The 60,948-nt window shown below is 41.1% G+C and overlaps 1 long non-coding RNA gene and 1 other non-coding gene across 2 annotated transcripts; both read right to left on the bottom strand.

Annotated features, from left to right (window-relative positions):
• Positions 1-2,425: 2,425 nt before the first annotated feature.
• LOC148874663 (uncharacterized) lies at positions 2,426-32,906 on the bottom strand. Its single transcript, XR_016105397.1, has 3 exons — positions 32,019-32,906; positions 3,445-3,673; positions 2,426-2,681 (listed from the first exon to the last, which is right to left on the bottom strand). It is a non-coding gene; the product is annotated as an uncharacterized LOC148874663 (long non-coding RNA).
• LOC148874664 (small nucleolar RNA R71) lies at positions 20,141-20,247 on the bottom strand. Its single transcript, XR_016106043.1, has one exon. It is a non-coding gene; the product is annotated as a small nucleolar RNA R71 (small nucleolar RNA).
• Positions 32,907-60,948: the final 28,042 nt, after the last annotated feature.

Below are 60,948 nucleotides of genomic sequence, written 5' to 3'. Positions count from 1 at the left end.
ACTAGGTCGGATTGGGCAAGGTTGGATTCCAGATGGGCCTTCCCAAGTTGCAACCCTAGCTATATGTCATTCAGGAAGTTAGCTACATATAGAATGGCAACATCATGGAGCTAAGTAGTAAATAGCTTAGGCGCAACAAATTCTCACTAGGGGTCAGCATTATTCGGTTAAAATGGAAAAAAATCGAACCAAAATTTTTTGTTTTGTTTTGTTTTTTTTTTTAATTTTCAGTTAATTTAATTCAGCTATTTTGGTTTTTAAATATTTCAATTTCAGTGTTTAGAATTAGAAATTCAGTTAACATAAATAAACCGAATGAATAGAATTTTGCTATAAAATGACCCGGAAATGGAACCGTTCTGGCCACTGGTTTCCGGGTTGACGGTTCGACTATCCGGGTCAATAGGTCATTGACCAATTCAACAGTTTTTGGCCAAGGACCGGTTTTGGGGTAAAATGGAACTAGTTTCCTAGATAGCTCCCATGCCGAACGGTCCAACCGTCTAGGTCAACAATGGTTCGAAAACCATGGTTTTTTTACAATTCGGTTTCAATTTTAGTTTTTAAAATAGGCTTATTTGGTTCAATTTTTTAACCAAATAAACCAAATGCACACCCCTAGTCAAGGAAATCGATCTTCTATTTCATTTGTGTGTATATATATATATATATATATGTTTTCAAATGAGGTACAAAGGGAAAGGGAAATAAATCATAATTTTTAAGGGCCCATTTGTTTTTTGGATTTTGAGAGGAATTCATATCGACATCCCATAAAGTGTGCCCCATAGTACATCCCAAATGTGTATTGGGAACGTCTCCCCATGACACGTAGAGAAGTATTCCTAATGCATGGTTAGATGTGCATATAGTGAGCACTCAATGCTATGGATCGGATTGTGCTCCAATCTTATCCGAGGTCTGATCCTATTTGGTCGAATTTGGATCACCCTTGTTCGGATTTTGAATCAGATAATGAGATTCAATCATAAATTGGATTGGATTCAGATCACTCCTATCCGATCTGAGAAAATCCAATCCAATATATGTTATATATTTATTCATATAAATATATATAATACATATATATATATATATATATATATATATATATGTTATTTGTTTATTTATAAATATATTATTTATATTGTGCTTTTGTAATTTTTTTATATTATTTTTTTTATAAAAAATGTATATATATGACAAAAATAATTAAAAACATAGATTTTTTTGTTTTTCTTTATTTAAATTAGTATATTTTATTTTTATTTTAAAGAAAACAAATCGGATCGGATCAAATTCAATGATCCAACTTCCCAATCGGATCTTCCATGAACAATGTCAGATCGGAATTGGATATACCCTGATTCGAATCCAATCCAATCTGTTTGCATCCCTAGGCACAAATATAAACTCTTTTGAGAGGGAGAAAGTTGCTCAATGAGATTTTGGTTCTCATTGACCAAGATACTCATGTTATTTTTTCATATTTATGTGAGATCCACTAAAAGTTTATTTTCACTTGTAAGTGATACTCATCTCCTATTTGGGTAAGTAACTTCCTCACATGGAAGGAAAGTTGCCAACACTTGGATAGAACAAAATTGTCCCTTTTAATAATGGTTTTTTATGGCTAAAACGGCCATTGTCTTATATACCTAAGAAATAAAAGAGCACGGGTAAATGCACTTACTTGGATAAATCTTTCATATCTTTTATGGCAAATACTTACTTGGGTAAATACATTTATCTAGATAAATAACTCCCCAAAAGGCGAACACTTAACACCTCTCATGAAGTTTCATGTAAATACTTATATCTCCCCTATGGGGATTTAAATTTTAAAAGAACACCCAAAAGCGTAACCCAAGAAAATAAGAAGAAGGGATGACTCTATATGAATGAGGTACTTAAAACGATTTGCCTTACCTATTTTCATCAAAGCCCTATATTTGAAGTTCAAAGTTCAAACAAATGAAATAAACCCAAGCTTCAGAACTCTGTTTTTTATCGAAGCACTGTAAAAGTTCATTTGGCAACAATATAAAAAAAGCAAAATGGAGAATAAATATAGGGCTTAAAGGGGTGCTCCAGTGCCAATTCAATGGCCTGGGTTTCTTCCAACAAGATGATAAGCATGAGAAGAATCCCGTGGCCAAAGTTTTCAAACAAACCAGACGTTCAAATTTAATACTGGAAACTGCATTGCAATGATAAATTTGAACTTCCAAGTAGATGTGGTTGTTGCTGAAATCACAAGTAGCGCCCTCTTCATACCAATCCACAGACATTGATTATTTGATTTTGCCTACAAGAAGAATTCTTTCAAAGTTGAAACAATAGAGCATGTTTGACCTCTCACGTTTCCATTTTGTTGGTGCTTTTCATATTCTAAAAAGAGATGTATTCTTGGGAAGAAGGATGCATATGAGCCAAAGAGAGGTGGTAAACTATGAATAAGAAAAAAAAATTGGTGGGACCCACAGGCTGCCTTTTTATTGGTTGGAATTATTTTATCTAATTTTCCTCTAATAATAATAATAATTATTATTATTATTATAATTTGAAGGCTGTAAATAATAGAATTTTGTCATCCAAGTTAACATACTTGGGCACCAGTGCAGATGACGACCTCTTCTGCTAGTATCCATGAAGAGTTTCTCCTTCAAAAGTCTCCCACCCTGAAAATGGATAACAAATTTTCATTCAAAAAAAAAAAAATGTAGCAAGGTGGGTGGTTCTACTCTAGAATCATCCTTCCTAATTCAAGCAAGAAATTTTGTTTGTTTATCTATAAAGAGAAAAGTTCAAGCAAGAAATTTAACTTCCTTAAAAAAAATCAAATCTGATTGTGGTTTAGTAACTCTAACAAAAAAATCCAGCATAAAGGGTTCCAAGATGAAAATATGGATAGTATCTCTAGGACTTGATTTTCGTCAAATTAAAACAGAACCAGATCCATCATATAAAAGAAATCTCCGGATCCACTAATCATGTTTGGGATGGAGTTGACCCAGATCCATCATATAAAAGTATCTCTAGGACTTGACCCGACTCTCCACCCACCTGTTCATTTCTTAGCAAAGCCTTGTCCTAAGTTCACCAGTTCTAATAGCCTATTCATCATTTGATAATCAAGCAGGCTTCAATCAAACCTAGCATTTCACAGAAGAACCAGTCCCAGTAATAAAAACTAATCAGCGGGCATTACACTGAAGAACCAGTCTCACTTTTCAGGTCCCAGTAAGAAACAACTCTGTGGGCTCTGGTTGAGCATTTTCCACCAGACCTAGATCAACCCATTCCCTAACTACTAAATATAGTTTTTGTGAGAAAATGCATCACATGTTTCTTGCTTTTAGTCTTTTTTAGCCAACTTTCTAAAAGTACTCTGAATCATAAAACTGAGATCATATAGAAGATAAATTCATCACAAAGAATTACCATGATTATAAGAATCCTTATATGCAACTTTTACAGAGGTCTTAGAGAAACAGTCTGCAGAAATTGTCTAAGTTTTATTCTGAAAATCTCATTGACCATGATCTCAGAAAATCACTTGGGCTCTTGATTCCTTTACTGGGTAGAGCCGTTGAGCCCATCATCTTCTGTTCCCCATTTCTTGCTCTGTTGTGCATTTCTTTTCTTGGATCAATAAAATTTCTTTTGTTGTCTGTGGAAAGTGCAGAAACAACACATCAATAAACCTCATAAGCTAATTTTTACCCTAGATGTAGAAAAAATATTGAGAGTTGTAACAGAAAGTAAAAAAGAAGACATATTACAAGTCTGGTTTCTTGCATTGTTGGCATAAAGTGTCATTTTATTTGGACATAATAAGTAAAAGTAGATATTGATCATAAAACCAAGGATCAAAGTATTGGTATCGGGCATCGTATCAGGCAACTTGGATATTGATACACTTTCAAAATGCATGGATACTGATGAAAAATATGGAAATGCTTGGAGGAAACACATACAATTCTATAAATACATTAGTAACACTAAATTTAAGGTCAAATACCTACAAATAATTTATAAATGCATAGGAAATATATATTTTAATGGTGTATAAGAAAAAATATATTACAATTTTTTATCAATGATGACAGATTTTAAGAATTAAAATAGAGTACAATGAGTGCAAATAACTCTCTTAACTGTCCTCAAAAAACTTAAAAAATTATAATTGAGCCCAAAGAAGCTCGTTTCTTCCCACTCCGTATTTTGCTAGAAAACCAGCAAAGGCATTGTCAGTTCTTTTACCCCACATAAGCATCCAAATCTTGTGCCAGACATTTGAATTTCTTTCGTACACTGTTGTAGTTCCAAAGCCCAGCTTCTTCCTATTGCAGCCAACTTTGAATCACCTTCTATAATCAACTAAGGTTCACTATCCTTTTGCCTTTTGCACTCCCTCCATTAGAGCCATAATCTCAGCCCTTAAAGAATCCCCTATACCAACTAGGCCTGACAATAAACTAATAATTTTGCCTTTCTTATTTCTAAAAACACCTCTAATGCCAAAAGGATCTGGATTACCTGCACTATTCCCATCCAAATTAAACTTATTGTAGCCATTAACTAGTGAAGACCATAAGGGGCTTATAATAGACTTATAATGGTTTCAATAAGCCACTTCCTTCCAACTTCTCATAACGTCATGTGTTCAAAATCAGTAAAGAGCTCTAAAGATTTAACCTACTGAACTAATATAGCATAGTGGTTTCAAAAATTGCCTCTTTGATTCTTTCCCTATATATATATATATATATATATATATATATATATATATATATTCTTAAATTCCTCTCTTCCCATATGATCCTGCTCATAGCAGCCCTTAGACATCTCCACGTTGTTCTTCCCCTTTTTTGGCCACCTAAAATAAAGTAGAGGCAAAAAAGCTTTGCCATTAAGCACCAATTAGGTCTTTTTCTTTGGAACAAATTACAAGTATTTAATCTTTCCAAGAAAACTTTCCAACAAAAGCCTCCAATCCTTGGAGGGATAAGTTACTCCAAACCTCCTTAACAGGAAAGGGATGCCCCAAACTATCAAAGGGTTGAATTAAGGCCTTAAAGAAAGAGGTGCAGGAGAAGGTACCAATGGAGGAAGGGTCCAAATTCAGCTGTCAGTTTTTGAGGGATTCAAGAAATGAAGCAAAGCCAAAACACTATTTTGTTCCAAATCCTTTAATCCCCTCTCAAACCCAAAGTCCCAATCAAAACCAACTCTTAATAATGCATCAATCAATAATCCAAAGTACAAAACATTTGCACCTATTATATTTTAATTGTTATACCAATTATTTTCTATTTTACTATCTTTACTTTTTACATTAAGAAAAAAGTCATCCAAATATTAAATTCTCAAATGTAAATTAAAATATCAATTAACAGTCTATAAAAATATATAATCTCAACTCAAAATATATCAAATCTATTAAAATGTCTAAGATAAATATCATATGCAAATTCATAATTTTTAATTACTAAAATATTTATCCATTATTAATATTTTTGTTTCTATAGTTTTTCCGAAGTTAAAAATCGTTTCTTGATATAGATGTAGTTTAGTAGATTTGATAGATTCAGTTTAGTATTATATTCTCAAATATTTTGTAAACAATTTTTTACTTTTTGTAAATAATAAATATTTTTTATTTAAATTAAAATACTAAGTAATAATTTAAAAATAAAAATTTTATAATACATATCATATGTAAATTCATAAATTTAAGTACCAAAATAATTATTCTAGTATTAATATTTTATTTGTATAAATTTCTTTAGATTAAAATCATCTTTCGATTTTAATACAAATATTGAATATTATATTATTCTTTTTAATTTTTAGTCGGTGTTGTTGAGCATAAATATGTATTCTATTTGGATTTCATGTGGAAAGCTATTTTATTTCATTTGTTATCACAATAAGCAAGATAGCTTAGTGGTTTAAGGCTGTATTTAGGACTTGAGGACTAGGTGCTAGGCAACCTCGGTTCAGGTCACACTGTGTTCAAAACATAGTTTTCAAAGCGCCTAGGCGACCATGGGGCACCCAGGCACCTAGGCGATGGAATTTAATACTAAGGCTTGCCAATGATTTCTACCCCGTTTGAACTAGTTTTTATTGGTTTTATGTATTCTGCACTTACTTTTGCGCTTGTATTTCTTGTAGTGTTGCTTCAAATAGGCAAAACAATATATTAGAGTTGCAATTTACAAGTTAAAAGTTAGAATTTGAAAGAACTGAAGGGGGCAGAGCCCCTATTTTAGATCAACAATACATAGGGAACAAATACTAAAATAAAAGAAGAAAATGAAAAATAAAGGTAGGGGGCAGAGTACACCTATATTGCACCCTTCATCACACCTTAGTACACCTTGTTTTTTACCTTTTTTTTTTGTTTTTTGGTTTCTCTTGTCCTCATTTCCTTTAGTGGCCCTTTTGAGAAAAAAAGTTGCAATTTTTTTTTCTATGTAAGTAGCTTTGCTCAATCTTATCTCTATGTAATTGTAAATTGTAGAGGTTTGCCTTGTTTCCCTTACATATTTAGTCTCCTTTAATAAGCATCAAAGAACTTAGCTTCTCTTAGATCCCTAAATGTTGTCATCTAGGAACTTGTAAGGTTGTTTGTAAATTTGAACATATGGCTGCATCCCCCCTTGTTTTTTGCTTTTTAGATTTATTTCCCTCTCTCTCTCTCTCTCTTATGTTTGAATACTCACAATGACATACACTTTCATGGAATTAGAATTAAATCTTACCTTACCTATTAGAGGAAGGATAGTAGGTGTATACCTTAACACTTTGGTCTTTTTTGGTTCTACCAAAACCCTTCAAAGTAGCCACCAACCAAAGAAGCCCATTTGTCCATGGGTGAAGGTTAATGACCTTGTTGGAGCTTTCAAGTCTAGAACCCGCCTAACAACCTCATGCATTGCACCTAGAGTGCTCATACATAGAAGCCTTAGATGGAAAATGGATAGCAGAGATTTAGTCTAATTAGGACTAGAACATTAGGTTTGTTGCACTATGTGGTTTCCATTCTTAGAAGTATGATCAAAATAAACCTAAAATATTTCAAAAAAAAAAAAGAAGAGAAATTTGATTAAAGGACACTAAGACACCTCCTAAATTATCAAAGGTTACACTAAAACTCCAATTTCAAATATTTTAACCCAAAGCTCTCATTTAAGATCAAAATCAAGGATACAAACTTCATCTAAGATAAAAATCCAATAAAGAGGGATGCCAATCAAAATCCAAGCTCTCATATAAAATACATAAATAGTTCATATTTCTACTCAAGGTTGTCAACCATTACCAAGGCTAAGTAGATGCATGACTCTATGAGATTAGCTCTTGAGGTGTATCATCAAAAGGCCATGGCAAGGGTCTAACCTTTCCTTGACCAGCATAAAAGAATATACTTTATCTCTTGTCCATTTAATTAGTCCCAAGGCTAAGTAGATGCATGAATTTATGAGTTTGACTCTTGAGAGTTAACATCAAAAGGTCACCTCAACTCCCTTTCTATAAAATGTCTGGAATATTTAGTAGATACTCAATTGGCAAGGGTTAAAACCTTCCTTTGTCCATCTAGTTATACCTAAGGCTAAGTAGATGCATGACATTATGAATTAGCTCTTAGAATGTAGCATCAAAAGGCCACTTCGACCTCATTCCATGGTCTTAAAATCTTAGAGTGTCTAGTAGAAATGTGTATGGTAAAGAGTTTAACCCTCCCTTAACCAATATCAAAAGATACTTCACTTTTATTTGTTGTAATTTCAAAACCCAGGAGTATCTAGTAGATACACATGTGGCTAGGGGATTAGTCATCCCTTAACCAATACTAAAAGATACTTCTCCACTAATCTGCATGTCATTTTCTACTCTTATGCTTACTAAAATAATTTGAGTGTTACAATAATGGCTTGTTGTGAGCGTCGTGAAAACCGGCTCACTTGCCGCTTGGGCTGAAAATGGAGTCACCACCCATCAGATTGATGTACTTGACAATGACTCCTGCAGCCAAGGCACTGGTCTGTTAGACAGGGTATGCCCTTAGCTTCAATAAGATTAATGTACTTGATAACATTTATTGTAAATGAATAAAAGTGCAAAATTTATTTATGTGATTTGGTGTGTTTCTGTGTAATACCCTTAAACTGGACACTTATGAGACTCGTGTTAAATTAAAATCTTCATAACCATTGGATAGATCTGGGTAGATTTATCCTGTCAAGGCTGTCACTGATGTGCCGCCAAGTTGGTTGGGGTGGCTTGTCTCAGTTGCCAGGGTGAGACCTGAGGTACATGCAGTGTGGGTTTTCTTGAAACCCTGAACTGGACCAAATTCCAGTATTGCCCTGGACCTTGGAGATAGATGGGCAAAATTGGAATGTTACACCTGACCCCTAAACTCGATTCTGATACTACACTAGGTGTCGAATTGGGTTGTCTTTGATATGCTAATCAAAGAGATCCTTAGAGGGGGTCAAAACCTGGGTATGCTAGGACAGTTCGAGAATTCACCTGAGTGGGTGATTATAGTGACAGGATCAACCCCTTTGTCGGACAAAGTGAATGATTGGGGAATGCAATCTCTCTAATGGAAACCTAAATTGCCAACAGTGGATTTCAAATGTGTTTGAAATTTGTTTTGCAAAATATATTTATATAGAGATATACATATATATATATATATATATATATATATATATATATATATATATATATTATGGTTTCAAATTGTATGCAAAAGGTTTTAATTCCAAGGATCCATGTGAGTAGAGAGTGCAACACTATACCTTGCAGCCGAGGGAGGTTCTCTCTTGTCGGATAGTGTTTGATCATTAAGGGCTGAGTAGTTAAGTGTAAGACCATTGAGGGTAATACCTAATGGGCTAATCTTGTATCTGCCCATAGTCCTTGGGCCTTCATAAGATGGCTGGACCCAAGGATCATTTAGTGTAAATGTTGGGCCCATTAAGAGCCCATGGTGATGGACTCATTGGTTCATTGTGTCCTATAGTGAATTCGGCTAAGTCTTTTTAACAGAGGCTGGGTTGAACCCATGTGGCTGATATGTAGATCAATGCTAGGGTCCCACGCCACACAAAGAGAGCCAAGTTAGCCAGCATATTAAAGGGTAGGCAAGCTATGTGACTTGATGTGAATAAAAGTTATCATATTCTTATCTATGAATATTCAATCTTTCTACACTTAATTAACACTTAATTGGACTCATTACGTTGGTATTTTGATTCAAGGCAAGGAAAGAAGTCGTCAGAAGGAAGACAAGGCTAATCAGATGGTTTTTCACAGTTTCGGCACCGTTCAGTAATCTGGGCCTAACTCTCATATCCAGGATTCAACTGGACTGATTCAAGATGCACCGAAAAGATAAGAGCGAAATCTACAACTTTCATATTTTGGATTTTGATAGATTCGACCTAAACTAAAGTTAAAATTGAGCCCAAAGTCGAAGCAGATCCGTAGTAAAGCCCGACTCATAGCAGAAGCCCAATTCGTAGAAAAGCCTTGTAGCAGCCCAACTTATTAAAGCAACCCACTTGAATTCAAGAATCCATAGTCCTCTTAGATTTGAACTCTAAATGTAATTCTAGAAAGTTAAAGAAGATTGAGATCATTAGATAAGAGATAAGATAAGATAGGATAGGATCAGTGAAAAACTCACTTGGATTATCCATTCTTGAGATAACTCCAAGTAGTTGTAACAACCACTCCGCAAAAAACTATCTAAAGTGGGGGCGTACCAACACTTGGGAGGAACTAATTACTAAAGTTCCCTCTGAAGTAATCAAGAAGACCATCAAGAAAGCTTCAAGAAGGAGATCAGAATCAAGAAAGCTTCAAGAAGGAGGTGGCGGCAAGAAGAGAAGATCTCAGCTCTAAGGGCGACATTATGAGTTCTTTCTTTCCTCTTGTTTGTTTTATTTCCTTTATCATGAATTGATTTATTTATAGCTAGGGTTGTGGAAAGCCTATCCATGACAATGAATATATTTTTATGATTTATCCGAGATTGCAACTTCCATTTAGTCTATGAATTATTTGGCTTAATGCGATTAGGAGTGGCCATCTCTTAATTGATTAGGTTTATGTGAATGAATCGGGAGAGGAATTCATATAGTGGACCGCATAATTCAAGGTGTGAATTGAGTGGTATATAGGGATATATATACATGATTCATCTGAACGTATAAGTTTTTCTTTGAACTTAATGCATTTCTATCTTGAGAACTCTAGTTGAGGGATCGAAGGGTTACTTGATAGAAGTAGATTTGATATATCTTTGGAAAGGATATTAAATAAAATTGGAAAAACTTCAGCTTATGGAAATGACAAATTATCTTGGTTAATCTCATCCATTAATATTCATTGGAATGGTTAGGCGGACCAATGATCCTAGCGATTTCAATAAATCGTTGCAAATTCAGTTGTATCACCCCTATTTTATTTTTCTATTTTTAGTTTTCAGTAGTTCTTATTGTTGGATCTGAATTTCGGTTGTCCAAATAATTAAGGAAGGCTGTAGTTCTAATACTTATTTTGTTAAATCCTTGTGGGAACGATATTTTCATACTACTGAAAGAATGGTAGGATCCATCTAATGGACGCCATGATGGTTGCGGAATGGGTGGGCAAATTTAAAAAATTTTCCTACCTTCTCCCAACTGAGAATCATATTCCCTAAATTTAGAATACAATATTCAAGGATTCTACTTGAACCATAGTCGAACCAGATCTGAACCAAAAGGAAAAAGGGAGGATTATACCTGATCTGGAGAAATAGTATCTCCCAAAGTTGGTGTTCACGCCCAAAGAAGACACCAAGATCCGCTCTTGCTGAAGGTGACACAGCTATGGGTGGAACGGAACCAGTAGGGTGCGTCCTACAAACTGAATCCTTTGCAAGAACCCACTGGAAACTCTGAACACCGAATCCTTATCAGTATTTTCTGTAAGACTGATGTCAAGAACTGATTTCTTGTCTTCTTTCTTCTACAAAGATCGAATCTTGCAAGAGGGAATGGCGGCGGTGGGAGGAGAACTCCTGGGATGAAGATGGCTGAATAGCTTCTCTTCTCTCTGGAGTTTTTTGTGAGATCTAATCTCAGTTCGCAGGATGCTTTCTTGCTTACTCAAAAAAAACCCTGGTTTGAAATCTGATGTCTTTCTCTTAGGGTTTTGCCTCCTTTCTTCTTGATTAAAAAAACATCCTAATTAGGAGTTATCCCAATCCAAAAATCAATATTTGGATAGGGGATTATCTTAATCCTATTTGTAGATTAAGTTAGTTTACTCCTAATCTTATCAGGAGGTTACCTAATTCAAATCTGATTTGAATTTGGTCTCCCAGAGTGGATAAGGTTAAAGGCCCAATCCTTTTACTAACATTAATCTCAAATTCGCCTCATAGATGGGTGATCATATCAGCCCAGCTCGTAATGAGCTTTTGGCCCATTAAGTGTTCACTGTTTAACTAGTTTCCAATCTGCTGCCCAGTTGGGCTTCTTTGAATGGCGTGGGACCCAAGCATTGATCTACACACCAGCCACATGGGTTCGGCCCAGCTGAATTCACTGAAAAGTTCAGTGAACCCCTGAGCCCATCACAAGGACCCTATGGGCCCAACACTTACATTAAGTGGTCCTGGGCCAAGCCATCTTATGAAAACCCAGGGACTGTGGGCATGTGCAAGATTATCCCATCAGGTATTATTCTAAATGGTCTTACACTTAACCTCTCAGCCCTTAATGATCAAGCACTGCCCAACAAGAGAAGACCTCTCCCTCGGCTGCAAGGAACAGTGCCGCACTCTCTACTCACATGGATCCCGAGAAATAAAACCATTTGCAAACCTTTTGAAACCGTATATATATATATATATATATATATTGCAAAACAAAATTCCTACGATTGAAATCAACTGCTGACAGTTTGGTTTCCATCAGAGAGAGTGCATTCCCGATCATTACCATTGTCCGACAAAGGGGCTGATCCTATCACTATGATCACTCACTCAGATGAATTCTCAAACTGCCCATCATGCCCGGGTTTTGACCCCCGCTAAGGATCTCACTGATTGACATATCAAAGATAGCCCGATCCGACACCTTGTTAAGTGTCATAGTCAAGTCTAAGGGTCAGGTGTAACTTTCTAGTTTTGCCCATCTATCTCTAAGGTCCAGGTCAATACTGGAAATTTGGTTTGGTTCAAAGATTCAAGAAATCCCATACTGCATGTGCCTTGGGTCTTACCCTGGTGGCCGAGGCAGGCCATCCTAGCACTTGGTGGCACACCGGTATTAGCCTTGGCAGGATAAATCTCCCCAGACTTATCCAATGGGTATGAACATTTAAAACTAACACGAGTCTCTATAAGTGTCCAGTTTTAGGGTCTTACATAGAATTATACCAAACAATATGAATCAAACATGCACTTTATTTATTTCCACTAAATAACAAAGTACATCAAATCGGATTGAAGCTAAGGGCATACAAAACTGTCTAACAACTCCCACTTGTACTTAGGTCCAATCTGGTACAAGCCGTAGTCTCAAACTTTCCACGTGTTTCTCAAACACCTTCTGTGTTAGTGGCTTAGTCAATGAGTCTGCCACATTATCCGCTGATGCTACCTTCTGAATTAAGACCTCCCCTCTACCAACGATCTCCCGCAGTACATGGTACTTCCTCTCGATGTGCTTTGACTTCGAGTAAGCCCGAGGCTCTTTAGCATGGGCGATCGCTCCATTGTTGTCACACAACAACGGGATGGGTGATGTGCTGGATGGAATCACTCCCAATTCGTGTATGAATTTCTTCATCCACACGGCCTCCTTGGCAGCTTCACTTGCGGCAATGTACTCAGCCTCGGTTGTGGAATCTATAGTGGACCCCTGTTTGCTGCTTTTCCAGCAAACAACACACGATCCTATTGTGAAAATATACCCAGATGTAGATTTTCTATCATCTGGATCCGACTGGAAATTGGCATCGGTATACCCTAGAACTTGTAGTGAACTACCATCAAATACCAGACAAAACTCTTTTGTCTTTCGAAGGAATTTGAGTATGTTCTTCACAACAATCCAATGCTCCAGCCCTGGGTTGGTTTGGAATCTACTTACGACACTCACCGCCTGAGCAATGTTCGGGCGAGTGCACAGCATGGCATACATGATGCTCCCTATGAAGAAGGCATAGGGAACGTCTCTCATGCCCTCAATCTCCTCAGAAGTCTTGGGAGACATCCTCTTGGAGAGAGTGACTCCATGCCTAAAAGGAACATTTCCTTTCTTGGAGTTCTCCATGCTATATCTTTTGACAATTTTGTCAATGTAAGCAGCCTAGGATAATCCAATTATCCGCTTTGATCTATCTCTATAGAGTCGAAGACCCAGTATATATGAAGCTTCTCCAAGATCTTTCATGGAGAACTGCTGTGATAGCCATACCTTGACCGAAGTCAACATTCCTACATCATTCTCCATGAGTAGGATATCGTCCACGTACAACACCAAAAAGGTGATCTTATCCCCACTAGACTTCCTGTAAACACAGGGCTCATTCAGATTCTACTCAAAGTCAAACATTTTGACGACAGCAATGAAGCCTTGCGGCTGCTGCATGTAGATATCTTCACTAAGATCTCCATTTAGGAACGCGGTTTTGACATCCATCTCCCAAATCTCGTAGTCATGGTACGCTGCTACAGCTAGCAGGATCCTAATGGATTTAAGCATGGCCATGAGCGAAAATGTTTCCTCATAATCGATTCCTTCTTTCTGAGTATACCCTTTCGCCACCAAACGAGCTTTGTAGGTCTCAATCCTGCCATCGGGGCCCTTCTTCCTCTTGTAGATCCAATTGTAACAAATTGCTTTTACCCTGGAGGGCGGATCTACTAGAGTCTAGACCCCATTGGTCTCCATTGAGTCCATCTCAGCTTTCATGGCCTCCACTCACTTCTGGTAATCTATGTCTAACATAACCTCCACATAAGTTATGGGATCCTCTTCACTAGTTAAGGCTTCCACTAGGAAACCATCTTGGTCATAACCATATCGGACTGGTGGCTTGGATACCCGAGTGGATCTTCTATGTTGGTCACTACCTGGAGCCTGTGAGACATCTCCCACTACACCTGAGCTCTCCTCATCAAGAACTATTTCCTAACGATGGGTGTCCAAGATGTATTCAGTTTCTAAGAATTGGGCGTTTCGACTGCAGAACACTTTGTACTCACTTGGGTCATAGAATAGATAACCCACCGAATCTTTTAGATAGCCTATAAATAGGCAACAACTGATTTTGGATTCTAACTTGTCCGTACTTGTTCTTTTAACGTGTACAGGACAACCCCAAATTTTCAAGTTTCTTACACTTGGCTTCCTTCCGGTCCATAGTTCATATGGAGTCTTCGGAACTGATTTTGTTGGAACCCGATTCAGTATGTAGATTGTAGTCTCTAATGCATATCCCCAAAAGGATATGGGTAATTTTGAGTGTACGAGAAATGACCAGACCATGTCCAACAAGGTCCTATTCCTCCTCTCTGAAACACCGTTGAGTTGAGGTGTGGCAGGAGGAGCTAATTGTGACACTATCCCATTGACCTTTAAGTAGTCCCTGAATTCGTCAAAGAGATACTCACCACCTCGATCTGATTGAAGGGCCTTAATTTCTCTCCCTAACTGTTTCTCGACTTTCTGTCTGAACTCTTTGAACTTTTCAAAGGACTCAGACTTGTGTCTCATTAGGTACACATAACCATATCGTGAAAAATCATCTGTAAAGGTGATGAAATACACGTGTTGATTTCGTGTCCTAACACTCAGGGGACCACATACATCAGTATGTATTAGGTCAAGTGTGCCTGCAGATCTTTCAGGCTTACCGTCAAATGGCCGCTTAGTCATCTTACCTTGAAGGCAAGGCTCACAAGTGGGAAGATTTTCTACGGTTAGAAAATCCAAAGGGCCATCCTTTACCAACCTTGTGATTCGGTCAACACTGATATGGCCAAGTCGGTAATGCCAGAGGCAAGTGGGATTTACTGTATCACGATTTCTTTTCTTGGGATTTTCGACCAACGTAGTTTCAATTAAGTTAGTTTCCAGAGAAGGATGTAGAACATAGAGACCGTTCTCCAGTTCCCCGCATGCAATGAATTTGTTATTCCGTTTAACAGTAATCATATTACTAAAATAAATAGTATATCCATCAGCACAAACTTAGAAACATAAATTAAATTTCTTCTCAAGTTCTGTACATAAAGACAATCTTTAAGTACAAGCACTCATTCTCGAAAAACTAATTCTACGGTTCCTATTGCCACAACTGCAAAACTTGCAGTTGTTCCCAAGAACAATGTCACTTCGCCTTCACTCAATCTTCTGCTAACTTTGAACCCCTACAGTGATTTACATGCATGAGTTGAAGCCTTGGAGTCAACACACCAGGACATAGAAGTAACTAACATATTAGTTTCTATGACACAATTTCGACGTTACCTTTCTTAGATTCCAGGTAGGTAGGACAATTCCTCTTCCAGTGGCTGGTCTGCTTGTAGAAGTGACAGACATCAGATGCCTTGTTCTTCTTCTGCTTCTTGGGTTTGGTAGCTTTCTTCTGGGGCTTCTTTGCCTTTCTCTTTCTATTGCCCGATTTGTTAGATTCAGTAAGCATAACCATAGGCTCATCCTTCTTGAGTAGATCCTCGGCCCTCTGCAACATATTGCTGAGTTCCTGGACACCGACATTCAGCTTATTCATGTTGTAGTTCATTGTGAACACATTGAAGAAAGAGGGCAAAGAATTCAGGATAGCATCCACTTGCGTGCCAAGATCTAGCCCGGATCCAAGGGCTTTGAGTTTGTTAATGTAGCCCATCATTTGAAGACAATGGTCATGAACTTTCTGCCCCTTGGACATCTGCGCGGTCAGGAACAGTTTCAGGACCTTCTGTCGAGTATAATGGTTATGCTCTTCATACATTGTCTTTAGACTGTCTAATATGTCATTGGCTAGTTCGATCTGATCAAACTGCCTTTGTATTGAGTTGTCTAGTGAGGCAATGACAAAGCAGTGGGCTAGGGAGTTCTTATCCTCCCAATCTTGGTAGTCCCTCTTACGGGCCTCAAAAGCCCTATCACCCGGACGCTCCAGGACAGGATTTTTCACCACATTATCTAACTTTTTGGAAGTTAGGACCAACATAAGATTTCTGTACCAGTCGGCATAGTTTGGGCCCTTAAGCTTGTTATCATCTAGAAGCTTTGCGAATTGACCATTTTCCATTTTCTGATAAAACAACAAAGACGTTAGTCCACAACCTTAGTTTGATTCATGTTACCTACATAGATATGGCTTTTAATCTATGTTCCATTCCCATTTGTTCATCTTTGAGATTTCCCTCCTTTCTTAGTGACGGAGACGACGAAGATGTCTCTAGAAATGTGGGAAATCACATGGGGTGCATGAAGCCAACTGTTTCAGCTGCATAACCCCAACACCTTTCTGTGATGGATCATATCCACTCACCAAATGAGTTTCCCTTTGGCCTCTGTAAGACAAGGTTCAGAGCCATTTTCAACTAAACCTGTCTGTCTAGTGAGTGCACACCCATCATATTCAGGTTACGCCAAGGTACCGTCAGAGAGTTCCCATTGTCTAGTGAAGCCCCTCCCACATCGGTTTATGACGCCCCTATCATCTTTTGAAACACTCTAACAGATCCAACAGCAAATGGATAGCCCAATTTTATGGTGCGTTTCCTCATTACTGAAGGACCCATCATTGTGCTAATGATGGAAGGCCTTTAGAGACTCCATCATATGGATCTCCCTATCACATGCATTCATATTTGCTGGAGGGAATAAAATTATGCGCTAGTTCTAATTTTATGTCAAACCAAAGTGGATCCCACTGACTTTCACAAAGTCAGATTTCTTGTGGACCTTAATCGGCTAGGGGTTCCGTACGCATCCCTTTTCAGGGTTGTGGGGACCCCAAGAAAGGAAGGGTCATCCAATGACCTTAAGGGACACCATGGCAATGATGTGCATTCAGCCATGGTGTGCGCAAGAGCCACTAACGAGTCATCTTGGGCCAAGTGCTTATGGCCCATGGTCACAGCATATCAAACATCCAATCATCACATGTAAAGGAGGAATTGATCCAATCAATTAACTGCTGTAAAGCCCATTAAACGGCCCATTTGAAATCCATAACATTAACAATTAACGTCTATTAGATGTATGGGCTGAATTGTAGTTAGCAATTCGGCCCATACAACTTTTCTCACAAGAGTGGGCTTTTGCAGTTTTAACCCTTTTAAAATTGGGCTTTACAGGTGGGCCGAATTAACCCATGTAATTGAACATCAGATTTGGAACAACCAGTGTGAGAAGAAAGGATTGAAAAACAGTCCCCTTCGAACCCCAGATTCGGTCCAAACAGTTTTGGTCCAATCTAGTCTGAAATGGTCTGAAACTGATTTTCAATTCAAGAATTAATTTATGAAAGATCTGAAATTAATAATTTTGATTTTAGATAATCACAAATGAACTATGGACTGCTCGTACCACTTGCAAAATAGAGGTTAATCACTAGGGTTGCAGTTTCACAAATTGCAAATCGCAGATAGCGATCTCTCCATCTACAAATCTCCAGCGCCACCTTCTTCCTTCTTCTTCATTCAAGAAAAAGTAAAAAATAGAAATCCTATTTCTATTAGTTTATTACATTCTTGATCAAATCCTATACATTCAGTCTAGAAAAATAAAAAAAATAAATAGAAAGGAAAAAGGGTGCGCATACCAACTGCGCCAAATCTGCACTGCGATATCTAGGTTCGAACAATCCATTAAATCAAAATAAATAAAGAACAGTTCTAAATAAAATTTTGGATTTAGCAGAAAGTAATTTCAGACCAATCGCTCTCAACAAGAAACAATTTCTTGGAAAAAGAAAACAATCTGCGCAAATCTTGGCAGAACAACTTCTGTCCATCTGCGCAAGTTCATATCTGATTTTCTTTTAGTTCAAGATTCGAACCTATGGCTCTGGTACCAATGAAAGAATGGTATGATCCATCTAATGGACGCCATGATGGTTGCAGAATGGGTGGGCAAATTTAAAAAATTTTCCTACATTCTCCCAACTGAGAATCATATTTCCTAAATTTAGAATACAATATTCAAGGATTCTACTTGAACCATAGTCGAACCAGATCTGAACCAAAAGGAAAACGGGAGGATTATATCTGATCTAAAGAAATAGTATCTCCCAAAGTTGGTGTTCACGCCCAAAGAAGACACCAAGATCCGCTCCTACTGAAGATGACCCAGCTGTGGGTGGAACGAAACCAACAGGGTGCATCCTACACACTGGATCCTTCGCAAGAACCCATTGGAAACTTTGAACACCAAATCCTTATCAGTCTTTTCTGCAAGACTGATGTCAAGAACTGATTTCTTGTCTTCTTTCTTCTGCAAATATTGAATCTTGCAAGAGGGAATGGCGGCGGCTAGAGGAGAACTCCTGGGATGAAGATGGCCGAACAACTTCTCTTCTCTCTAGAGTTTTTTGTGAGATCTAATCTCAGTTCGCAGGATGCTTTCTTGCTTACTCAAAAAAACCCTGGTTCTAAATCTAATGTCTTTCTCTTAGGGTTTCTCCTCCTTTCTTCTTGATTAAGAAAACCTCCTAATTAGGAGTTATCCCAATCCAAATCAGTATTTGGATAGGGGATTATCTTAATCCTATTTGCAGATTAAGTTAGTTTACTCCTAATCTTATCAGGAGTTTATCAGATTCAAATCTGATTTGAATTTGGTTTGCTAGAGGGGATAAGGTTAAAGGCCCAATCCTTTTACTAACATTAATCTCAAATTCGCCTCATAGATGGGTGATCATATCAGCCCAGCTCGTAATGAGCTTTTGGCCCATTAAGTGTTCAGTGTTTAACTAGTTTTCAATCTGCTACCCAGTTGGGCTTCTTTGTATGGCGTGAGACCCAAGCATTGATCTACACACCAGCCACATGGGTTCGGCCCAGCCTTTATTACAAGGCACAGCCAAATTCATTGAAAAGATCAGTGAACCCCTGAGCCCATCACATGGACCCTATGGGCCCAACACTTACATTAAGTGGTCCTTGGGCCAAGCCATCTTATAAAAACCTAGGGACTGTGGGCAGGTGCAAGATTAGCCCATCAGGTATTATCCTAAATGGTCTTACACTTAACCTCTTAGCCCTTAATGATCAAGCACTGCCCGACAAGAGAGGACCTCTCCCTCGGCTATAAGGAACAGTGCCGCACTCTCTATCACATGGATCCCGAGAATTAAAATCATTTGCAAACCTTTTGAAATCGTACACACACATATATATATATTTATATATATTGTAGAACAAAATTCCAACGATTGAAATCAACTGCTGACAGTTTGGTTTCCATCAGAGAGAGTGCATTCCCGATCATTACCATTGTCCGACAAAAGGGCTGATTTTGTCACTATGATCATTCACTCAGATGAATTCTCAGACAGCCCCAACATGACCAGGTTTTAACCCCCACTAAGGATCTCACTAGTTGACATATCAAAGACAGCTTGATCTGACACCTAGTGAAGTGTCATAATCGAGTCTAAGGGTTAGGTGTAACTTTTCAGTTTTATCCATTTGTCTCCAAGGTCCAGGGCAATACTGGAAATTTGGTCCGGTTCAAAGATTCAAGTGATCCCATACTGCATGTGCCTTAGGTCTTACCTTGGTGGCCGAGACAGGCCATCCCAACACTTGGTGGCACACCAGTATCAGCCTTGGCAGGATAAATCTCCCCAGACTTATCCAATGGCTGTGAACATTTAAAACTAACAGGAGTCTTTATAAGTGTCCAGTTTTAGGGTCTTACACAGAATTATACCAAACAACATGAATCAAACATGCACTTTATTTATTTCCACTAAATAACAAAGTACATCAAATCGGATTGAAGCTAAGGGCATACAAAACTGTCTAATAGCTCCCACTTGGAATGAATTAACCAAAAAATTCTTGGCTAAGTATTTTCCACCCTCTAAAACAACAAAATTAATTAATGATATCACTACTTTTGCTCAATAAGAGAGGGAATCCTTATATGAAGCATGGGAACGATTCAAGGAGATGCTTAGGAAGTGTCATCACCATGGGATACCAACTTGGCGTCAAATCCAAACTTTTTATAATGGTATTACCCCCTCTAATTGTTCCATTATTGATGCAGCTGCAGGAGGTACTATCATGTGGAAAACGCCAGAGGAAGCTTATGACCTAGTAGAAGAAATGGTGTCGAACAACTACCAATGGAGTAATGACCGAACTGATCGAAGGGGAGTACACCATATCGATTCTTTTGTAGCTTTATCTACTCAACTTGCTAGTCTGAATAAGAAATTAAATACTCTTAATGTTGCAACAATAAATACATCATCTAGCAATCCATGTGATTTCTATGTTCAATTAGGACATATTAATTTTGACTGTCCGGTAGGTAATCCTTTTGCTCCACATGAAAGTGCTAATTTTATTTCTCATGGTGGTAGGCCGAATTTCAACCCCTATTTGAACATATACAACTTAGGGTGAAAGAGTCATCCGGATTTTTCATGGAACAACATGGGATTTCAACAACAGTCGCCCCCATAAGAAAAGAAGGGTAATTTAGAAGAAATGATTTCTAAGTTCATTAATGTTGCTGAAGCAAAATTCCAAGAACATGAAAAGAGATTCTTAAATCAAGAAGCATCAATTAAGAACTTAGAAGTCCAAGTGAGGCAAATTGTGAATATATTGTCAGAAAGAAGAGAGGGATGACTGCCTAACAATACAGAGAAGAACCCAAGGGAGCAAGTGAATGCCATTGCTTTAAGAAGTGGAAAGTCTATTGGCGAGACCCAAAATGATGACCAGAGAGCTGAAGTGGCCGATCCACAAAAGGAGACCGAAGGGAGTACACCTAAACTAAATTTAGGTGCTATTAAACTTCCTCTCCCTTACCCCAAAAGAGTTTTGAAAGCTAATTTAGATAAACAATTTGAAAAATTTTTAGAAGTGTTTAAAAAGATACATATTAATATCCCTCTTCTTGATGTATTGTCACAGATGCCAAAATATGCCAAATTTTTGAAGGAGGTAATATCAAATAAAAGGAAATGGGAAGATCAAGAGATGGTGAAGTTAAACAAAGAGTGCTCAGCCATTCTTCAAAATAAATTGCCCCCAAAGCTTAGGAATCTAGGGAGTTTTTCCATACCTTGCACCATAGGGAATACTGAATTTGAAAAAGCCTTATGTGATTTAGGTGCTATTATAAATTTAATGCCTTATTCTATTTTTGAAAAACTTGGATTGCATGAACTAACATCTACTACTATTACCCTGCAATTAGCTGATAGAAGCATTAAATATTATTGGGGAATAGTAGAAGATGTTTTAGTCAAAGTGGGCAATTTTATTATTCCTACTAATTTCATTTTGTTGGACATGGAAGAAGATAGGACAATGCCTTTGATTCTAGGGAGACATTTTCTTGCTACTGGTAATGCTTTAATTGATGTGCAAAAAGGTCTATTACTTTTAGAATCAATGGTGAAGAAGTCATATTTAATGTATTTAAAACCATGAAATATCCCAACACAATTGAACATGAAATATATGCAATCGATTGCATTGATGTTTGGGCAGTTGAAATTAACGCATCTAAATTAGATGATCCTTTCGAAAGCTGTATTCTTAATTCTTGTAAAAACATGCAGGTCTTGGATGAGGAAGTTAAGGAGTTTTTGAACTATTGGGAGGATGGTCAAGAAGGGTTCAAGCCAAGACAAAGTAATGCTCATTATATTATGTTGTTGATTTCTAATGAGAGACTGTTACCCTTCATTTTGCAGGCCCCTATTCCAGATTTGAACCCGCCCATGATGGATAAAAGGGGACCACACCGAAAGCTGCAACCACGAGAGTTAGAGGATCTGATTTATGATTATTAAAAATAGGGAAGTTTGTTTTTCCTTTTTCTTTTTGTTTTTACATTTCTAGTTTAGTTTTTTCTGCCCTTTCTTTGCATTTAACAATGTAAGTTTTAAGTGTGGGGGAGGGGATTTAGGATTTAGGTTAGAATTTATGTTGTATTTTAAAATTTGATTTAGTCGTGTTTTTCTACATTAAAATAAAAACTCAACTCTTTTGAAATCAATTGAAACAATATTCTAGGAAAATTCTTATGAACTGAGTAAAGAAATATGATCAGGGAGCACACCATTCATCTGAAGCCATCCCTTTTAAGATAGTCCTAAATTTAGGTTTAAGTAAATATGGTAAATATTTTACCAAGCAATTCAATTGGTAGGACGAAGCATAAAATGCACCTACCAGCCAAGTAATTCAATAGTAGGGTGGAGAATAAAATGCACATACTAGCCAACAATTCAAATAGTAAGATGGAGCATAAAATGTACCTACTGACCAAGTAATCCTAAAAGTGAGATAGAGCATAAAATGCATTCACTTCCACCCAAGAGAAAAAAAAACAAAAAAAAAAAAGAGAAAGAGAGAGAGAGAGAGAGAGAGAGAGAGATGAGATAAAAATGTTTTCCCTAGTTTACTATCTGGTTTTTAATAGCAAAAATTGGATTGATTGATGAATGAGTCGTGTATGACTTGGTTGTGTTGATTTAACGGTTTGCAATAGTTAACCTAGAATATTTTTGGAGAAAGATGAAGGAGAGTTGAGTTTAACGGTTTGTCCCTGTTTTATTTTTGCTTGAGTTTTGTCTTGCCCGATGACAGGCAAAGTTTAAGTGTGTGGGGGGGTTGATGTGAATAAAAATTATTATAATTTTATCTATGAATATTCCGTCTTTCTATGATTAATTAACACTTAATTGGACTCATTATGCTGGTATTTTGATTCAGGGCAAGGAAAGAAGTTGTCAGAAGGAAGACAATGCTAATCAGATGGTTTTTCATAGTTTCGGCACCATTTAGTAATCTGGGCCTAACTCTCATATCCGGGCTCCGACTGGACTGATTCAAGATGCACCGAAAAGATAGGAGCGAAATCTACAACTTTCATATTTTGGGTTTTGACAGATTCGGCCTACACTGAAGTTAAAATCGGGCCCAAAGTTGAAGCAGATCCGTAGTAAAGCCCGGCTCACAGCTGAAGCCCAATTCGCAGAAGAGCCTTGTAGCAACCCAACTTATTAAAGCAGCCCACTTGAATTCAAGAATCCATAGTCCTCTTAGATTTGAACTCTAAATGTAATTCTAGAAAGTTAAAGAAGATTGAGATCATTAGATAAGAGATAAGATAAGATAGGATAGGATAGGTTCAGTGTAAGACTCACCTGAATTATCCATTCTTGAGATAACTCTAAGTAGTTGTAACAACCCCTCCGCAAAAACTATGTAAAGGGTGGGCATACCAGCACCTAGGAGGAATCAATTATTGAAGTTCACTCTAAAGTAATCAAGAAGACCATCAAGAAAGCTTCAAAAAGGAGATCAACATCAAGAAAGCTTCAAGAAGGAGGTGGCGGCAAGAAGAGAAGATTTCAGCTCTAAGGGAGACATTATGAGTTTTTTCTTTCCTCTTGTTTGTTTTATTTCCTTTATCATGAATTGATTTATTTATAGCTAGGGCTATGGAAAGTCTATCCATGACAATGAATATATTTTTATGATTTATACAAGATTGTGATTTCCATTTAGTTTATGAATTATTTTGCTTAATGCGATTAGGAGTGACCATCTCTTAATTGATTATGTTTATGTGAATGAATCGGGAGAGGAATTCGTATAGTGGACCGCATAATTCATCATGTGAATTGAATGGTATATAGGGATATATATATATGATTCATCTGAACGTATAACTTTTTCTTTGAACTTAATGCATTTCTATCTTGAGAACTCTAGTCGGGGGATCGAAGGGTTACTTGATAGAAGTAGATTTGATATATCTTGGGAAAGAATATTAAATAAAATTGGAAAAACTTCAGCTTATGGAAATTATGAATTATCTTGGTTAATCTCATCCATTAATATTCATTGGAATGGTTAGGCGGTCCAATGGTCCTAGCGATTTCAATAAATTGTTGCAAATTCAGTTGTATCACCCCTATTTTCTTTTTCTATTTTTAATTTTCAGTAGTTCTTATTGTTGGATTTGAATTTCGGTTGTCCAAATAATTAAGGAAAGCTATAGTTCTAATAATTGTTTTGCTACTTGATAACAATTTTTTTTCTATTTTTCATTGGAAGATGTGCTAGTTCGCATGGAGGAGAAGAAGACATTTGCACAGATAGAAGATCTGCAATCTGCGATTTGCAGAAAACAAATATGCAAACTGTAACTAACCTCTTTCTTGTAGGTTAGTAGTCACACGAATAGCCCACTGTTATGTTTGATTGCTGATTGTTGATTGTCATTTAACAGACATAATTAATTTCAGGTCATCTTCTTGAATTGGATCTTGAATTAGACACCAAACCCTAGACCCATTCGGCCCAGATTGGACCAAACTAGTTGGACTGAATCTGTGACTCAATAGGGGCTACTCACAACCCTAAAATTTTATATGGGCCAAGGGTTTAATGGCTGATTGCAAGATGCAATTTGGCCTAACCTGTAAAACCTAGTATTGTTAAGTTAAAACTATATCAACCCTAATTTAGCTATATGGGCCAAACTGCGTTTTGCAGTTTAGTCTGTGTACCTAGATAATGTTATATGATAATGTTATGGGCTCTAATGGGCTGATACTAATTTAACCTAACTATTTTAGGGTTTTACAGATGATTAAATTGATTGGATCAATTATGGTTTTATTTCATGCATAAGATGTATGATGTGTGATGTGCTATGTATATTGGCCATAAGCACTTGGCCCAAGTTAATTCGATAGTGGCTCTTTTGCACACCATGGTTGAATACATCATTGCCATGATGTTCTTAAGATCGTTGGATGATCTCCCTTCTTGATGGGCCCCACTTCAACTTCCTCCCTGAGAGGAACCATGTAGAACCCTAGCCATTTAGGTCCTATCTGAATATAACTTTGAGAAAGTCAGTGGGAGGCACTTTGGTTTGACCTAAATAAGAACTAGGGTGTAATTATTTGTTCCCTCTAACAAAATATAAGTGCATGTGATAGGAAAATTCATATGATAAACTTTCTAAAGGCCTTCCATTGTTAGCATGAAAATGGGTCCATTAGTAATAAGGAGATGCACAAAAAAATTGGGCTATCCATTTACTGCTGGGTCTGTTAGATTCTTTCATATGATGATAGGGGTGTCATAGACCGATGTGGAAGGGGCCTATCCTAAAATGGAAGACTCTCTCATGGTACCTTGGCATTCATGAATATGATGGGTAAGCACTTATTGGACAGAAATGTTTAACCTAAAATGACAATGAACCTTGCCTGATAGAGGCCAAAGGGAAAACTCATAAGATGAGTGGATATGATCCTTCATAGAAGGTGGTGGGGTTATGCAAATGAAATAGTTGGCTCCATGCACCGTATGTGATTTCTCACATTTCTAGAGATATACTTCGTAGTCTCAATCACTGAGATAGGAGGGAAATCTCAGAGATGAACAAATGGAAATGGAACATAGATTAAAAGCAATATCTATGTACTAAACATGAATCAATTTTGGTTGTGGACTAATAATCTATCTTGCCTTTTATCAGAAATGGCAAACGGACAATTCACCAAGTTGTTGGACGATAATAAGCTTAAGGGCCCAAATTATGCTGACTGGTTCCATAACCTTATGCTGGTATTAACGTCTGAGATATTGGACAAGGTTGCTAAGAACCCTGCCCCGAATCATCCGGGTGATAGGGCTTTTGAGGCATGCAGGAGAGAGTATCAAGAATGGGAAGAGATGAACTCTCTTGCCCGGTGCTACATCATAGCCTCCCTCGACAATCCGATACAGAGACAATTCGATTAGATCGAAATGTCCAAGGATATCCTGGATAATCTAAGGACCATGTATGAAGAATAGAATCGTTCTACTCGACAAAAAGTCTTAAAACTATTTATGACCACTAAAATGACCGAGAACGAGATGGTTCATGACTATTGTCTCAAGATGATGGGTTACATTAATGAACTGGAGGCACTTGGGCCAGGGCTGAAGAACTAATGAGTTAAATCTCCCCAAAGTTGATGCCATCCTAAACTCTTTGCCTCCCTCATTCAATCAGTTTATCATGAATTACAACATGAATAAGCTAAATGTTAGCCTTCAGGAACTCAACAATATGTTGCGAAGGGCTGAAGAACTAATAAAGAAGGACAAACCGATGGCCATGCTTGTTGAAGGTGGCAATTAAGGTAAGAAGAAGAGGAGGGCAAAGAAAAAGCCTCAGAAAAGGTTAGCAAGCTTAAAAGGCAAAAGAATGACAAAGCATCGGATGCTTGTCACTTTTGCAAGTAGATCGACCACTGGAAGAGGAACTATCCTCAGTATCTAGATACTAAGAAGCAAGGTAATTTGAATCTTTTATCATAGAGACCAATTTGTTGGTCACTTCTGCTTCTTGGTGTATTGATTCTAGGGCTTCAACTCATGCATTTAACACATTGCAAGGGTTCAAGACAAGCAGAAGACTAAGTGATAGAGAAGTAATGCTCTACTTGGGGGCTTCTGCAACAGTTGCAGCTACAACTATAGGAACTATAGAACTAGTTTTTAGAGAAGGAATAATTGTATTTAAAGATTGTCTTTTTGTACCACATTTATGAAGAAATTTGATTTCTGTCTCAAAATTGTGTTTTGATAGTTATTCTATCTTATTTAGTAATGTGATTACTATTAAAAGGAATAAAAAATTCCTCGCATACAGAGAACTTAAGAATGGTCTCTAGAAACAAACATAACCGAAACTACACCCGAAACAATCCCCAAGAAGAGAACTCATGATACAATTAATCCCACATGCCTGTGGCATTACCGACTTGGCCACATTGATATAGATTGTATCACAAGGTTGGTAAATGATGGTCCTTTGGATTTTCTAACTGTAGAAGATCTTCTAACCTGTGAACCTTACCTTCAGGGTAAGATGACGAAGTGGCCATTTACGGGAAAGTCTGAAAGATCTATAGACACACTTGACCTTATACATACTGATGTATGTAGTCCCATAAATGTTAGGACACGTAACCAACACCTTTATTTTATAACATTCATTATTTTATACTAATGAAACACAAGTCTGAATCATTTTGAAAAGTTCAAAGAATTCAAACAAGAGGTCAAGACATAGTTGGGGAGAAATATTAAAGCCCTTCGATCAGATCGAGGAGGCGAATATCTCTCCAACAAATTGAATGACTACATAAAGGAAAACGAGATTGTATTACAACTGGCTCATCTTGCTACACCACAATTAAACAGTGTATTAGAGAGGAGAAATCAGACTCTATTAGATATAGTCCATTCACTTCTCGTCCACTCAAAGTTACCTATATCCTTTTAGGGCTTCGCATTAGAGGTTGTGATTTATGTGTTGAGCCGAGTTCCAACCAAATCTGTTCCTAAGACTACATATAAGCTATGGACCAGTTAGAAACCAAGTGCGAGACACTCGAAGGTTTGGGGTTGTCCAACACATGTTAAAAGAACTAGTGCTCACAAATTAGAATCCAAGACCAGTCGTTGCCTATTTGTAGGTTACCCCAAAGGCTCTGTAAATTATTTATTCTATAATCCAAAAGAGCAAAATGTGTTTTGCAGTTGAAATGCCTACTTCCTAGAGGAAGATTACATCCTAGATAATCTTCATCAGGAAGTTGTTCTTGATGAAGAGAGCCCAGGGGTAGTGGAAAATGTCCCACCAGCTCTAGAAAATAACCAACCTAGAAGGTCTACCCAGGTATCCAGGCCTCCAATTTGTTACGGCTATGACCAAGAAAGTTACTTGGTGAAAGCCACGAATGAGGAGGATCCTGTGACTTATATGAAATCTATGTTGAACATAGATTTTTTGAAGTGGGTAGATGCCATGAGAGCTAAGATGGACTCAATGGAGACCAATGGAGTTTGGACTCTAGTAGATCCGCTTGTTGAGGTAAAAGCAATTGGTTGCAAATGGATTTATAAGAGGATTTTGTGACTTATATGAAAGCTATGTTGGACATAGATTCCTTGAAGTGGGTAGATGCCATGAGAGCTAAGATGAACTCAATGGAGACCAATGGAATCTGGACTCTAGTAGATCCGTCTCTTGAGGTGAAAGCAATTGGTTGCAAATGGATCTATAAGAGGAAGAAATGCCCTGATGGTAAAGTTGAAACCTACAAGCCTCGTCTTGTGGCGAAAGGCTACACTCAGAAAGAGGAAATCAACTATGAGGAAACCTTTTCGCCCGTCACCATGCTTAAATCCATTAGGATCCTACTAGCTGTAGCAGCTTACTATGACTATAGGATTTGGCAATTGGATGTCAAAATCGTGTTCTTGAATGGAGATCTTACTGAAGATATCTACATGTAGCAACCGCAAGGATTCAATGCTGCAGGTCAAGAACACATGGTATGTAAACTTAAGCGATCCATATATGGACTTAAGCAAGCTTCTAGGAGCTGGGACATTCGGTTTGACTCTATCGTCAAACTATTTGACTTTGAGCAAAATCCGGATGAGCCCTGTGTTTATAGGAAGACCAGTGGGGGTGAGGTTACATTCTCGATTCTATATGTATATGACATTCTACTCATTGAGAGTGATGTAGAAATGTTAAGTACGATGAAAGTGTGGCCTTTGCAGCAATTCTCCATGAAAGATCTTGGAGAAGTCTTCTACATCTTAGGACTTCAACTCTATAGAGATAGATTGAAAAGGATAATAGGATTATCCCAGTCTACTTACATTAACAAGATTATCAAAAGATACAATATGAAGAACTTCAAGAAAGGAAATGTTCCTTTTAGGCACGGAGTCACTCTCTCCAAGGGTATGTCTCCAAAGAGTCCCGAAGAGATTGAGGGCATGAAAAAGATTCCCTATGCCTTAACCGTAGGGAGCATCATGTATCTCATGCTGTGCACTCATCCTAACATTGCTCAGGCAGTAAGTGTGGTAAGTAGATACCAATCTATCCCAGGGTAGGAGCACTGGACAACTATGAAAAACATACTACAATACCTTCAAAGGACAAAATGAGTTTTGTTTGGTATTCGATGGTAGTTTAGTATAGATCGTTGGATATACTGATATCGACTTCTAGTTAGACCCAGATGATAGAATGTCTGCATATGGTTAAATCTTCACGATGGGGTCCTTTGTAGTAAGAATAACAGATTCCACAACTCAAGTCGAGCACATTACCATAAGTGAAGCTGCCCAATGAATGAAGTTGTTCATTCTACAATTTGGAATTCAACACATCACCCATTCCACTATTGCGTGACAACACTAGATCTATGGGAGATTAATGTTAAAAGATAGTATCAATGAAGAGTGTGGCAGACCCATTGACGAAGTCACTGACACAGAAAGTGTTTGAGAAACACGTAAAAAGTATGGGACTCCAGCTTGTACCTGATTGAACCTAAGTGCAAGTGGGAACTATTAGATAGTGTATGCCCTTAGCTCCAATCAGATTGATGTACTTGATAACATTTATTGTAAATGAATAAAAATGCATAGTTGATTCATGTGATTTGGTGTGTTTCTGTGTAATACTCTTAAACTGGACACTTATGAGACTCGTGTTAGTTTAGAATTTTCATAACTGTTGGATAGATCTGGGAAGATTTATCCTATTAAGGCTGACACTGATGTGTCGCCAAGTTGGTTGGGGTGGCTTGTCTCAGCTGCCAGGGTGAGACATGAAGTATATGCATTGTGAGTTTTGTTGAAACCCTGAAACAAACCAAATTCCAGTATTGCCCTAAACCTTAGAGATAGATGGGCAAAACTAGAATATTACACCTAACCCTTAGACTCGATTATGATACTGCACCAAGTGTCAGATTGGGTTGTCTTTGATATACTAATCAGTGAATCCTTAGAAGGGGGCAAAACTTGAGTATGTTGGGACAGTCCGAGAATTCACTTAAGTGGGTGATCATAGTGACATGATCAACTCCTTTGTTAGACAAAGTGAATGATTGGGGAATGCACTATCTCTGATGGAAACCTAAACCGATGACAGTGGATTTCAAATGTGTTTGAAATTTGCTTTGCAAAATATATTTATGTAGAGATACACACACACACACACACACATATATATTATGGTTTCAAATTGTTTGCAAAAGGTTTTAATTGCCAGGATCCATGCGAGTAGAGAGTGTAGCATTATACCTTGTAGTCGAGGGAGAAGTCATCTATTGTCAGGTAGTGTTTGATCATTAAGGGCTGAGAGGTTAAGTGTAAACCATTGAGGGTAACACCTGATGGATTAATCTTGCATCTGCCCATAGTCCTTGGACTTTCATAAGATGGCTGGACCAAGGACCATTTAGTATAAATGTTGGGTCCATTAAGAGCCCATGGTGATAGATTCAGGGGTTCACTATGTCATATAGTGAATTCGATTATGCCTTGTAACAAAGCGTAGGTTGAACCCACATGGCTGATGTGTAGATCAATGCTAGGGTCTCACAACATACAAAGAGAGCCAAATTAGCCAGCATATGAAAGGGTAAGTGAGCTATTAATGGGCCTAAAGCCCATTTCGAACTGGGCCTGAGAGGACAGATCCAAATATCAAATTTGGATCAAGAAACTCTCTCTTAATTGGATTAGGAGGCTAATACAAAGTAGGTTATAAATAGGGGACGGATTCCTCAGTTTATACACACTCAATAACCTGTAGAATTCTCTCTAATTCTGATCGCCCCTACCCAGTTTGATTTCCACCTATGGAGCTGATCAAGAAAGGTTTTGATATTGTTTCTTCGTAGAAGAAACAACATGAAGTCGTGCTCACCTGCCCTTGTTCGATTCTTACTGAAGAATTCAGGTTCTTGCTGAAGAACCATTTTGCTAATCCTGCCTCACCATACGCTGTGTCTAGAGGCGGGTTTTGGTCTTCTCTTTGGGCGTGAACATGTACGTTGGGAGTTACTATTATTTCGTATCGGGTATATCCCTCTCTTCAATTTTGATTTTAGATTTGGTCCAGTTTTGATTCAAGAACGAACCTTGAAAATTTAGTTTTCTAAATTAAGGAATACAATTCATAAATGGGAAAGAAAGAAATTTTTGAAATTTCGCCCAACCTTCCTACAAGGTTTGGGCATCCATATGATAAATCTCCCATCACTTTACCTAACCGTCCAAATAAGTCTCAAATGAGAAAGGGAAAGGGTTAGGCATCCCTCTCCCAAGTCCAAAGGTGGAGCCCACATGGGGTTCCAAACACAATCACAAGTACATATTCATTTAATATGTCAACAAACATTAACAACACAAAAACAAAGTATATAGTACATAGGCAAACAGGTAATATCCTTTCTAACTTATTTAAAATGAATGAGCTGACTCAAACTATATCAAAATGAGACATGCAGATATTGGATTCACTTAGAGCGACAAAAAATTGTAACCGTAGTCTAAAATGATGTCAATCAACAATTAACAAAATAAGAGACTAACAAGAGATAGCACGAATCAATCCTCCCCATTCAATTAGTCTGACCTCACAAGAAAAAAAAATGAACTAATTAACACCCAAAACGTTGAATTCAAAACGACGATAAAAGCAGGGATTCTTTTTCTAAATTCAGCTAGAAAAACGGCTATGTAGACAATGGATCTGCGTTGGTACCGAGAGATACAGAAGTTGGATCAACCTGGTCTCTCTCCTCCCAACTGTAGAGGTGAAAAAACCAACGAGAAAACAAATGTAACATATAAAACCAGACATGGATGGAGCAGGAAGGAGTATTACCTGATTAAAATATGGCCTGAAAACGACCGATGGAACAGGGTAGTTTTAAACTGTTTCGACTTCGGCTTATGTCTGGATAGCAAGAACTTCGTTGAAGTGTGATCAGACGAATAATAAGCATGAAATGGCCTTCCAGTTGCGGTTTCTCTGTCTGGTGATGTATCTTCGTTGTCTGCGACGACTGGTTCGATTCAAGTGACAAGGTTTACGAGAACTGAGGATTCGGCTAGTGAATGGGGTAGTAAACAATAGGGGAATGAGAAAGACAACACGATGGAAAGAAATAAAATCAAGAACAGCTGGGCTTCTGCCTGATTCGAGTGGAAAACGAAGGAAATCTCGCCGCTATTGACGCTCTGTTTTTGCCGAGAAAATAACGGACTGAGTATTGAGGAGTGATTTCCCTCCTGTTGTTCGGTGGCGATGAGAGGAAGGCGATGAATAGTGCAGAGCTTGAGATTCTCTTTCTCACCGCTGCTTCTGGTGGTTCGAGTAGGTGAAGATGATGATGAACAGTATCCGAAATCCCCTTTTCCCTGCTTTCTCACGTTCGGTGGCAGAATGGCCGACAACAGGAGCAAGCGATCAGAATGCGATGAAGCGATGGAAACAACTATGCTTTCTTTTTTGGGAAGAAACAAAACCGGAGGAAGAGAGAAGGAGAGATTTGACGGTGGGAGAGGTTCCGCCTCATCGCTGCTGCGTTACTGGGTCTGGCGGGAAGTGATAAGGAAGAAGGAGGGGAAGGAGGAAGAAAACCGAGAAAGAGGGGAGAGTAAGAGAAGGAGCCGGGCGAAATCGCAGGAGGAAGAGGGTCTTTTTCTGCTCCGCCACTGGTTCGAGTCGAGAAGAAGATGAACAGTCCTCCTTTCGTAAGCTTCCTCCATTAGGTTAAATGAGGCATCAACTTGTTTTTATATTAGGATGGGGCTATTTTCTAATTTCGCAGAAAACGGGAGTGTTTTGATAATTTTCAGTAGGCTGGGTCACCAGGTCCAAGGGATTGACCGGGGTTCTGGTCCGGTAGGTGGTTGTTGCGTCAGAAAATGGAGGGTTGAGACAGTCTGAATGCGGAGAAGGGTTTGCGTATGGGCATGATTAGATGAAGTGGAATCTTTTTTTATGGAAGGGTTAATGAGGGCATTTTTGGCTTAAATTTTGTAGGATGTGATTTTCGGACATTCTGAGTTGATTCGCGTGGTCAGATTGGCCCGACTGAGCCCGGATTAGGCAGATCTAGAAAGGGTTTGATTTGGTTAATCTAAGCGCTCGAAATGAAATCTTTGTGTGATGAAAGGGAAAATAAAGGCAGTTTTGGGTGAAATTTCTCAGGGTAGGGCTTTTGGTTAGTCAGAGATGATTGGTAAAATCAACTTGAGCCAACTGAGCCCATATCGGGCTGATTTGTAATCCAATCAATTTAGAACCTTGAAATGGAATCTTGGTATGATTGAGGGTAAATGGAGGTGTTTTGGGCTGGAATTTCATATGTAGGGGTTTTTTGGTATTCTGGGGTGATTGGAAAAGTTTGATTTGTTTAAATGTGTTTGGATCAAGTGGATATGGGTTGTGGATACGAGAATGGTTGAAATGAAATCTTGTTTGATGGATAGGTGAACGAAGGAATCTTGAGTTTAAATTTCATGGGTAGGTGTTTCGGGATGTCTTGGATCTGATGGTTATGTCTGATCTAATGGTTAAGGTGTAAGTGAGGGTCAATCGGGGCCATTGAATAGGTATTAAGCAAGTTTAATGGTGGATTTGAGGATTTTCAGGGTAAAATTTGGGTTTTTTTTGGGTTTTTGGATCTTTAGGAGATGTCGAAAGGGTTTGATCGGGTGTTTGGGGTGAATTAGAGGTTCAAGTAGTGGACCAAGCAAAAATCGAGTGTTGATAGCTGCCCGCCCCTCTTTGTTGTGAAGTAGGAAACTACAAAACAACAGACCCAAAAGAAGCACACAAAGATTTTTGCAAATGGCAGGCTTGGAAGAGGGGTGAGACAAGGAATGAGGATTGAGATGAAAAGAAGTTCCTATGCAACATCGTTTCATTATGTTCAAGCCATTTTATTCTTGGCAAAGTGACTTCTCCTAGGTATCAAGAACCTCCGGAATCAGGGTACATTTGTTGTAAAAAAAAACAATAAAAACAAATGATAATAAGAAAACTATTTATTTTGAAAAAGGACCCCTCCTAGGTATCAAAAACCTTACGGAATCAAGGTAAATCTACGAAAACTGGATCTAGGATAAAACTGCGAAAATTTCTGACGCGAGTCAAAACATAGAGGTTGACATGACCAATGGAATTTTCTTACGTGGGTCAAAGCATAGGGACTGACATGACCAACGGAATTTCTGATGCGGGTAAACAAAAACCAGTTCTAGGATAAAACTGCTAAAGTTGGATCTGGGATAAAACTGCTAAAACTGGATCTAGTATAAAACAGCAAAAAACTGAACCAAAGTAAATCTATTACTAAGAAAAACATGTCAAACAAATCATTCATTAAGACAAAGGTTCAAAGCACCATCATAAAACACCAACAAATATTCTTTAGTTTTTATTTTTGGTTTTTTTAAACATTTTGAAAGATTTTAATAACTACTTTTTGACATGGCATAATGTAAAATAAGTGTGGCAGGTATTATTCATCATTCATTTTGATGTAGGGTGATTTGGCCCGACCTCGTAGCACGGAGACACGTGGACATGACTTGGCATAAGTGGCAACTCAGCATGATGGCTTAGCCACAACTTGGCATAGCAAGCTCGCTGAAGCTCGACCGAATGACTCGGTGGGTGTGACAACTCGCCGGGAAGCAAGGCCCAGCTCACCCCAAGCCCTAAGGGTGGAGCACCCCGACCTCCTTCCGTGCAAAGGGACCTGAGCTACCCTTGAGGTCTGAGCTCCTCCTAAGAGGTTCTGAGCTCTTCCTTCCTAAGAAGGGAGCACCCTGACTTTTGGCTAAGTGTCCCAAGGGAGAAACACCTCAGGGCAGCACCGTCGACACTCCTGATCTTACTTGCTTAAGGTTCGCCTCCAGTATGAGCACCTCGGGGTACCTTGGCATCTCGATGCAAGGTAACTCTGCCACAGGCGGTTCGGTGAAATTAGATCGGAAGCCTGTAGGGAAGATCTGCTTGACATCCGTACCTGCCGGATCTGGTGGCAGCGCCCACGTCTCTCGCCAGGCGGCGTTGTGCCTACCATCTCTGAAAAGCAGGGCACGCTTGGCGGGCCCGTACCCTACAGCAGCAGCCTGCACCCGCCATCTCAACCCTGGCAGTAACGGCTAGGGCAGTGGCGGTTATGCCTGATGTGACTGAGCTCCGGTATAAGAAGACCCCGACCCCCCAAAGCAAAGGTATTGAAGCTAGCACTTTGAACACTCTTAACTCTTTGTGTTTTCTTTGAGTTTTCTCAGAGATCTAACTTAGCCATCGGAGTGTTCCCGCCGGGAGAGCTCCCCGGGAATCCTTCATGTTCCTCTCCATTTCAGGTGTCATCTGTCACAGCTATGAGCCAGGTTTCAGCCAGCTAGGAGTGCCCAGATTGTGCTGCATCATTTGGCACCGTCCGTGGGAATCTCTTCGAAATGCCTTCTTCTAAATTCCGTGCAACTTTCTCCAAAGAACTCATCAGCATCATCGACACCCATGGCTTCCTCCAGCAATGCTGAACGCCGAAACACCTCTGAGGAACAACCCCAGTTATCCACCGTCTGCATCAAACAGTTCACAGTCCCCCTCTCTGTGGACGAGGTTCCTAGTTTGAATGTGCCTCAGACCATGGCACCCTAGACTGTTCCACTTCCCTCTACAGTCAGAACAACCTTCGTTGAGCCCACCATCCTCCCTCTGGTGGCCATCGAAGGTCAGCTTGAGGATCTGATGCAGTGTATGCGAGCCATGTAGGCTCAGATGCAACAGTTCCAGAACTCCAGTTTCACTAGCAGCAAGTGCTGCACCAGGTTTCCTAATACCAGTATCAGCAACAATTTCCTTCACTCCCTCCTCGGCATCAAGCTGCACAGCCAACCAAGCCTCACTGCCGAAGCAAACTTCCTTCCCGCTGAGGAGAGACCTCGGTGTTGTCTCATGGAAGAAAGGAAAGACCCCTTACCCCCGCTTCGCGGCCTGTAGTTAGGTCGGGGGCTTCCTAGCCGATTAGGTCCGTATCACCTCAGCGTCCGTAGTTCGGACATCCACTTGCTAGGAACTGGTTTGAAGTGCTGGTCGACGACCTGGGACAAGGTCCCTTTGTTCGCAGCTTCCGACAGCCGTCTGAGCCTTTCCCTGGGCCGATCGAGCTCAGCAATACTAAGGCCAGCAGCACCAACGCCAAGCTGGCTAAGAAGCAGCGAAGGTGTCACCGAGCTCGCCGAACTGCCACCCGCGACCTGCCCGAACTCGGAGGCAAGGTAGAGGTAAGCTCAGGTGAGGTAAAAGCTACTCTACTTCTTTCAGTTCCTTCCTCGCTGTCCCCAGAGCTCCTTGCTGTCCCCATGCCAAGGGACTTCAAGCTCCCCCCATTGGACAAGTATGATGGATCCTTCGATCCCAATGACCATGTGGACGCCTTTCAGTCCCAGATGCACCTGGCAAGGGCGAGTGAATCTTGAATGTGCATGGCCTTCTCCACCACTTTCAAAGGAGTAGCCCACACTTGGTACTGAAACCTCACGCCAGGTTCGATAAGGAGCTGGGCGCAGTTCGTACAGGTCTTCACCTCCCACTTCGTCACTAGTAAGAGGTGCCCAAGGACCCAAAAGAGCTTCCTTAGCATAATTCAGAGGGAAGGGGAGTCCATTCGAAACTACATCAAGCGGTTCAATGACGCTTGCTTACAGATACTCGACCTACATCCCGTAGTCCAGCTCACTGTGTCCAAGTGGGGCATCACCCACAAGGAGTTCAAATGGCACGTGGTTGTCAATCAACCCAAGTTCGTGACCGAGTTCCTCAAACTCGCGGATCAGTTCACAGGGACAGAGGAGGAGATCAACTAGAAGGGCGAACAGGCCATTGAAAAAAGAAAGAGGGAACTAGAGCACCCTGCTCCAAGCGACAACAAGAAGAAGAAGGACCCAGCTTGGGGGGCAAAGCAACTTAGCCTTTCCGAGCTCCGGTAGCAGAAAGGGACTACACGCCCCTCAACACAAAGCGGGCCGAGATCCTCATGGCGATCAAGGATGCCACATATGTGAAGTGGCCACCTTGGTTGAAGGCCGATCCCAATGTTAGGAATAAAAATTTGTATTGTAGTTTTCATAGAGATCACGGTCATAGTACCAAAAATTGTAAAAACCTTCACGACGAGATAGAGGAACTCATCTGTCACGGATATCTGAGAAATTTTGTACAGAACAATAATAATAATAAAGGAGGTCGGCAGGGGGAGCACAGTAAGGATGCTCTTGAGTCCAGCAGACGAGCAGAACAGCCACAGAGGGAGCCTCCTGATGAGAGACCAGTCTGGGGGACTATCCATGTAATTGTCGGAGGATTGATTGTTGCGGCTGCACTTCGGTTGCAGCTCGGTCATCAATCCGCGAGATTGCCGGGGAAGAATAGAATCCCTCGAAGCGGCCAAGGGTGGAGGAACCGATCTTCTTCACGGAAGACGATGCGTGAGGGGTCCATTATCCCCATGATAATGCGCTCGTCATAAAGATAACGATCATTGACTTTGAGGACAGGCACGTCCTCGTCGACTCGGGTAGCTCGGCGGATATTCTCTTCAAAGTGGCCTTCGATCAACTTCAGCTCTAGGAAAGCGACCTGAAACCCGCAAGCACTCCACCAGTGGTATTCAGTGGAGAGGAGGTCAGGCCTTTACGGAGAGTCATTGTACCCGTGGAGGTCAGCACCCGACCTAGGTGGTAAGGCTCAACCATGAGTATCTGGTGGTTGCGACTCCCTCCCCGTACAACGCAATAGTAGGTCGACCCATCACCCACGCCTTATGAGCAGTAGTCTCCACCTACTGCCTGGCGATGAAGTTCCCTATTATAGACTTCAGAGTTAGGGTGATGCGAGGCGATCAGCTTGAGTCCCGCAAGTGCTCCGTAGCCGCCCTCAAAAGAAAAGCCAAGGTAGCAGATGACCTCAAGCTGGAACGACCCGCGGAGCAGTTTGCGGAACGAGCTGCACCCACCAAAGAGACCTTCCCCATCCCGGCTTTGATAGAGGACCCAGCTCGGGTACTTCAGATCGGTGTCTCTATTGAGGAACCTTTGTGGTATCAACTGGCCCGTTAGACAAAAGAAACGCAACCTAGCTCCAGAGCGATAGAGGACAGTCGACGAGAACGCCAGGAAGCTCCTTGCAGCCAATTTTATCAGGGAAGTCCATTACTCGAGTTGGGTGGCCAACCCCGTTCTGGTGAAAAAGGCTAACGGTAAATGGCGCATGTGCGTCGACTACACCGACCTGAACTGAGCTTACCCAAATGACTGCTTCCCACTTCCCAAGATCGACCGTCTAGTGGACACGACCATGGGGCATGAGTTGCTGAGCTTCCTAGATGCCTATTCGGGCTACAATCAGATCAGGATGGACCCAACTGACGAAGAGAAAATTGCCTTCATAACCGAGCTTGGCCTGTACTGTTACAAGGTCATGCCCTTTGGGTTGAAAAACGCTGGGGCCACTTTTCAAAGACATGTAAATAAACTGTTTGAATCATTAATTGTCAGAAAAGTGGAGTGTTATGTAGACGACATGGTCATCAAAACCCAATTTTCACATGATTTAATACAAGATTTACATTCAGTTTTTGAAATTCTGCATAGATTTAATATGAAGTTAAATCTGAACAAGTGTGTCTTCAGTGTCACATCGGGTGAATTCCTAGGGTACATCATTAACCGGCGCGGTATTGAGGCTTACTCAGACAAAATTAAAGTCGTCCTAGAAATGAGACCATCTCAAAAATTGAAGGAGGTTTAGAAGTTGAACGGCTGGTTAGCCACTCTGAACCGCTTCATGTCCAAGTCAGTAGATCGCTACCTACCCTTCTTTAAGGCCATAAAAGGCAAAGGCTTTGAATGGACCGAAAAGTGCCAACTCGCATTTGATGAGCTCAAAAAGCACATCGCCAGCATCCCGGTCTTAACCCGACCTAAAGAAGGTGATGTTTTAGAGCTATACCTCTCAACAGGTGACGAGGTGGTCAGCTCTGTACTAATAAGAGAAGTAGATCGGGTCTAACGATCCATTTATTATGTTAGTAAAGTGTTGTAGGGAGCAGAGACAAGGTACCCAGAGATGGAAAAGTTAGCCTATGCACTAGTCATAGCAGCCCGAAAGCTCCACCCGTACTTCCAAGCTCACACCATCATTGTCCTTACCAACAAACCTCTGAGGCAAGTCTTGCTCAAGCCTGAGGTCTTGGGAAGGTTGACAAAGTGGGCCATCGAGCTCAGCGAGTATGAACTCCAGTATAAGCCAGGAATTACTATCAAGGCCCAAGCCTTTGCGAATTTCATCACAGAATGTACCTTTAGCTCCGAAGTCCCTAGGTCGGTGGAACACAAGGCCCCCAGTGCAGGCAAGCCAGGGGTTCCCAGGCTGGTTGAGCTCGAGTGCCGTGTAGTAGCAACCAGCACGGCATCTCTCCTCGTTAGGCCAAGTACGAACTAGGACGAGGAGCCCTGGATCCTTCACATAGATGGTTCGTCAAACCAGCAGGGCAGCGGGGCTAGGATCGTTCTGTACGGACCCAGCGGTGTGAAATTGAAGTGTGCACTGCGCTTTGAGTTTGCAACATTCAACAATGAAGCAGAGTATGAGGCGCTACTAGCCGAACTGGATCTGGCAAAGGAAGTGAAAGCCAAACACATTGTCGTCTGCAGTGATTCCCAGCATGTGGTCAACCAAGTTACGGGTGAGTACGAAGCTTGTGAACCAACCATGATAGCTTACTTGGCGAAAGTAAGAGAGGCCCTGCTCAACTTCCAGTCACACTTCATCCGACAAATCCTAAGATCAGAGAGCGCTGAGGCCGATGCCCTATCCCAGTTAGCCAGCACTAGCGATAACACTATGAGAACTGTGTATATAGAGAATTTGCCTCGGCCTAGTATTCTCAGGGGGGTAGAGAAGGTCACTCCCATCGTTTAAGCAGAGCCAAGATGGATTGATCCTTTCACGAGTTTCCTGCTACACAGGACCCTCCCCGTAGATCGTAATGCCGCCAGGAGGGTAGAGCGTCAAGCAGCCAAATACGTCATGATAGACGAACGGCTGTACCGAAGATCCTACACGCTCCCCTACCTGCGCTGCCTGCGACCCTATGAAGCCGAGCTCGTCCTCCACGATACTCATGAGGGCTTGTGCGGCGGACACTTGGGGGGTAGGGCCCTCGCTCAGAAAGCACTACAACAGTGGTATTACTGGCCAACGATGAAGGCAGACGTAACCGATCTCGTCAAAAAATGCGACAAGTGTCAGAAGCACACCAACATCCACCACCGGCCTACCGCTAACCTAAAATACCTCACTAGCCCGTGGCCATTTACACAATGGGGGATTGACTTACTCGGGCCATTCCCACCAGTAACAGGGCAAAGAAGGTTCCTAGTGGTGGGAATCGACTATTCACGAAGTGGGTTGAGGCTAAACCCCTCGCAACAATCACAGCCTGGAATGTGCAAAACTTCTTTTGGAAGAGCATAGTGTGTCATGCCGGACTACCTCGGGTATTGATCTCCGACAATGGTAAGCAGTTCAAAGACATCAAATTCCAAAACTGGTGCCAAGACAAGGGAATTTAACAGAACTTCACATTAGTGGTGCACCCTCAGGCAAATGGTCAGGCGAAAGTCATGAACATAGCTATTCTCCGCGGACTAAAGGCACGCCTAGACCAAGCTAAGGGACTATGGGAAGACGAGCTGCCCAGCGTATTATGGGCTTATCATACCATTGAAAAGACTGCTATAGGAGAATCCCCCTTTAACCTCACCTACGACACCGAAGCATTCATTCCAGCTGAGATCGAAGTTCCCTCGCTAAGACTAGAAGCGTATGATGACAAGGCAAATGAAGACGAGCTATGTACCAACCTCGACTTACTTGATGAAGTACGGGACCTCGCATACATCAGGACCGTGACCTACCAGCAAAGGGTAGCTCGGTACTATAACACTAGGGTTAAAAAGCGGACTCTCCGCGTTGGCGACCTGGTTCTCCATAAGGTTATGGTGCTTGAGCCCGGTGTTGGTAAGCTCGGTCCAAATTGGGAAGGACCCTACTGAGTAAAGCGAGTACTTAGGGAATGAACATACGAGCTTGAAACCTTAGAAGAGAAACAAGTACCTCGGGCATGGAATATTGTCAACCTAAGGCAGTATAACCTATAAATAATTGAGTAGACCACATGTCACTCTCAGAGCCTAAGGGCCAAAATGCCGAGCTAACAAAGACCTCGATGCAATAAGACCCAGTCGCCTCTATGCCATGGGTGAAGTCCAAGAGCAGACCACGAGTCACTCTCAGAGCCAAAGGGCCAAAATGCCGAGCTAACAAGGACCTTGGCGTAATAAGGCCCAGTTGCTTCCATGCCATGGGCGAACTCCAAAATGCCAAACTAACAGACTCCGACGTAATAACCTAGCCATCTCTATGACACGAACGAACTCCGAGGGTGGCTAAAGCCACTCCCCCCCCGGCCAAGGGGCTAAAATACCGAGCTGACCAAGGAGCTCGGTACCACAGTACATAATGTGTCAAGGGTGCAAGCAGACTGGTAGATTCCACGATGCTTAGCTCAATTTGGCGTACAACCAGAGGACAGTTTGGGCATATGCCTCACTATGTCAATCATCTCAGTGTACATCACAAGATCCACCCCCTGGAAGTACTAGGAGAGCTCGGGGCGGCAATGGTTAAGAAACCCTACTTAGTACACTTTACTATGATAGCTCGGACAAAATAGATGCTTTAGCAAGTAACAACACTTGGCAAAGAAAAAGTTGTTTTCATTAACAAATAAGTTTTGTACAATGAGCTTGACAAAAAAAAGGGGAAAAAAGGAAAAAGAAACTAAAACTGAGATTGCAGGCTCGGAGTACAAAAACAATTACTTCGGAGGCTCATCATCTCCGTGCGGGACCTCCTTAGAAGCTTCAGGCTGATCGGTGACATCTGCTTCTTCGTCACCGTCCTCCTCCTCAGAATTCAGATCTTCTGTGGATTGACAAGCTATCTCATCCGTGATTCGTAAGGTGGTGATGGCACTCGTGTCGAGCTTGGGGTATGTATGCCTTATCAGCCACTTGCTGAGCTTGAACCCCATATGATAGGCCTCCCCCAAAACGGCATCGTACTTGTCCGATTGGTTGTACTCCGCAACAGCCTTGATCTTTGTCTCCTCTATGGCTTGAGTAAAGATCTCGGTCTTCTCCTCGATGCTAGCCTTGAGGAACTCCACCTCGTGCAGAAGGGCCTTTTTGTTCTCCTTAAGGCTTCTGCCTCTGACCTGAGGGCGTCTAGCTCACCCCTTAGCAAGCCCTTCTCACGTGCCAGCTCTACTTTGAGGGCATCCACCTCGCCCCTCATTGCATCTTTCTCGCGTGCCAGCTCATCCTTCTTCGCCATCAATGCCATGATGACGTTCTTCTGGGCCACGACGTTGCTCTCTAACTAGTGGATTTGGCCGCGAGCTGTCCTCAGATTGGCATGGGCTCGGGACGACTCCTCTGCGTTCAGAGCCTGCTTCAGGTTCCTCTCAGACTGAAGAGTTAGGGCGTGCATGACGGAGTTGACAAAGAAAGTCGGTTAGCACCAAAGAGATGTATATATACATATAAAAAAAGAGGAGAGGAAAAAGAACTTACCACCATTGTGTGGGTAGCAGCTCGGGCTCCAAGCTGAGAAGGGGTGAGCTCGGCCCAGGCTAAGACTTCCTCTACATAAACAGCTCCCTTGCTCTTCCGAAGGCTGCACTAGGGGACCAAGATGCTTTGGGCTCCATTTGGGCTCCCCGAGCTGCAAACCGCCATCTTGGCTATGTGGATGGTCTCGCCAGAGGCCTCAACTGTTACGTCGGCAGACTCGATGACGATCTTAGGCTCGACTGCTGCCTTCGTAGCAGGCTCAGCCGAGGACTCGAGCTCCCAAGGTGGTACGGACTCCTCCAAGTCGATGATTGGAGAAGCGTCAGGGAGCTCGGGCTCAGAAGAGGGAGCCAGCGGAAGCTTGGACTCAGAAGTGGGGGCCGGTGGTGACTCAACGTGAGTTCTTTTAGCAGCCCGCTTCTTCCTCCCCTTCATATGGTTGAAGAGCTTATCTCCCTTCAGCTTTATCCGGTTCCATGGGACCTGCAATAGAGCTTGACATTAGTACTCAAGTAAAAGAAAAAGGAGAAGGTTCAAGCCAAGTGACTAAGGTACTAAGGCTACCTACCCGGGCTTAAGCCGGTCTGAATGAGCTTGCTCTCGACGATGTAATCTTTGTAACTAAACCCAACCTTGGCCCATGACTGGAGCATCTCACTTGTTTTCTTGTCAAGGATGATGTCGGGGTCTTGGATAGCCACCCTCCATTGAGTAGGGAAGGGCCACACCATGGTGTTCCGGACTACGAAGTAGTCCCGCTTCCAAGTCGGGATCTTACTCAGGAGCTTGTGTAGTAACTTGAAGCTTGGGCGAGGGGACAATTAATAGGCCCTCCTGTGCTCGGAGAGAATGCATGAAGCGCTCTTCTTTATGGTGAGAATGGAACAAAATATGTCCAGGTTCAGGGGGAGGATGTACTCATAGCAAAGGGAGATGGTCCTGACCACGCTACGGACCGAGTTCGGGTGGAGTTGGTCTATTGAAATGTTGAAGTGATTCAGGATCTCCACAATAAGTGGATTGAAAGGAAGACGGAGCCCGGCTATGAGATGCTCCCAGAAGATCACGACCTCATTAGGGCTGTGTTCCCATGGGAAGTTACCCGTAGGTAGACAATAGGTGTACTCCCCGGGCATATTATACTGCCAGATGAGGTAGTAGAGCCTCTCCTGGGTCATGGTGGAGGGTCCGAACTTGTCCGGCATCTGACCTCGGTGAGAGGTAGACACTAAGTTACCCGAGGCCTCTCACGCCTCGGGAGACTGGACTCCAACAGGGTCACCCTGAGCCGAAGTACCCACCGCGAGCTCATCTAGTTAGCTATCAAAACTAGACATAATGAAATTGAAGGAAATGGAAAAGAAGCTGGGGTGACTGACCAAAGGAAGATGACCGAACTGGGAAGAACTGACCCGAGCTGGAGGCTTTGGACGCGGGCTCAAAATAGGTTGAGGATTTGTGGTGAAGGAAAAATGACCAGGACCCTTGCTATTTATAGCCGCTGTACGCGGGCCTCAATGGTTGAGATCGAAACGATTTGATGGTCATCGTGAAAACCGGTCACGCAACCCTCGGGGTGGAATCAGTTTAGCGCATTTTTTGGCGTCTGCGGAGTTTATAAGTCACATGACGTCCGCGCATAGACCGTACGTGACCCGGGCTGTGCCTGGTCTAGTCGAGCAAAGAACCGGTCCAACCAATGAGCTGGTGGACAAGAAGCTTAAGCCCCGAACCAAACCCACTCGGTAGACTGCAGGCTCCCCCAACACGGGGAGTGGGGGGAAATTGAGGTAGGGTGATTTGGCTCGATCTCGTAGCATGGAGACACGTGGACATGACCTGGCATAAGTGGCAACTCAGCATGACGGCTTAGCCACAACTCGGCGTAGCAAGCTCACCGAAGCCCGGCCGAACGACTCGGCGGGTGTGACAACTCATCGGGAAGCAAGGCCCAGCTCACCCCAAGCCATATGGGTGGAGCGCCCCAAGCTCCTTCTATGCAAAGGGACCCGAGCTACCCTTGAGGTCTGAGCTCCTCTTAAGAGGTTCCATGCTCTTCCTTCCTAAGAAGGGAGCACCCCGACTTTTGGCTAAGTGTCCCAAGGGAGAAACACCTCGGGACAGCATCGTCGACACTCCCAATCTTACTTGCTTAAGGTTCGCCTCTAGTATGAGCACCTCAGGGTACCTCAGCATCTTGATGCAAGGTAACTCTACCCCAGGCGGTTCGGTACAAAGCAGCTCGGAAGCCTATTGGGAATATCTGCCTGACATCCGTACCTGTCGGATCTGGTGGCAGCGTCCATGTCTCTCGCCAGGAGACGTTATGCCTGCTATCTCTGAAAAGCATGGCACGCCTGACGGGCCCGTACCCTGCAGCAATAGCCTATACCCACCATCTCAGCCCTGGCAGTAACGGCTAGGGTAGTGGTGGTTATGCCTAATGTGACTATGCTTCGGTATAAGAGGACCCCGACCCCCGCGTAGCAAAGGTATTGAAGCTAGCACTTTCAGCACTCTTAACTCTCTGTGTTTTCTTTGAGTTTTCTCAGAGCTCTAACTTAGCCATAGGAGTGTTCCCGCTGGGAGAGCTCCCCGAGAATCCTTCACGTTCCTCTTCGTTTTAGGTGCCGTCTGTCACAGCTAGGAGCCAGGTTTCAGCTAGCTAGGAGTGCCCAGATTGTGCTGCATCACATTTCATTCTTTCTTTTCTCTCTTTTTTTCTATTTTTTGTTTTTTTCTCTAATTTTTTATTATCATTTGTATCATCTCTATTTATTCAATTAAAGCTAGTGTTGGTTAATGAAAGGATATTTACCAACGGGATTTATAATGCGGGTTAAGGTATAGAGGCTTACATGACCAATGAAATTTTTGAAATGGGTCAAAGCATAAAGGCTGACATGACCAACAGAATTTTCTGACACAAGACAAAGCATAGATGCTGACATGACCAACATTATTTCTGACATGGGCCAAGCATAGAGGCTGACATGACCAATGAAAGACAGACATGGGTCAAAGCGTAGAGGCTGAAATGACTAACAGATTTTTTCTGACATGGGTCAAAGCATAGAGGCTGACATGACCAGCAAAATTTTCTGATGCAGGTCAAAGCATAGAGGCTGACATGACCAATAGGATTTTCTGATGTGGGCCAAAGCATAGTGGCTGACATGACCAACAGAATTTTTGTATGTGGGTCAAAGCATAGAGCCTGACATGACCAATGGAAATTTTTGATGCGGGTTAAAGCATAGAGGCTGACATGACCAACGAGATTTTCTAACACGGGTCAAAGCATAGAGGCTAACATGACCGATGGGATTTTCTGACGCATGCCAAAGCATAAAGGTTGACATGACCAATGGAATTTTCTGATGCGGGGCAAAGCATAGATGCTGGACATAACCAATGGAATTTTTTGACATAGGTCAAAACATAAAGGCTGACATGACCAACGAAAATTTCTGACAAAAGCTAAAGCATAGAGGTTGACATGACCATTGATATTTTCTAATGTGGGTCAATGCATAGAGGCTGACATGACCAATGGAATTTTCTGACGCGGGTCAAAGCATAGAGGCTGATATGACCAACGAAATTTCTGACGCGGGTCAAAGCACAGAGGCTGACATGACTAATGGAATTTTTGACGTGAGTAAAAGCATAGAGGCTGACATGACAGACAAAATTTCAATGAATATCATCAATGAAATTGAAATTCAGATACTTTAATTGACAAACCTTTAATCAAATTATGGACTCAAGAAGCAAAACACCGAAGTGTGAGATAAACACTTGGAGGTATCTTTGGAAGATAGGGCAATGGTTTACACAAAAGAGCTCAAAACAACCAACATATAAGTAAGTAAAAGGATATGTCATCATGGTAGATCCAAGATAGAAGCTGAGTATGCACTGAAAATTCAAACATCTTAAACTGTGGTACAAGAAGTATTTAAATATCAAGCAATGCACAAAGGTCATGAAATAATGGAATGGTAAGAAGGAAAAACTTCAAAATTCAAGGGAAAAAGTGCCTTTAACCTCAACCCACATAAGAGTAATTATGTCCAAATGGGCTATGTCTAGTTCGCATCAGATGAGAGTGTGTATCCTCTCTTCAAGGATCGTCCCTTAAAACTCATTAAGTTCAAAAGCATGTGCGGTAGAATTATGAATTGTTGAATAAGGGATTTATTGTAAGAAAAGGCTTTATCATAGGTTTTTCTCCTTTTTTCTCTCTTTTTTTTAATTTCTTTTTCTCTCTCTTTTTTTTTTTCTCTCTTTTCATTTTTTTTTGGTTAACAATAATGGTGGGCTATGAAGCTAATACTTAAATGGAGTGAGTGACAACTATGATCCTTCATCGCTGGCCAAATAGGTCTGTCTAGTGCTGATTTGTCAATTTTTCGAAGAATGAGGAGGTCTTTCTCATTAAAACGAAACATGGTATGGGACCGAGGTTACAAATGATGGGTTAAAAGGCTCAAATAGCAATTAACAAGAAGCATCAGATGCACAAATCACCTCTTAGGAAATTTGATTTAGGGTCTGCTCCCATTATCATGTTTTTATCATATTTTTTTTCTTTTTTTTTTGTTTTTTAATCAAGGATTTTCTTCCTAGCCATATGGATAGAAATTGCTCTTCATATTCTTCATCAACACGAACCGTGCCTTTGTATAGTTCAAGGAGGACTTTAATTCGGGACAAAATGTAATGGGTAGGGAAAATCAAAACTAGCATGATAGTGTCATCATAAGAACTACCATAATGATGAAATCATCTTAGTTGCCCTAGTTTCTTCTGACTGTTTCTTGATTCTCCATTTTTCGATTCGCTTTTGTATCAATCTTCATTGATAACTGCTCCACTTTACTCGAGAATTTTATCCTCAACAAAGTTACCAAAAGTTCATTTTCTTCTTCTTTTCTCTTTTCTCTTTTTTTTTTTCTTTCTTTTTTTATCCTTTTCTGCACTTCTCCTCAATTTATTTTCATTTTTCTCATTTTTCTTTATTTTCTCCTTTTTTTAGAATTCTTGTTCAATTATCCTAACTGTATTCTTCTTGATTTGACACCCAATTGCTGGAAAGTGTTTATTGTAAAGAAAAGGCTGACAGGAAGGCTTGATGGCCTAACTAGGGGATTTTACTTCATATTACCAGGATTGAATGCACAAGGTCAAACAAGCAGCCAATGATGGCTTCCCTTCATTTCATTGTTGACTGCACGTTGCATATTGACAAAGTATATGTTAAGCATAGTATATGTCGAGCAAAGCCCCTAGGGCATTTTCCTTCTTCTTTCTCTCTTTCTTTTGTTTTTTTTTTTTGTTTTCTCTTTTTTTTTTAGCCCTTTGATGATCTCTAAGGTGCATTATGTAGGTTTGGCTAGTCTGTTAGAAAAATGTCTAATGTATGAACTCAACTGGTTAACTTGCGACTTTTGCGAACTCAAGGGATCAATGAGGAAAGAGGAATGGCCGAGGATGGCCTCCAGTCCTTTCTTTGATTAATCGACAAAGCACTAGGTTAGGATGGTGCCTTTTTTCTGTGCTAGCTCAGACAATATTCAAAGGGGACGTGCTATGCTTTGGTAGTTGCAATTCTGCCCCAGTTTGGACAAGGATGATGGCTTTATTATCGATTGGGAGGTCAATAGGAAGTTCAACTGTAGAACTATTTATCAACAACTAACTTTCCTCAGGCATGCTTTTGGGATTCTGAGGCAAACTTTGCCTTCTTTTGCAGCTAGACAACCTTGAATGGACTATCATTGCCCTATAAGTAAGCATCTCAGGCAAGGGAAAGAGAAATAGGGGAAATAATATTTTATTTATGGGAGTGGTCGGACCCATGAGACGGACTGCTCTACGTACCCCTTTGAAAGGGATCATGCCGGATGTGGTTCAAAATGCCTTGGAATGGCAAAGAAGGGAGAATAGCAAACTAGATGCAATAACAAAAGAAAACTCTCGATGGTTGGAGATAGGGTAGAGAGCATTGACCCCCTGTCTTAGAGATTACATTCAACTTTACGCAGTTGGTTTGACATTATAGAGGATACTCAAAAGTGACCAAAGAGGACATTCAAGAAATGCTGATGAAAGGGAGGACTTAGTTCAAAGATGACTCTTGAGGCTCAGGAATTGCAATGAGACCTTGATCAATTAGCTTCTGAACTGCAATCTTGAGCTGATGGCAATTGTTAGTGTCATGCCCTGGGCTTCTTTGATAGTCACAATAGGCATTCTCATCGTAATGCTTTGGCTTACGCACCAAGGGAGGTCTTTCTTCAGGCAACTCCAGATAACCATCATTTAGCAAGGCAGGTAACAACTAAGAGTATGAACAAGGAGGTGGGGACAACTTCTTTTCTATTTGGAGAGTTTGTTGCATCCTTGGGGTGCATTGTTGTTGACGTGAACATGGACGCACTAGAGTAGGCACTCTGAAAGAAGGATTAGATGGAGTTGCGGCTGCAAAGATAGCTGGGTGGCTAGATATGAACTGTACTTCACTCCCTCCTTGATGTTTGGATCCAAACTTCTTTGTCTCGGAAGTAGTTGCCCCTACTCTAACCATCAGTGTGTTAATCCATCCATGCCTAAGAGATTCTTTGATTCTGATAGCTCCTTTTACTACTTCAATACTTTGAAGTAGTGAAGTAGTGAATGCCTTGAGTGGTTGGGCAACCTATAGAGTATGGTAGGGATCTTTCAAAGTCTTGACAAAAATCCTAACCATTTCTTCCTTGGGCATGGGGCATCACAGTTTGGATGCCATTTCACACCACCGATAGGCATAATCTATAAAAGACTTGAAGGGGTGGGATATCCATCATATGGATGGCTGAACCATGCAGGGTGGCTGGGCGAAATTTCAAAAATTTCTTTATCCCATCCAGGAATTCTATTCCTTGATTTAGAAAAATTGTTTTTTTCAAGGTTCGTTTTTGAAACAAACCGGATCAAATCTGAAACCAAGATTAAGGAGAGGAATACCTGATACGGAATTTACACAAAAAGCTCCTCCCAACATAGGTGTTCACACCTAAAGAGAGTAACAAATCCTTCGTCCACTAAAGATGACACAACTTAGGGTGAGGCAAGATCAACAAGTGATTCTTCAGCAAGAACCTTAGATTCTTCAGCAAGAATTGAACAGGGTAGTGAGCATAGCTTCAAAATTGTTTCTTCCACCAAGAAACAATATTAAGATTGAATCTTGATCACTCCAAGAGGTGGAGATTGAACAGTGTAGGGCGGTAAGAGTAGAGAGGGAAAGAACTAGAAGTAGAAAGCAATAGAACTGTGTATATATTTTCTCTAGTTCTCCCTTCTCTTTATATATAACCCTTAAAGAGTCAATCTTCTCATTTGATTAGGAGTTTCTTGATCCAAATATTTATTTGGATTTGAACTCTTTAAGTGATAAGGATAATCTCTTATCTTATCTGCAGATCAAGATCAGCTACTCCTAATCAAATTAGAAGTTTCTTGATCCAAATCTCTATTTGGATCTGGACTCTTTAAGTGGATAAGAGTTATCCCCTTATCCTTATCTGCTGATCCATACCCAGATTCTCCCTCTATTTAATTAATCAAATTAATCCAGTTCAAAATGGGCTTTAGGCCCATTAAGCTTTTAGGGTCACTTCCTTTTAATGCTGGCTAGCTTGGCTATCTTTGTATGGCATAGGACCTTATCATTGATCAACACATAAGCCATACAGGTTCAACCTAACATCTGTAACAAGGCCTGGCTGAATTCACTGCTGAATACAGTGAACCCCTGAGTCGATAGTATAGGCTCTTAATGGGCCCAACATTTACACTAAATTGTCCTTGGGTCCAACCATCTTATGGCCAACTTATGCCTGATTTGTAAGGCGTGAGACCCCATAATGACCTCACATAAGTTCACATGGGTTCGACTCAGCCACTGTGAAAAGGCTTGGTTGAATTCATTGCTAAACGTAGTGAACCACTGAGCACATCACCATGGGCTAAAAATGGGCCCAACATTTACACTTAAATGATCATTGAATTTAGCCATCCTATGAAGACCCAAGGATAATAGACTAAAGTAAGATAAAGCCCATAAGGTAATCAGCACTGTAATGGTCTCTTACACTTAACCTCTCGGCCCATAATGATCAAACTCTGCCCGATAGGGAAGGACCTCTCCCCTGGTTGCAAGGTGCAATGTCACACTCTCGGCTCAAATGAATCCCGGGAATTAAAACCTTTTGTAAACATTTTTCATAAAACATAATATATATCAAATAAATATATTTTGCAAAACCAAATCTCAAACATAGTTGAAATCCACTGTCGACAGTTTAGGTTTCTATCGGAGTGTAAGCCCTATCATTCACTTTATTAAAGAATGGTAGGATCCATCTGATGGATGCCATTAGGGGTGTTAAATGGGTGGGCGAATTTCAAAAATTTTCCTACCTTCTTCCAACTGGGAATCATATTCCCTAAATTCAGAATACAATATTCAAGGATTCTACTTGAACCATAATCAAACCAGATCTGAACCAAAAGGAAATAGGAAGGATTATACATGATCTGGAGAAACAATATCTCCCAAAGTTGGTGTTCATGCCCAAAGAAGAAACCAAGATCTGCTCCTGCTGAAGATGACATAGCTGTGGATGGAATGGAACCAGCAGGGTGCATCCTACACACTGAATTCTTCGCAAGAATCCTCTAGAAACCTTGAACACCGAATCTTTTTGGTCTTTCTTGCAAGACTATTGTCAAGAACTGATTTCTTGACTTCCTATTGCTGCAAAGATCCAATCTTGCAACGGGGAATGGCGGCTGCTGGAGGAGGAGAAATCCAAGGACAAAGAGGGCTAACTGTGTCTCTTCTCTCTGGAGTCTGTGAGAGATCAAATCTTAATTCGCAGGAGGTATCTCTTTCCTACAAACCCTAGTTCGAAATCTGATATTTCTGTTAGGGTTTCTCCTCTTTCTTCTTGATTAAAAAACCTCCTAATTTTTTGGAGTTATCCCAATCCAAATCAGTAATTGGATAAGGGATAATCTTAATCCTATCTGTAGATTAAGTTAGCTGACTCCTGATCTTATCAGAAGGTTACCAGATTCAAATCTAATTTGAATTTGGTCTCTTAGAGTGTTTAAGGTTAAAGACCCAATCCTTTTACTAACATTAATCTCAGATTCGCCCCATGAATAGGTGATCATGTCAGCCCAGTTCGAGATGGGCTTTTGGCCCATTAAGTGTTCAGTGTTAAACTAGTTTCCAATCTGCTGCCCAGTTGGGCCTCTTTATATGGCATGGGACCCAAGCATTGATCTACACACCAGCCACATGGGTTCGGCCCAGCCTTTATTACAAGGCCCCAGCCGAAATCATTGAAAAACTCAGTGACCCCCTTGAGCCCATCATATGGACCCTATGGGCCCAACACTTACATTAAGTGGTCCCTGGGCCAAGCCATCTTATAAAAACCCAGGGACTATGGGCAGGTGCAAGATTAGCCCATCAGGTATGAGGCATCGCAGGAATAAAGGAGGCGAATTTCATAATTTTTTCTCTCCCTTCAACTGGGAATCGAATTCCCTTTTTAGAAAATCATATTTTCAAGGATCATTCTTGAACCATAAACTGAACCAGATCTGAACCAAAAAGGAGTAGGGAGAGATAATACCTGATACCGAGAAATAACATCTCTCAATGGAGGTGTTCACGCCCAAGGTTGGATCCAAAATCTGCTCCCATTGAAGATGGCGCAGTGTAGGGTGGAGCAGAATCAGCAGTGTTCTTCCAAAGAACTTGATCATTCTCAAGAATCACCCGGACGGTTTGTGAATACAAATCCCACCAATCTTTTTTCCAAAAGATTGGAATCAAGATCTAATCTTAATTTCTCCCAAGGAATGGAGATCGAACTGCTGTAGGCGGCTGCTGTAGGAAGGAGGCGGCTAGAGAGTATTTGTAGGGAGCAGAAATCTCTCTTCTGTGATTTCAGCTCTGAAGACAAGACTATCTATTACTGATGATGGTATGTTGTGTCTAAAAGCTGCCGCCCCCTCTTCCTTTTATAGACTTAAAGGGACTAGCTCCTAATCCCATTAGGAATTGCTAACCCAAATCATATCTGGATTAGAAGTCCCTTTAAGATAAGGGATAACCCTTATCTTATCTGCCAATTTGATCAGCCATCTCCTAATCTAATTAGGGAGTTTCCAAATCTAAATCTCATTCAGATCTTGGACTCTCTAAGTGGATAGGGTGTGGGCCTAATCTTATCAACTGATCTTATCTCAGAATTCGCCCCTTAATGGCTAATCAAATTAGCCCAGCTCGAAATGGGCTTGAGGCCCATTTAGGATTATGTATTAATTTAGTCTTTCGAACTGCTGCCCAGTTGGGCTTCCTTGTATGGCGTGGGACCCAAACATTGATCTACACATCAGCCACATGGGTTCAGCCCAGCCTTTGTTACAAGGCCTGGCCGAATACACTACTATGGACAGTGCACCCCCTGAAACCCATCAGATGGGCTCTATGGGCCCAACACTTATCCTAAGTGGTCCTTGGGCCAAGCCACCTTGTAACACCGAGAGACTATGGGCAGATGCAAGATTATCCCATCAGGTATTATCCTCAATGGTCTTACACTTAACCTCTCAACCCATAATGATCATATATTGCCCGACAAGAGAGGACCTCTCCCTCGACTACAAGGAACAATGTTGCATTCTCTCTAGTATGGATCCCGGGAATTTAAACCTATTTGCAAACATTTCGAAACCATAATATATATACTTTTATATCTCATATAAAATATATTTTGCAAAACAAATTTCAATTTGACGGCAGAGACAAAACGGATGCTCCAACTTCTAGAAGCTTGCTTAAGTCCATAAATGGATCTATTAAGTTTACATACCATGTTTTCCTGACTTGCAGCAATGAAGCCTTGCGGTTGCTGCATGTAGATATCTTCAGTAAGATTTTCATTTAGGAATGTAGTTTTGACATCCATTTGCCAAATCTCATAATCATGGTATGTTTCTACAGTTAGAAGGATCCTAATGGATTTAAGCATGGCCACAGGCGAAAATGTTTCCTCATAATCGATGCCCTCTTTCTGAGTGTACCCTTTTGCCACTAGACGAGCCTTGAAGGTCTCAACCATACCATCGGGGCCCTTCTTCCTCTTGTAAATCCATTTGCAACCGATTGCTTTTACCCCGGAGGGCGGATCTATTAGAGTCCAGACTCCATTGGTCTCCATTGAGTCCATCTCTGCTCTCATGGCCTCCAGCCACTTCTGGGAATCTATGTCCAACATAGCTTCTGTGTAAGTCATGGGATCCTCCTCACTAGTCAAGGTTTCCACCAGGTAACTATCCTGCTCATAACCATAACGGACTGGTGGTCTGGATACCCGAGTGGATCTTCTAGGTTGGTCACTACCTGGAACTTGTGGGACATCTCCACTGCTCCTAAGCTCTCCTCATCAAGAACAACTTCCCGACGATGGGTGTCCAGGATATAGTCGGTTTCCAAGAATTGCGCATTACGACTGCAGAACACTTTCTACTCACTTGGGTCATAGAATAGGTAACCTACAGAGCCTCTTGGGTAGCCTACAAATAGGCAATGGCTGGTCTTGGATTCCAACTTGTCTGCACTCATTCTTTTAACGTGTGCTGGACAACCCCAAATCTTCAAGTGTCTAACACTTGGTTTCTTTCTGGTCCAAAGTTCATATGGAGTATTCGGAACCGATTTGGTTGGAACCCGATTCAGCACATAAATCTCAGTCTCTAATGCGTAACCCCAAAAGGATGTGGGTAACTCTGAGTGTATGAGAAGCGATCGGACCATATCCAATAAGGTCCTATTCCTCCTCTCCGAAACACCATTAAGTTGTGGTGTAGCAGGAGGAGCTAATTGTGATACTATCCCATTGTCCTTTAAGTAGTCCCTGAATTCGTCAGAGAGATACTCGCCACCTCGATCAGATCGAAGGGCCTTAATTTCTCTCCCTAATTGTTTCTCGACCTCTTGTCTGAACTCTTTGAACTTTTCAAAGGATTCAGACTTGTGTCTCATTAGGTACACGTAACCATATTGTGAAAAATCATCTGTGAAGGTGATGAAATACACGTGTTGATTTCGTGTCCTAACACTTAGGGGACCACATACATCAGTATGTATTAGGTCAAGTGTGCCCGTACATCTTTCAGGCTTACCGTTAAATGGCCGTTTCGTCATCTTGCCTTGTAGGCAAGGCTCACAAGTGGGAAGATCTTCTACAGTTAGATAATCCAAAGGACCATCCTTTACCAACTTTGTGATTCGGTCAACACCGATGTGGCCAAGTCGATAATGCCACAGACACGTGGGATTAATTGTATCACGAGCTCTCTTCTTAGAGATTTCATCCGACGTAGTTTTGGTTATGTTAGTTTCTAGAGAAGGATGTAGAACATAGAGACCGTTCTCCAGTTCCCCGTATGCGATGTATCTGTTGTTTTCTTTTAATAGTAATCGTATTACTAAAGAAGATAGAATAAACATCTGCACACAGTTTTAAGATAGAAATCAAATTTCTCCTTAAATTTTGTACATAAAGACAGTCTTTCAGTACAATTATTCCTTCTCTAAAAATTAATTCCATGGTTCCTATGTCCGCGGCTGCAACAGTTGTAGTAGTCTCTAAGAAGAGTGTGACTTCTCCTTCACTCAGCTTTCTGCTTACCTTGAACCCCTGCAGTGAATTACAAGCATGAGTTGAAGCCCCAGAGTCAATACACCAGGATGCAGAAGCTACCAACAAATTTGTTTCTATAACACAAGTTTCGAAGTTACCTTTCTTGGATTCGAGGTAGGCAGGACAGTTCCTTTTCCAGTGGCCGGTCTTCTTGCAGAAGTGACAGGCATCCGATGCTTTGTCTTTCTTCTGCTTCTTGCTCTTAGTGGCTTTCTTTTGAGGCTTCTTTGCCTTCCTCTTTCTCTTGCCTGTCTTGCCAGCTTCAACAAGCATGGCTACAGGCTCATCCTTTCTAATCAGTTCTTCAGCTCTTTGCAACATATTGCTGAGCTCTTGTAAGCTGACATTCAGCTTGTTCATGTTATAGTTCATGATGAACGGATTAAAGGAAGGAGGCAAAGAGTTAAGGATAGCATTTATCTGGGTAGCAAGGTCCAGCCCGGATCCAAGAGCCTCCAGTTCGTTGATGTATCCCATCATCCAAAGACAATGGTCGTGAACTTGTTGACCCTTGGACATTTGTGCGGTCATGAACTGTTTCAAGACCTTTTGTCGAGTAGAACGATTCTGCTCTTCATACATTGTCCTGAGACTGTCCAATATGTCTTTGGCATGTTCGATCTGATCAAACTGCCTCTGTATCGGGTTGTCTAAGGAGGCAATGATGTAACACCGGGCAAGGGAGTTTTTCTCCTCCCATTCCTGATAGTCTCTCCTTCGGGCCTCTGAAGCCCTATCACCCCGACGCTCCGGGGCAGGATTCTTTGTCACTTTGTCCAGCTTTTCAGAAGCTAGGACCAGCATAAGGTTCCTGTACCAATCAGCATAGTTTGGGCCCTTCAACTTGTTGTCATCAAGCAGTTTTGCAAAAGATCCGTTCGCCATTTTCTGATAAAAGAGCAAACATCAGTCCACAACCTAATTTGATTCGTGTTCATTTCATAGATATGGATTTTAATCTACGATCCATTTCTATTTATTTGTCTCTGAGATTTCCCTCCTTTCTCAGTGATGGAGACTACGGGTTGTCTCTGGAAATGTGGGAAATCACATAGGGTGCATGGAGCCAACTGTTTCAGCTGCATAACCCCACCACCTTTCTGTGAAGGATCACATCCACTCATCATATGAGTTTTCCCTTTGGCCTCTGTCGGACAAGGTTCAGAGCCGTTTTTAGGTAAACCTTTCTGTCCAGTGAGTGTTTGCCCATCATATTCGTGAACGCCAAGGTACCGTGAGAGAGTTCCCATTTTCTGGTGAAGCCCCTCCCACATAGACGCCCCTATCATCTTATGAAACACTCAGACAAGCCCAACAGCAAATGGATAGCCCATTTTCTGGTGCGTTTCCTCATTACTGAAGGACCCATCCTCATGCTAATGATGGAAGGCCTTTAGAGAGTTCATCATATGAATCTCCCTATCACATGCATTCATATTAGCTGGAGGGAACAAAATTACGCCCTAATTTGATTTAGGTCAAACCAAACTGGCTCCCACTGACTTTCATAAAGCCAGATTTCGGTGGGCCTTGAATCGGCTAGGGTTCCGCACGTAACCTCTTGATGAGGTGTGGGGCCCACCACTGAGGGAAGTCAACCAATGACCAATAGGGACGCCATGGCAATGATGTGCATTCAGCCATGGTGTGCACAAGAGCCACTGTCGAATGAGCATGGGCCAAGTACTTATGGCCCATGTACGCAGCACATCACACATCCATACATCACATGCAGGGATAAATTGATCCAATCAATTAATTATCTGAAAGGCCCGTTGGAAGCCCGTTAAAATTCCATAATATTAACCATTAATATTATCTAGGTATATGGGCTGACTTAGGGTTACCTAGTTCGGCCCATATGGCTTTATCCTTTAAAATGGGCTTTTGCAGTTTTAACTATTTAAAACTGGTCCTTTACAAGCTGGGCTGAATTAACCATTTAATTAAATATCAATCCTTAGGCCCATTAGTGGGAAATTAGGGCTGACTTTCAGCCTTGATTAAACCCTAGAATTGGACCAAGCAGTTTTGAACCAATCTTAGTTCGAATGGGTCTAGGGTTTGATTTTAATTAAATCCTTAATTCAAGAAAATAATCTGAAATTAAATACTGATAAAAGGAAAAACAAGAATCAGTCAAACAGGGCTGTTTGCACAATCCTTCCTGCAAAACTGTGGTTAGATCACAGAATGCAGTTTCACAAACTGCAAATCGCAGATAGCATTTCTCTCATCTGCGAAATCTCCTTCTCTACGAAATCTCCTTTTCTGCGCCGCCAACTTCGATCCAAAATAAAAATAAATAGAAATCCTATTTCTATTAATAATTACATCAGATCGAATACCTATATATTGATTCTAGAAAAAAAAAATTATTTACAGACCCAAAAAAAATCAAGAACTGCAAAATCGCAGTTTCCCTACGCAAACCAAGAATTCGATCTCCTCTTGTACGAACAACCAATAAATCAAGAAAATTATAAAGAACAGTTCTAAATAATAATCAGATTTATTTAAAATTAATTTTAGATTATTTGCCCATCTGTTTTGGGAACAAATTTCCCAAAAACCAAAACTGCACAAATTAGGTAGAACGCCTTCTCCCTAATTGCGCAGGTTCAGATCTGAAACAGAAAGGTTCAAGATTTGAACCATGGCTCTGATACCACTGAAGGGTTGAGAGATCCATCCCATGAACACCCAAAGATTGCGGAATAAGGGGCGAATTTCAAAATTTTTTCTCTCCGTTCAACTGGGAATCACATTCCCTATTTAGAAAATCATATTTTCAAGGATCAATCTTGAACCTTAAATATAACTAGATCTGAACCAAAAGGAATGGGAGAGAATAATACTTGATACGGAGAAATAATATCTCCCAACGAAGGTGTTCACGCCCAAGGAAGGATCCAAAGATTGCTCCCACTGAAGATGGCGCAGTGCAGGATGGAGCAGAATCAGCAGTGTTCTTCCCCAAGAACTTTGTCCTTCACAAGAAACAACAGGATGGAACGTGAGCACAACTTCCCTTTTCAATCCTTTCTCAAAGAACTGATGTCAAGATCCAATCTTGACTTCTCCCACAGCTGGAGATCGAACTGGCAAACAGGGCGACAAGAGCAGGGAGGCGGCAAGAGAGTATTCGCAGGGTGCAAAATTCTCTCTTCTTGATTTCTGCACTGAAGAGGATCTGATGTGTTTCTTGGTCTCCCTAAAGGCTGCCGCCCCCCTCCTTCTTTTTGTTACCTTGAAAAGATCTGCTCCTAATCCCATTAGGAGGTGCTTATCCAAATCATATTTGGATCAGCCTTCTCTTCTAGTGATAAGGTTAAACCCTTATCTTATCTGCAGATTAGATTAGCTTTATCCTAATCCCATTTAAGAGGTTTCTAGATCTGAATCACATTCAGATCTGGACTCTTTGAGTGGATAGGATTAAGACCCTATCCTATCTACTAATCCATCTCAGAATTCGCCCCTTTAATTAACTAAATTAATAGCCCAGTTCGAAATGGGCTTTAGGCCCATCAAGCTTATGTGCTCACTTAACCTTCCTAACTGCTGCCCAGTTGGGCTTCCTTGTATGGCGTGGGACCCAATCATTGATCTACACATCAGCCACATGGGTTCGGCCCAGCCTTTGTTACAAGGCCTAGTCGAATACACTGTTAAAGACAGTGCACCCCCTGAAACCCATCAAATGTTCTCTATGGGCCCAACACTTACCCTAAGTGGTCCCTGGGCCAAGCCACATTGTAACACCCAGGGACTGTGGGCAGATGCAATATTAGCCCATCAGGTATTATCCTCAATGGTCTTACACTTAACCTCTCAGCCCTTAATGATCATACACTGCCCAACAAGAGAGGACCTCTCCCTCGGCTGCAAGGAACAGTGTTGCACTCTCCACTTATATGGATCCTGGGAATTAAAACCTTTTGCAAACATTTTAGAAACCATAATGTATATACTTTTATATCTCATATAAAATATACTTTGCAAAAACAAAGTTCAACGGTTGAAATCGGCTGCCGGCAGTCTTGGTTTCCAACAGTGAGAGTGCATCCCCGATCATTACCTTTGTTCGACAAAGGGGCTGATCTTGTCACTATGATCACCCACTCAGATGAATTCTCGGATTGTCCCAACATACCCAGGTTTTGACCCCGCTAAGGATCTCACTGATTGGTACATCAAAGACACCCCGATTCGACACCAAGTGCAGTATCATAATCGAGTCTAGGGGTCGGGTGTAACTTTCCAGTTTTGTCCATCAATCTCCAAGGTCTAGGGCAATACTGGAAATCTGGTCCAGTTCAAAGATTCAATTAATCCCACACTGTATGTGCCTAGGGTCTCACCCCGGTAGCTGAGACAAGCCACCCCAACCGACTTGATGGCACCACAGTGTCAGCCTTGTTAGGATAGGTCTCCCCAGACCGACCCACTGGTTGTGAACTTTCTAAACTAACACGAGTCTCAATAAGTGTCCAGTTTAAGGGTATTACATAGAAACATACCAAGGGAACATGAATCAAATATGTACTTTTATTCATTTACAATAAACTCATAAAGTACATCAATTTTGATTGAAGCTAAGGGCATACAAAACTGTCTAACAGGATCTGTAGTGAGCTACCATCGAATACTAGACAAAACTCTTTTGTCCTTCGAAGCTACTTAAATATGTTTTTCACGGCAGTCCAGTGCTCCTGCCCTGGGTTGGCCTGAAATCTGCTTACTACACTCACTGCCTGAGCAATATCAGGACGAGTGCACAGCATGGCATACATGATGCTCCCTACGGTGGAGGCATAGGGAACGTCTTTCATGCCATCTATCTCCTCAGAAGTCTTTGGAGACATCTTCTTGGAGAGAGTGACTCCGTGCCTGAAAGGAACATTTCCTTTCTTGGAGTTTTCCATGCTGTATCTCTTGACTATTTTGTCAATGTAGGCAGGTTGGGATAATCCTATTATCCGCTTTGATCTATCTCTATAGAGTCGAAGACCCAATATATAGGATGCTTCTCCAAGATCTTTCATGGAGAATTGCTGTGAAAGCCATACTTTTACCGTAGTCAACATTCCTACATCATTCCCAATGAGTAGAATGTCATCTACATACAGAACCAAGAAGGTGACCTTATCTCCACTATACTTCCTGTAAACACAGGGTTCATCCGGATTCTGCTCAAAGTTAAACAATTTGATAGTAGAGTCAAAATGAATGTTCCAACTTCTAGAATCTTGCTTAAGTGCATAAATGGATCTATTAAGTTTACATACCATGTTTTCCGGACCCACAACT

Source organism: Nelumbo lutea, chromosome 1 (genome assembly GCF_056320005.1).
Source record: "Nelumbo lutea isolate HS-2025 chromosome 1, American lotus-T2T, whole genome shotgun sequence".
In the NCBI taxonomy this organism is placed as follows: domain Eukaryota; kingdom Viridiplantae; phylum Streptophyta; class Magnoliopsida; order Proteales; family Nelumbonaceae; genus Nelumbo; species Nelumbo lutea.
Note: the sequence above shows the minus strand (reverse complement) of the source record. Positions and strands in the feature narration are given on the sequence as shown.